Here is a 71,489-nt window from a genome sequence, read left to right on the forward strand (position 1 = left end):
GCTCTGTGGCTTCCTGTGCAGCCGAGAGACAACGACCCTGTTTGTGCAGGAAGATTATTAATTACTAATAAAAGAGAACGAAGATGGAAGCTCTGGTCAAGACACCCTGGATGCACATTGGACAATTGGGCCGACACAGACAGAAAACCATTCACGACCATGTTCACTCAAAGGTGATTCTGCTTCTAGAAAAAAATAAACTCATATTCATGACCTATTTCTGAAGCTTTATGAGGGTGAGGATAATAATCTGAAGGTGATTGATTGACAGAGTCTCTTCTTGACATTGACACTGACAGACGGAGAAATACAGATTAATAACTTCATTATTCTTTGAAATGTTATTGTTTTGTCTGGATATTTATTTATTTTCAGAATTAAAAACATCTCTGTTGTATTCTTGAATAAAACATACAGTGTAGGAAACTCTCACACACACACACACACACACACACCCAAACAGTCAAGGGTTTACAGCATGTGTCGATGTGTTTTATGGTTGAGCCACGTTTAATTATTTACCTCAGTCTTTCTCGGGCCTCAGTAGTGTCGATTACCACCACACCAAGCTGCCTCCTCTCCTGAACTCCACGTCCACATTAATGAGATTAACCCGCCTTCCTCTCAGAGGCTGTGGCACGTTTGCCGGATGATTTAAGATCCCTCTCAAGGCTCCACTGGATAGAAACATGTCGAGGATGAATAGTGATCAGCTACATTCCTCCACCTTGGGGATTTACTCGGTAAGTGACAGATAGTGTGCGTGGTGTGTGACGGCCAGTGGCTCAAATTAGACAACAAAGAGACAGATGGGGCAAAATATAAAGTAGTTTTATGAGTGAGGGCAACAAGTCGTCCGTCCTGAGTTGTGATTACTTTCTGGAAACTGGGACGGATTCCAGAGCACGTAGAAACATTTCCTTCTCTTCTTCCCGAGGTGTTAAGCTTGGTGAAATTTCTCTATGTAATTTCTGCCGAGCAAACGCGACGTGAATCCACAAAGTCAGTTTGGAATTCATGGAGTGTTTCGTACGAGAGTGTCTGTGCTCCAGTGTCGAGCTCACAAATACAGATTGAATTAAAGATTAAATCCTATTGAATTTTCAAGGTGTGTCTTAAAATATCTGAGGAAAATACCCGTGGAAAATATCTGAAAAATATTTCTCCCCAACAGCACCTGACGGATGAGTTCAACCCAGGCCTGCAGAAATTGGTTTCACTGGGAAACAGCTACACCCGAGCTTTCAAGGGTAAGAAAAAAGGGAGAGAAGGAAAAGGGAAGTCTGATCTTGGTTATTTGTGTTGAAGTCACACACCTATATCTTTATCAGAGCTGTAAACTAAACAAACAGTAATGACGTGATAAGTTGTCAGGCGTGTCTTTCATTAGACCTCATTCCAAAGTCCACGTGCTGGGGGAGTATCCCGAGGCTGTTATAGCTTTCTTACGGGCCCAAGACATTGTAAGGATTCCACTGTCAAACCCGACAACTACACAGGGGCAGAGATTTAGGACATTGAATACTAGTAAAAACTAGTTCTGCTTGATTATCAGCGAATGATTCACAGCAGCTCCACAGACATACAAATAAGATCCTTCTTGTTGCTATGTGATTAGAGACATAAATCCAGGTGGATGAGCTCTAGCCAAGGTGCTCATGTAACTACAGCCTGTTTACATTATTCTGTTTGAGGATTTTATTACGTTTTTTCAGGTACAAAACATTTTGTCGCACATTGACGACACCGAAACCCTAAAATACAATTTAACTGCTAAAGATAGAATAGACGGAATAATCTAATCTAATGTGTTAAAGTTACTGAGACACCAGACACCACATTTTGTCCAAACTAAATCTTCCTCAATGCTTGTGGTGGAAGGTTTTTATACAGTAGGGTAAACAGGAAACATAAGAGACAACTGTTTCTGAGTAATAGCATGAAAACTGAAGCCACCTGTAGTCTGGTTGAAACAGGAAGCTGTCTGCTCTTGCTTGGACTCGGTGCTAAAAAGGTGGAGGCTGGGGTGGTGGAGGCAAGGGACCGCTTTGGTGAGAGAATGAGCTGTGATTTGTGGGTGGCTGACGAGCACCTGTAACCTGTCGGTAGCTGACAGCTGAGCACATGACTCCGTGTCCTGCATGAACTAACGCGAAGCTTCATAAGTTTGCTAGCTACACAGATCGGGGTCAACAAGAGGATCATCATCAAGAAAGGACATGAACTCAGAGGTTACATCTGCCAAGTGCATGGCAACACTCATTTGTTAAAGGTAAAAAAGAAAAAAAAGGAGTCTGTCTAGTTTAGAATCGTCTATCTGCACGTACACCAGACAGTTCCTCTTATGGGAGCACAACTGTTTCTATATGAGTTAGTGTGGAACACAGCACACAAACGTTGATCAGACATAGAAAAGAGTTTATATGCAAGTTTTCCATTACATGCTTTTTGTAGTTTTCTTTCCCCTTGTGTCTTTAGAGCAGAAATAAATCAGAGTCAGTACTGATGTGGTCATTTGACTCCTCTGCGATGTTACGCTGCTGTTTTTTAAGTGAATTTCCAAATAATCAGAGAGCAAAAGAAAGAAGAAGAAGAGGAAGAAGATCCTTGTGACAGCAGAGCCTCTCCTGGGTGCCAGCTGGTGCAGGATCAGTCACAATAATAAAATAAAACAGTCCTGAGCACAGCATGATGCCATGATAGACGCAATAAAAACATTACAAAACGACAGAAGTCGTTGTGTTAAATGTTCACTGAATAAATCGTGTCGATCCAGGCCTCCTGCTGTGTGCTGGGATTTCAGAGCCATGTTTTTGTGTTTGGAAATTTGAACTCTTTCTTTTTTTGCATTGAATGACTCTGTTTACCTGCTGCTTCAGTTCAACGCTAAGAAAAAACATGTCAAATGAATGGTGTGTTTCAGCTCTGGCGGAAACAAGCGAGGCCTACTTCAGAGCGCTGTCAAAGATCGGAGAGAAGGCTTTCAAAACCGCGTCCTCGCGCTCCCTCGGTATGTGCACACACACATTCGTACACAGCCGGCTAGTGCAATCTCACGTGTAACAAGTAGGAACACAAAGACTTAATGCACAATCCAGGATGTGAACATTTATTAAACTAATTAAACAAGCTTCCTCCGTACAGGAGCAAAGTTTACCCTCAGGTGGCACTTTATTGTTTTGTGTGTGTGCATGTGTGTGTGTGTGTGTGCATGTGTGTGTGTGTGTGATTGTGTGTGTGTGTGATTAGGATGCTCTTTGAAGTTGAAGTTGCTGAATACATGTATTTCACAGTATCTACAACACTACAGGCTCATAAACATGAAAAGACTTTGACCTGCAGCTCAAACTGAGCCAGTATTTGTTTTGGGTTGAGGTCCAGTTCAACAACACGGCAGAGGTGTTCAAAGTTAAACTGTGATCTAATGCTTAAGGGTGCTATGTTGTGTTTGGTGCGCGTGTTGGCAGGGCGGGTATCACATGCCAGCAGAGAAAATGAATAATAGATGGTGACAGACAGCGGGTTGTGCTCCGCTCACTTAACCTGGCTACTGGAAAACGATGTCAGGTTTAACGGCTGGAGCTGGAGACATTTGTCCAAACTGGATCATTAGTCCACTTTACTGTAGGAAGCAGTGATACGTCTCCTCAGAGTCTGTGGGAGACTGATGGGTTTGTCTCAAAACACTGTAGAGTCTCAAAATGATTGAGTCCCTCGGGAATGAATAAATACAAATTTAATTCAACTGAACTGAACAGAAATTAATCCAAAAATAAATGTGTTCACATGCCTTGTTTTTTAAAATTCGATTTGAGGTCAGTTATCTGCACCTTTTATTTTTGCACTTTATGCTTGTTGTAAGAGTTCAACTGTACTTTTGCCACAATGACAACAAAGTTTAATCTAATCTATTAGTCTAATCTAATCTATTAGTCTAATCTAATCCAATCTAACTACAGCCAACCATTCTAATGAATCCAATGAAAACAAAACCTGGATTAAATGGAATAAAGTAGTTGGATTTATATTTTTATTACAGAAAAGCCATCACATTCATTTTCAATTTGATTTAAACTGTGTGTGTGTGTGTGTGTGTGCAACGTAAAATTTATATTAAATATAATGTCGATGTAGCTCAGACACAAGGACACATTATTTATTATTTATGTTACTGAAACATTGTTTTAAAGCTAACGCCTACACGTGGTCAGATTTGCTCCAATGACTCTGACCTCATAGGAACAAGAGTTGAGATTTTTCATAGGAACAATTTAAATGTGTCTCACCACAAGTCACACTATGTGACTCATTTCTGCATCATGGGCTAAAAAACAGATACAAATTAAAGATATTATTTTGCACAATGTGATTTTTTTATTTTTTCTTAGCACGGATCTAAAATGTAACACGCTTGTCTTTAAGGAGATGTCCTGCTTCAGATCTCTGAGAGCCAAAGAAGAATCACGTTGGAGCTGGATGGAGTCGTAAGATAAACACTGTCCGCTGGGCATCACAGATCTGTGAGTGCGGCTCTCTTGTGTTTATGATGTGTTTTGTTTGTGTCTTGTTCCAGTTCCGCTGGTTCAGTGTGGAGGTTCTGCAGGAGATGGACAACAACGTTAGACTGGACCAAGATTACATCTCAGTGAGTGATGGATTGACACAAGGGACTCTTATAATCTTGTCCAGGAATTAAAATCAAAATAAAAACTGTTGAGTATAATATTCTTAAAACCCACGAATATGTCATTATAATAGCAATATGGCCACGTCACCTCACAGCCCTGATGCTGGGTGATAACTGAGGTGATTTTACAGACATGGTGTGAATTCTCTGTCTCACAGGACAGCAGGAATCATTACGAGATGGAAGTCCACAACCTGAGGAGAGGAAACTACAGGGTCTGTGTCTTCCTCACATTCTGCACCATGTATATGTATGTGCCCCTGTACCGTCTCTGTGTGTGTGTGTGTGTGTGTGTGTGTATAACTACTGTATATATACGTACCTCCAGGACTGTTCAGTGTACATGCAGTTCCTCAGGGATAGCCACGAAGAGGCTCTGAAGGAGGAGGAGAGGAGATACCGCTTCCTGGCTGAGAAACACTGTGGAATGATACAGTCCATCGCCCAGTTCGTGAATAAGGTTTGGAATAAATAGCTTTTATGAAACAGTCGAAGGTCGAGCATGTGTATTGTGGGCTCCTTCCCCGATCTCTCATGTAAAGACTCTGGCTCCAGATGCATCAGATGGCACTATGATATTTTGGCTTCATTTTTATAAAGTGGAAACACGTCGTTATACACAGTCTATGTTTTTGACTCAGGGACCATTCTACTGACCTAATTAAACAATTTACTGTGGCTCCGAAGTTTTGTTCAGTGAACCAAATCCAACTGTTCAACTAATAAAACACAATGAAACAATGATTAATGACCTGTATCTTCACCCTCTCTGGGGACTTATGAAGCCGGCCTGGTTATTTTAATTTACAGTTTTCATAATAAGGCTGTCGTGAAGCCCTTTGAGGCCGGAGCAGTGATTCAGGACTATAGTCATTCATTTACTTACAATTAACGGCAGTTCGCAAATTCTAACCAACGGACCATAAAACCTTTATATTATTAAAAAAATACCCTTTTTCTATGATGATGGATGAAAATGGACTTCACTTCCTTTGACTCTCAGCTGAAGATGTTGTTTTTCTGTTGTTTAGCAGTCAAACCTTTAACGTTGTGTGTGTGTGTGTGTGTGTGGCAGATAGGTCGGTCTCTCCAGCAGAGAGCTGATATCTGGACAGAAGAGGTGAACGCCACCAGACAACCTGAAGCCAGACGTCCCGCTGCTGTGGAGAACACTGTGAGTTCAGGGTTCGTCAGACAGGTTTAGAGTTTTACATTTTTCAATATCCAGAGTGAGATTTACTGTTCAATCCTGTTGGTGGGGAAGAAACTGAGTTTTATTTGCAACAACCTTTTATCCTAATCTCTCAATTATACACAGATCAGAAAATTACTGCAGTAATATTCTTATTACTAGAGTGCCCTCTGGTGGTTGAGCTCGGCTCCTGACTTGATCTGAAACCATCAGAATGAATTGCACCTCTGTCTTGCAGCTCATCTCAGAGACAGCAAAGCTTTCTGAGGATTAAACCACTGAAGTAGAAAGACGGAGATTATAGATTGAAGGAACAGACTGTGATTGTGAGCATCTCGCAAATGTAAATCTTGTGAATCATCTGAACACACACACATTATTGTGATGTTGTACATGCAGGATGATGTACAAACTAAAACTAATTTTTCATTGTATAAAGGCATTATTCTAGTTGCTCTCTGTCTGTTCCTCGTTAAAGTGACACGCCAATGAACCCGACACCTCCCACATCCTGCGCTAATAACAATCAGAGGATTAACATGGATTCTGTGTTGGTTCTGGTTTGACGTGGGATTTATTCTATAGTAGAGTGAAGCCTGTGAGCCACTGCTGGCAGGTATTTGAGTTCGTACACGACATATAAATTACTCACTGCTACGTACAACACAATATATCCAACACATCCTATGCTGTCTTTGTGCTAAGCCGAGCTAATCGCCTACTAACAGCACAGTGTTACGTACGCAACGATGACAAGCTGGTGAAATTGTGCCAACGAATCAAAATAGTATCTTCTGATGAAGTGTGAATATGCATCTGCTGTGTTCTTTATTTCGGGTTTGAACCACTGACTTTCTAGACAGTGGACGACCCTCTTTGTCTCCTGAGCCACAGCTGCTCCTCCATTATACTGACTCCATGTTTTTTTATATAATCCATTTCAGATACATTTGTGTTCATTTCTTCATTTATAGGTGAGGCAGGAGGAGGTCAGAAGGAGCAGAGAGGAGCAGCCCCTCGGAAAAATACCATCAAGGGGTGAGTTTTGAAAATGAGATCCAACACATCGACCATCAACACCTCACAGCAAAAACAAAAGGCCTGAACATAATTTTACTTTTGTCACATTTTACATAATTGGTTTTGGTTCATCTCCAGGTTAAAACGAAGCTCGGTGTGCAGCATTAATTTTCCTCTGTAAATCATTTGCAGTCCACAGTGCCTCCGTCTGTGTATCAGTCATTTTGCCTTCACTCTATAGCAGCTGCTTTATCTCTGTCTGAGCTTTTTATCTGTTTCTCTCTCCCTCTCTCTCTTCACATTTTGCTCTCTGTGCACTTCTGTGGCTCCTCTTTTGTACTTCCCTCTGCAGAAAGTCTAATTATTAAGCTTGCTTTATCTTCAGTAAAAATAGATACGATGACAATGTATGAAAAACAGAAAATAAACTAAACACAATACTAATCTTCGTCCTCAATTGCCTCCTCCTTTGGTTTAATGCAATAAACGGCATCCTCTGTCATCCAAACAAGAATAAGTATGCATGGTCTTAGATATTTAGTAGTTCTGAGTTATGAACACTGGGGTCATAATGAATAAAGAAATAAATCATAGCTCGTTATAGTTTTTAATTAATCATCCCACCAGAGAATATCTTTTGCCATTTAAGTGGGTTCATCAGCCGATGTGAGCTGCAGCAAAAAGTTCTCTGTGTTCCCATCGTGTGTGTTTTTCATTTTTCATCTCTCCAGCCCCGTCTCCCCAGGGAAGCATTTATCGCTCTGCGGCAGACTCGGTGGGAGGTGGTGCCGCTGGAGAAAGATCTACAAGGGCCCTGGTTTCCCACCAACCTGCTGGCGCCCACCACACCTTGCTGCCCTTCACCAGGGGAGAGATAATCACTGTGATGGTCCAGCAGTCGAGGAACGGCTGGTTGTACGGACGATCTGACAGCAGCTCACGGTGAGAGATGTGTGTCTGTGTTTGTGTGTATTTGTCTGTCTGTACTGACTGTATACATGTGTGTCTCTTTAGTAACAACACGTTTACATACCATATTCAAATGTGACTATAAAAAAATGTATGGAATCGTGAGCATTGTTGGATTCTGAGCAAATTACTGGAAAGAAAATGAATCACATATTAAAAATTAAAAGTACAACCAAAAAATATAATTGAAACTGGACTGGTACCTAAAACCACATATGTTTACCGAGGCCAAACAATCCTGCATGTCTGTCTTTCTCTTACAATAGAAAGTTAAAAGTAAAGTATTTAGATACTCTGGAACAAAATGTACAATCTAAAATGTCTATCCTAAAATGAAACCAAAATATCCTGGATACGAACGCAGTCGTCACAAACCACTGCTCAACACAAAGTCCAGCTGCAGCAGAAGGAGAATGACATTATTTTAGCTGATATCTGGACATAAACCAAAGTATTAGAGATGAAAAAAATGTATGTCATATATGTAACATCTGTCTCTTCCACTTTCAGTCAGGGATGGTTTCCAGCCTCATTTGTGGAACCGGTGGATGATCCTCCCAAGTCGACCAGCTCCAGGTGAATATCCAGTGAAATGAATGACAACTAAACTACAGTAATTCAGAGCGGAATAGAAGAAAAGTGTGATTATACTCTGATTGTGCCTGATATCATAGCAGAGGATTAGATTAGATTAGAAGTTCGTTCCTCAGCATCTACAGGATGAAACAGTTAATGCAGCCATTCTTTCTTCATGTGCAGCCATTAAGCTTGAGGAGATGAACCAAAGTCTAAATTTACTGTAAAACCTAATGCATATTATATTTTGCAGCTCCTCCAGGCTCCTTATTGTTTTAAAAGAGGCCTGCGTTAATAACGTGGACTAGTTATGATATTTGGGTGACCCGTAGCTTTGAGGAAAAAAACAGAAAAAACTTTGAATATCCTTTAAGTTTGAAGTTTAATAAGTATTCAGGTGTCTAGTGAAAAAAAAAAGATACGAGACTTCCTTAACAATTAACAGATACTAATTGTTTCGTGTAATTTTAGAAACTCAACCCTCCGAGGCAGCAGCAGCAGCAGCAGCCTGTACGACCAATGGGGGAGCAGCAGCCAGAGCGGAGCCGCGCCCCCTCCCGCTCCGCCGCCACCGCCGCCATTGTCACTGTCCTCGAATAGACACTCTGACATGCAACCGATCACTCCAACAACGCCCACTCCCAACAGGCAGGATGAGTCAAACAACAGGGTACGGCCATCAGTCCATCAGTTCTCAGTGAAATATGACTCTGTCTGAATTATTGCAATTCCTCTGCAGTGTTTTCTGAAGAGACAACTTTCTAACATGGCGCCCTCTTGCCTTTTGTGAAAGTTAAACTAATGTACGGAGGCCGAGAGAGCTCAACGCACTGCAAATGAAGAAAACACATCAGTTTCATCAGCACAAAAAGTCACAACACCTGCAAATACAGAAACGAGCTGCATCACTGTGCCGGAGCTAGATCAGTACTGATGCACTCAGGCCAGGTTCATCAGTACGAGCTTCATCAACTACTTGTTGACAGTGGAAGAGACCAAGTGTAAATGAATGTCCTCTGCGTTATTTGTTGAATTATGCACTGATGACTGTGATGTTTTCTCCAGAGATGATGGGGAAATGAAATATGATGAGAAACACTGCGTCCACTGTAGTTGTTTGATGGCTGTTGCCCCGTCTGTCCAGCAGGGGCACTGTGGCAGGGTGCTGCTCTCAATGACACCACATCCGTCCTTTTGGTGGATGCAGGGTGGAAGCTCCAGCTGCTGACAGTGTGGGGGCAAGGAGGTTGTGTGCATGTGTGTGTGTGTATGTGTGTGTGTGTGTGTGTGTGTGTGTTCTGGTACTTATTGATGAGGACATGTAAAGCATTGGACCTTTAAAGTGAGGACATTTTTGGCGGTCCTCACTTTTTCATAGGCCTGTGCATGTGTGTGTGTGTGTGTGTGTGTGTTCTTGCTGTGACTTTTGCTGCAGTGTGACAAAAGCCTTTTGTCTTTTGTGCTATTTAAGTACAGAATTACTTAAATAGCATTTTTGTTTGTGTCAATAAGCAGGGCGGAGCTTACGGTGATAAAAAACCCTCGTAAACTTTGATATTTTGTTTTATAAATTGATTTATATATTAGCTAATTATTAAATTATACAAATAATGGAAACTGTTCTTTTACTGAAAAAAGTATATGAGCCATGAAACCTGCTCTCAAGTCAGCAAGGTTAATTATAAAGTAATTTTCATGAAAACAATAATAACAGAGTTGTATAATTACTGGAATAATGGATTTGATGATTCAAATGATGTTTTGTTTTTATATAGATTCATTTTCCTGGTTGTCTGTGTGTGATCTCTGCTGCTGATCCCTCTTTCATCTCTTTGGAAAACAGTGATTTTGCAGTTTGTGTCAAATGGGCACTCACCAATGTGTGTGTGTGTGTGTGTGTGTGTGTGTGTGTGTGTGTGTGTGTGTGTGTGTGTGTGTGTGTGTTGGGCAGCTTGTGGGAGGACCGGCTGAAAGCAGAGGGGTGAGGGGTCAAGGGCTGGACGTTGCTGAGCCTCCATTAATGCATGTGTCCACATGTTGTATTTTGGAGCGGCCCTCGCTGACCCGTACCTTTCTCATCTTTTTTTTTTTACAGAGATCACAACCACACGCTTCACAGCCCGAGCTCTTCCCGAGGTAAGAGTGATGTTACTGCAGCTCTGCTTTAGGTGATAAAATGGAGGCCGCTCGTCTTCTCTCGCAGAGAAACTAATGGTATTTTTGAAGTATATCACGGACCCATTAAGCGGGAGAACAACACAGACGAGGGCAGTGATCTAAATAGCACAGAATCACTTTTTTTCCATCAGGCTTTGAAGTGCAGTTCAGTTCTGAGAAACCATTTCAGTTATGGCCGTTTGGGAAGCGTGGCTATCGCTCTCACTTCAGGTGAACAGTTTGCCCGATGATGCTTGTGCAGTTTGAAATGCAGCGCTCATTTCTCCTGCTATAACCTCTACATCATTGTGGGCCAGAACATTTTCTGATATTGGTTTTCTCAACTCTATCTATGTTTTTTCTCTTCTCTCTCCTGTCCTCTCTCTTTTTTTTTTTTCCTTGAAGGGGAACCAATCCATTTGCAACAGTGAAGCTGAGGCCCACCACCACCAACGACAAATCGAGTCCACGGCTTGAACGCAGATGACATCTTAATCCTCAAAACTTAACTCCGTTCACTCCTTGGGTGTACATACGGTAAAAAAACTGAGCAAGTGGACCTTTAGTACTTGTATGTAAAGTCCAACTACACACACGTACACACAAAAACTGAGAAAAATGCTTGAATAACAATTTAGGGCTTTTCTTGGATTAGGTTGACATTTACTTAGATCTTTGTAAACCAACATTATAAGAAGCACATTTTCTGGTCTGGTTTGTAAAATAAAAAGTGAACTAATTTGTTTATTGATCTAATCTGGTACTGAATCTCCATTACTCCTAAGTCATCGTTTTTCAAATGAAGATATAACATGGGAATGATTTGGATATCGGCCATTTGACAATTTACAATTAAACTCAGTGATATGTTCAGTTGATGTTTGGAATCAGTGCTAATAACTTGTTTATGTGCAGCGTGAGACGTGTTTTTCTGTATGTGAGATGTGCAGTTTATTGGTCAGCGCTGGATAATTTATGCCATGAAAGATATGAAAAGGTTTTAATGATCTTTTCTATGTTTTATATTTTTGTAATGTTCCTATCATTTATTCCTACATCGTCCACATGTGAATTAGGCTCATTGCTAAATATTAATTGCATAACAAATGTACTCTGTAGAAAATGATAATGTAACCTGTGGCAGTAAAAATATGTCTGAGGCAGAGATGTAATGAAAAATGCAACAAAGTCATAGATTATGTAACATCACATTTATAGCATCATATAATTACTTTAGCTAATCTGTTAAATCTGCGGCTTCCATCTTTCTACAGATGGTTTACTGATCATTTTGTTCCACGATTATGTGTAAAATGTGATGAATGTAAGTTTTTACATCATAAAAAATACTCATCTTACATCATTCTGATATTTAAAAACCAATAAACTGCTCTCTTTACTGCTCCTTCAGTGCTCCACCTCTCCACATTCATGCACATGCATTGCAACAAGAATCAACCGCCGCAGACATCAGTATTCTCTGCAGACGAAATACTTCCTCCGTATTTACACAAACTGCAATGACTAGAACGAGTCGCGACATTGTCCTTAAAGAACCGTTTCCTCTGCACCACCAGAAACCACATTTGTTGTGGATCTGAATCTGATCTCAATACATTTAAGTGCAATATGGTGAGAAAGTGTTGAATCCTTGGTGGAGTATATGCGTTCTCTGATTCCTCCTTTCACCTTCCATATGAACCACACTGACCTTGACATAACAGCCTGTTTAAGCGCTCTGCTTTCTTGAGCTGCTCTGAACACAGGGGTTCCTTCATATATGCTCAGGCATTAAAATGGCCTACTAAAGAAGATCCCACTTTGCCTGTCTGGATTCTCTGCTGGGGATACTTAACCCAAATTGAACCTCAGTGTGAATTCAATCCTGCTAATGGCCAGACATCACGGTCCTGTTAAACTAGCACAGTGCTTCTGAATAAAGACGCTTATGTATGGATTAACGACCTCCTCCTTCCTGTCTCTCCCTCAGAGAAGTTAGATTTATGAAGTCATGTGCAGGAGGAGGCTCGTCAGAGATGTGTAACTGCAGCGTTTCTTTCCCTGCAAAGACAGCACAGCCCCGGCCTGATGAATACTTCTAAAAGAAAGTTGACCTTCTTAAAGACAAAAGCATTTTTTAAGTACATTATAAGATGGCTGTCAAGATATGCTTCAGTAGCTGTGCTTGATAAAAGGAGTGAAAGCGAAATAGAGGGAAAGAAGGAGAGCTGCAGTGAAAGTGTGGAATGAAGAATCACATCAAAAGAAGGAATCAACACAGGAGTCGATGTTCTTGAGGCTTTGTTTTCTTCATTTTATTTTATTCTTTCACAGCTTGACCTCTTTCTTCTTTTGGTATGTTTTACAACAGCTCATAACCGGAGGAGAGAGGGATGTACGGGAATGAATAGATAGATGTGTGCAAGTGACACAGAGATAAATAGAAATTTAGGGGGAAAGAGAGGGAAGGTGGTGATCAAGGAAAAATAGAGATAAGGAAAAGGAAATCATAAATACAGAAGGGAAGGAGGGTCTTTCTCTTAACATCTCTGTTTTCTCTACTACTTTATGCTAAATTGTGAGGTTTGTTCCTGCAGGCAAGTATTTTATCTATATGTAAACACAAGAACAGTTTTTATAAAAAGGAGAAAATAAATCAAATGAATGTAGCTCGTGGGGGTTTTGGAGGATGTGTGGGGGTCAGGGGGTCGCACACAGGAGTGTGTGTAGCAGGGATCAGCTGCAGTCTAGTGGGCTGGGAGTCAGGGTGCAGGGTGCTGGGAGTGTAGGTGCTGGGGAGGGAGAGAGGGGACTCAGCGGCTCTCAGGATGTGGCGGAGATTAGGAGGTGAGCTCTGCACAGTCGCAGCAGGTGACTAGTTACTCTTTCACCATGGCAGCAAATTCTGCAAGAGAGGAAGAGAACATGTAACTGGAGATACCGACCCTGCTGGTTAATGCCTCTGGCTTTTGTTGGGGTGGACACATAAAAACAAACAGTTGTGAAATGTTTCATTGAATCCTTTTCTAATGGAAGTGTTTACTGATATAGGCTAAATATATACATCAAAAACATATTTATCACAAGCCTTAACTTCCCTCTGAACCATCCATAGTACTAACTGCTCATTTCATAGATCTTGCATTTAACAGGATGCACCATTTGTGTGTTTCTTGGGTGTTTTACCTTCAACTCCGATCTTGCCGTCTCCATCCTTGTCGGCTGCTCTTAAAAATATTTTGGTTTCTTTGTCCGTCAGGTCCCTGCCATTTTTGGCGAAACCCTTCAGGACGAATCTGGTCAGAGACAGAGACGCGGGTGGATAAGTGTCATAGAAGGCTAATGCTTTGTGTGCAGTAATAAGTGAGTGTTTGTTGTCATGTGTTGGGGGTTTGTGTGTGTTTGTCTCACTTGAGCTCCTCCTCCTCTATGTATCCGCTGTTGTCAGCGTCCAGCACCGTGAAGACCTTCTTCACATCCTCAAAGGGCTTGGCCTTAAGACCCACCATCTCGAAAAACTTCTTATGGTCAAAGGAGTCAGCGACTACACACACACACACAGACAGGCAAGTAGGTATACAACTGCACTCATGTGGGTAGATGGATGTCCTTATTAACACAAGAAGAGATATTAAACTACTCTAAAAGTTATTTTAAGTTGCTTGATCTGGGTGATGAGGCACAAATGCAAAAAATAACCCTAATCATGACAGAGATTGAGAACTATGTTTGCCAGAGGACCCGTCAGTTCTAGGTCACGGAGCTCGAACTACTTCCTCTGTCTGTCTGCACTGTACAAGCGGACACACTGAGCTGCACATTCAATTGTCCATTAATGTCAGGTTTTGCATGATTAATGGTTTTATCCAACATTTCCAACGGTGAAAGTGTAAAATGAGAAAATCCTTTTAATTTTTCCTTATTACACGATTTATAGTATTTTGATGGATCGTCATTAAACTCTTGAATCTCCTGAGTCGAGGATGAACAGCTGAGTTAGAATATATGTGGCTAAAGCGAGCGGCAAGGACCTTACCTGCAAATGCATCTACGGCTTTCTTGATGTCATCAGTGTTGAGGATGCTGCTCATTGCCATCTTGGCTACAGTGGAAAAGGAGACAGAGAAGGGGACAAGGTTAAAAACCAAGGACACTAAGACAGCAAGGCGACAACTCGGGGACATTTTCGTATTGCACCAGAGACACGCTCAAAATGGAAACCGGGACATGTGAGACGGAGTTGATGAGTGACAGAATGAATTAGTGATCGTAACAGAGGGAGAGAAATACGCCGCTGATAGAAACAGGAAGGAAACGAGATATATTTGTGGTCTTAAAGAAATAATACGTAACAATTCCTCATAAAAATATCTAAAAACGACGAAGCCTATGTTATATATATTAATGATGTTCAAACCCAGAGAGTTCCCCAACTTTATTTCAAGTTAGCTTTTCCCCTTCGTCGCCTTTTGATTGTGTCATCGACATTAAGGTTAAAATATTTAAGGTTTAAGGATATTAGAGAGGAGTGTGATACCCTCGAACTGTTATAGATGGAAGCAGGGCACTGGGCCAGAAGACAAGGGAGGGGGTGGGGGTCCTGAGAGTCCTGAAATACCACCGGGGAATTCAGTTTGTCAGCCCAGTCCGGACGGAATAACCTTGTTGTACTTCACACTATGAAGGGTGAACCCTCCAACTAACAGCACGTTGGCTTTTTACTGAGACGGAGACTGAACCTGATCGCTGTTTATGAGGTCGTCACCTTGTCTTGAGTTTGACTGATGCCCTTCTCTCCTCTGTTGCTATTGCATACACACACATATATAAATATATATATAGACATACATACACACAGGATCCAGGCAGCTGTGGTGTTGAGACGAAGTGAGTGACGTGTGGATTAGAGGTTGTGCTGCTCAGATCTCGCTTCAGTCATTGAGGTCTAGCAAAACCTTGATGGACACTCAGACGCTCACTCAAACTGCGATTCTGCCTAAATGGAGGCACACGTCACCAGCCACTCTGTTGTTTGTGGGGTTTGCTCTTAATTGACTAAAAAATCTCTTTCAGGAATTGTTCTTAGATCGTCAACACCATAGACTGTAAATGACAGCTACCCAAAAGTGAGGCCAAAGTGTCTCGATCGCCCCCTGGTGGCTGGCTGCAGTCATAAATTCCATCTCCTCTATGTTGGTGGATGGGAAATAAACCAAATCAAATGATGTCAAATAATTTTTTTTAAGTAGTTCTTATCTTATCTTTTTATTAGTTCGACACAAATAAGTTCACAACTCTATTTAAGTCATTATTATTCACACACTGGGAATTGTGAATGTACAGATCAAATTTCATGGCTCTCCATCAAGATATTTTAGTGTGGAACAAAATGCATCGACAGACAGTGACCAGGCTAAAAACAACTACGCTCTTTACTGCAGTTGGCTATAGAGCTCAGATACACACACATACAAGGTCAAAGTAATGATACGGTATCACCACCATCATCATCATCATCATCATCATCATCATCGTGTTCCCTATGTGCAGCCGATAATGCTGAGCTGGTTAAAATCATCACTCTGTTCTTTTCAGAGTTGGAAATCGAGCTGCTTGAGCTTTTCCACTGCTGCATCACACCTTGAACAGTGCAGACGCCCTTCTATCATCTGCCTCATAATCTATTCCACATATCTATATGCATCTCTGAATGGTTCTGTATTGGCCCTGGGATAAGCTGGTGATCTGTCCAGTACCCTGCAACTCATCTAGGAGCAGGGATTGGATTAACCCTAACCACAGATTTTATATAAAGATAGACGATGCATCACCACTTCCTCCCACTATCCAAAAATGAAAAAGAAATATCCAGTGTTTTGGAGCTTATGTGTTGGGTCACCCACTACATTATTACTCTCCACTGGTGTCACACTCAGCTCCAGTGATGTATGAGCCTGGCTATCTATCTTATCTACTTCTCTAACATACTGCTGCACATACGGATCAATACAGAACACTGCTTAACTTGTGTGGCCACACATCCAGTCTTTTATCATGATAAAGGTACGGCCTCCCACACTGACCTTTCACCACAAAGGTGTCCGAGGGGAGAAGAAACAATTCCCCGCGAAATGAGGAGGATAAGATTGATTCAGGGAGGCGTCTCAGTCAGCGCGCTGCCAGTGGAACTGTATGAAGTAAGTCATATTGATTTAGTTAAGACCAGTGCTGATCTGACGTCAGTCTCTGCAGATGCTGTGTTTTCTCTGCATCAAATACTCATAGAGGTTGAGGCCTTAACAGCAAAATATTATTCATCTTGATTTAAGTTGTTTTCCTAGCAAACTTTGAAATGATACATTTAATGAAACATGATATTTTTCTCATTATTAATGTAAAGTTTAAAATGAAGCAGCAAAAATGACATATTTGGAGCATGCGACAAATTTCTCAGGACAAAAGCAAATAACTTTCAAAAATGTTGAACTAATCTTGCATGTCACAGTAAAAGTATCAATAAATGAATTAATTAAATAATTACACTATAATTATTACAATCAGACTTTACATTTTCTGCCTATAGACTTTCTACCACACGGTGAGAATATCACATATTAATTTAAGTCGCAGGAGAAAATTGAGCTTGGGCAGCAATTTGAGCTTCAACCCAAGCGACAGTGTGTTAATGTGGAAATAAAAACTATGTGACTGTGTTGACATGGTTTTGAGTTTGTGCTTTGTGTTCTGAGTCGATGATTAAAGAACCTAGAGGGACGATGTCGCAAATCTAAACATATCAACAAAGAAAGAAGAGAATCAATATGTTTGCGATGAGTTGATAATGTGGTAATAATACTCGGGAGTAAAGTCTTAGAGTTTTCATTGTTCGCTTATTCCGATACTTATCAGTGTTCAGCCTTCCAGGGTTTCTTCAATTGATCGAATAGATATGAAGAATCGTCTCTGGTAAACAATCTGCAGTGAATAGTGTACAGACCCTCCTGGTTCAACCCTCTGGCTTTAATTTGTCAGTGTAATGCAATAATGTTCTTTAACTTTTGTAGAAAATTTGAAATCAATATTTTCCCTCAAAACTCCCGTCTGAATATAAGTAGGTGTGATATGAGCATCGAACATAATTCACCAAGGTCATCTGCAGCACTGCTCTGCTGGTTTCATGCACCTATCGATCACCAGCTGCTTGTCATTGTCTGTAACCAGAATCTTTGCAGAGATCTGTTGCCTTGAATTGTGCTGTACTCTTTTAACAATGTAAAAAATATATATAAACACAAACATTTGCACAGACGTATTGTTGGAAGGACATTGCATTGACCTTGAGAGTCTGAAATACTTGAGTGTAAAGTGTTCAATCAGGGAAAGGTGCTGCCAGATCGTTTCAAATAGATGTAATTTTCTCCACTGTGAGTAGAAGGAGCTGCAGCGACTATAACCTGAAGAAAATGAACCATCAAGAGGCCTCAGTGATTTTCTTCTTTAAAAGCTTTCCGTCTGAACTCCACGGATCTGCGCAGTTGATCTTCAAATAAGCTCGATGGTTAAATGTGGTCGGAGTTATCTCTTCGGTGTGCATTACACTGTCTGCCGATGGAGATGAGGAAACACAATGGTGTGCGTTCCAAAACAAATGCATGTGTGTGCTCACTAACACACAGCAATGAGAGGATGGATTTGATAAGAGTAGTGAAGGCACCTGGGAATCATCTGGCTGTTATCACCACCGTCCATTTTCTAATCCTCTGGCAGGAACACGACAGGAACCACACAGTTACAGCTCAGCGATTATAGCCCTCCTTGGTTCAACACCACGATTTCACTAAAATCAGTGGGATTCCAGAAAAGATGCATCCACTGGGGACCATGACTATCAAGGTAAATAAGTCATGAGAACTATGTCACTTGTATTACTATGTGTGATCGTATGCATGAGATCCTGCCGTGACTCCACACTTCCCACTTCTACGTAACTGTCTGCACCTCTTAGATTCATTATATCATGAAGTGAAAAACTCTAACTTGACGACTTTGCAAAACACATGAGATTAAAGCAATTTTAAGCATTAGCAGTCGCTGGATATTTGCATAAAATATTATCATACAAATTAAAAATGTAAATTACATTTAATCTGCCGTTGAATGCACCAGCATTAAGAGTGGTAAAAGGAACAGATCTTTCACTGTGACACACAAACAAGTTATAAGGCAGCTTCCTCATTAATTAACTGGCTGCATCCACTTAAGTATTGTTCTGTCTATAAATAATCGTGGTACATAAAGCATCTCACTTTTCTTTTTTTTTAATTCTGTGATCAGCCACAGAATCAGTGCATTAACAAGAAGAACTTCACGTTTTTTACTACATCAGCATTTTGACAAAGTTACGTTACCCTGGAGTACGGACAAGAGACTTTATTGAATTTCATTCGCTTTAATTAAGGTTTGACCTTGAAAGATATCACAAGTACGCACTTCAGCAGAATTATGCGGGTGCCTCCTGTTTTGGCAGCAAACCGTAGCTTTCAGAGTGTAATTACCTTGTTGATATACTGTCTTTGTATCTGACTCTAATCTCACTTTATAAAGGAGCCTGTAAGAGAAGGTAAATTGAATGTTTCACATCTTTCTCACATCTACAACCTTTCCTATTAGTCACATCTATCTCACACATAGCAACAGCCACTCTGATATCAATATCCAACAATCGAGATCGATATCACAATATCATCGGTAAGATCTCTCATTTAAAAAAAGACAAAACGTTAACATTAAAACGTCTATTTCTTTGTTCCCTACATTCATTTCCCCTTCTTACCTGGTTACTGGTTGACAAGAGGGACATCCAGTCAAAGAGTCTGTTCTCTTTCTGTTTTATATGAACCTGCTCCAACTATTTTAAGTTCACTTCAGTTTGGGGTCAGTGATGTCCGGCCTCTTGGCTCACTGCTCTCATGCTAATCAACTATTACTATAAATAATCTTGAATCTCCACCTCTCAAAACGCCGGACTTCTTTTCTTATGCTTAAGTGTTCTGGCTCCTCTCTTCGTCCAACCCTCCTTCTTTCCTCCTTCCGGCAATTTGATTTCTTCAACCAATTTCCTCACATCTCCCACCCATGGGGCTCTACTGATCCAATCTCTACCTCTCGCTATCTCTCCTCTTTCACACTTTTAATTTTCCCTTTTGTTTCTCATCTTCTATTCCCTCCTTAAAGGCATTCTGCCTCATCAGTGACATATTATAAGACCTTGAGCTCCTCTAGCATTACCTGATTTTCACTCATTTAAAACATATTGTTGTTTCCATGCTACTATTCTACAGCCTATATTGGCTTAGTAAGCCAACTTATCAGGCTTTCCATTAAAGCACATTTAATGATAACAGGGGCTCCTCAGACAGAAGTGGAGCAGGCTTCTTAGTTCTTGTCAGCAACTGCAGGTATTCACAGATGAAATCACTGTCAAGCCCCATGAGTTTGCTGAAAATGTAATTTGACTTTTAAATGTTCACAGATGACTTGTTTTAGAATTAGTATCTTGTAAAAGAGGATTTGAATGTGCACTTTGGCTTAATACTTTGCACTGAGCTAAAAGACAGAGGCTATGACTGTGATTCCATTAAGTCAGAATTCTCTCCGGTCCTCACCCTGCTTGATAATCCAGCTGTCATACTCACTGCAGCAAACGTACTGCTGCTAATTTTTATTTAAAGTAATGCTGCAAGACTATGCTGCTAATGTTAGCATAAACTTGAACAGCATGATGAGCGCACCACCTGCGCCACTTTGGCTCTAAGATCCAGCTCTTGGAGAGGGGATGGCCTCTATCCTGTTTCAGAGTTGGCTAGAGATCCTGGCAGATGTGTGGATACTTACAAGCTGTAAGTGGGCTGTGTTGGAGTTCTCTCAAGAGTTTAAGAGGGTTGCCTCTGTGCGACTGGAAGACGGGAAGCTCTGACTGGGCTTTATGCAGTTAACAGCAGTCCACGGTCTCTTATTGGAGGGTCGGAGAGGGGACACGATCTGAATACTCTATAGCTCATCTGGAGGACTTCAGGTTCCAATTTCAATAGATTACCTGGAGGGTATCCTTGAATCATAGGGGCATCATATTGCTCAGCCTCTTGGCGAGAGCCCTTGCAAAAGGTGGAAGGAGGTTCTGACAGATTGTGGACCCTTGGATTCAGTCCACACTGTGGAACCATTGCAGGGCTACCTGAGGGGTTTGGGGAATGTGCCCACTCTGTCAAAATGTGTTGTGGACATATGGATCTCACATGGACATATGGAGGAAAACAAAGCTTGAGAAGCTTCCCATCATATCTAATAGTGTTGCAGACAGCCCATTGTTTAGAGGAGGAGTAAGACAAACTTCTATTGATAGTGAGGAATTTGTAAAGTTAATAGCCAGACAATCAAAGGTCCAGCAAATCTTTATGGTCTATGTTGCAGGACATAGTAATGTTGCAGAGGAAAACCCTGCAATGAGGCCCCATTACCCTTCATCACCAACCCCAACAATAAAACACGGGTATTGGCAGGTTGTACATCCCATCTGGGAGAGTGCGGCACACCCCGCCCACACCCTGAGGCGCACTTCTACATGTGTAGTGATTATAGATCACAGCAAACATCAGCTGTTTCCACCACTGGCATTACTGAAGAACCTCTTGCATTGACCTTTAACAAGCTTTAGCTGCCAGAGGCCGATACGAGACTTAAGAGCCACTGACTGTACGTGGAAGCCATAAACAATCTTTTGGGAGAGATGGATTTATGTTGTTCTTGAGTTTCCGTAGTGAATGTTTATGTGTCTGAGTGACACTAAAGCAGGGATCAGTGTCCTCTGGTGTGGAAGGACTTTCAACAACAGGTGTTATTACACCAGTTAGTGTCTTGGCTTTTTATTTATGACACTGCTATGGGTTTTATGACGAACCTTTCATTGATATTGGACAGTTTCTTCAATTTAAATGTGTCCAAGATTTACTATCTATGCAATTTAATCATGAAATGTTTTGTAGAAGCTCTGATATTACAATTATATTACTGTCCTGTCACTGGGATGTATTGACACCAGACAAAAGCAACGAGAGAGGTCATTCGTTTAAAGTTGTGATTTTTCAAACAAACAAATTTTTGTTACTATTTATGATCGACATTTAGAAAAATACAGAAAAAGCCATTTGTTGTTTAAACAGTTTTAACGTTACATTTCTATGAAGTATTGATACTTCACATATTATCACAAAACATTATCTTAATTTTGATTAAGATAAATCAAATCAATACACAAGCGCTCTCCCAAGGAAGAAATGGAACCATAAAGCAGATAATCCTTCCAACATTCTACAGTTGGATTAATTGTTTCCGTGAGCATGTTGCCTGAAACTCTACGAGATGAATCCGCAAAAGGTAACTCACTGTTTTTTACTTGGATGCAACATCATTTACATTCGACAACTGTACGTTACATTATAACTTTACTAAATCTGATATCCATGTGCATTTTGATGCAGCTTGATTTAATTTAAGGGTCTTGTCAGAGATGGTAATTCATGCCATTCACGTTGATCCGTTTAGAACGATGAAACTGTCTCTTATTGTCTGCTGCTCTGTATTCCACTTGGAAAACTTCCAGTCCAACTGAAAGATCTTCTCCTAATAGATGTAAATCTTATTTTAAACACCTCGTTTCTCTTTCATCTCTTCTTCAACCACTCTTATAATGTGATGCAGCCTTGTGACAAGCATTGCTCTCCCTCACGCTGAATCTTCCCTCATCCCTTCCTCCAGCAGCCAAAGGCCTGCTGAGGGGGGTTCCCTTGGTCCCCTGATGAGCTTGAGTGTCTCTTGCAGGTCTGACAAAGGGCACGGCAGGGGGACGGGGGGGTTGATGGAGGAGTGACAAGCGATGCTGGGAGGGAGATAGATGTGTGCGATGAGAGAGCAGGAATTAACAGAGGAATGCAGACAGAGGAACATAGGAAAGTAAAAAGGTAGAGGGCTCGATGTCGGCCTGGGCTGAATGTGTTGATGGGGCATGGACACAGGCGGGGGAGGGATAAGACACTAAAATGATTGAAAATGATGCAGGGACATAAGCCTGCGTATCTTCGGCCTGGCAAGAAAACCATCGGGTTGCTGCCGCAGACAAAATGGAAACCTGTGTCTATTTTTTTTTATATTCCCTCAGCAAAGGTAACAACTCACACACTTGATACCCAACAGAGGCGTCTAATAGACGAGCAGCATAAGAATTTCAGTCCCACTGCTTCAGACTATCTGTGCTACACTGCCATTGTAGAGACTTTGGGCTTGTGTGATTACTTATGAGACTCTGGTTCAGGATGAGTTTTTTTAAGATGCTTTTAAAGGGTGATGTGAGGTACTTGACTGGAATATGAATGTGGAAATGTGGAAACTCACGCCTTTGGTAACGTGACGTAAGGCTTCCATATCCATGAAGTGGATGCTTTAAATCCACTTAACCCTTATATCTAGGGTTGAATATAACTTAAAGAGAAAGGTGCTAATCAAGACAAGGCAAGTTTACACTGACTTGCATTAAGTCAAAGGGTCTTTCTTAGAAAACACTAGATAATCGATAAAAACAAGAACTACTAGTTTCTTTATCTGAAAATACGAATAATTCACAAGATTCTGTGTGTTGTTTCTTTTGCATTCATGTTGTCTCTTTATGTGTTAGTTTGAGATGTCTCTGCCTCCAGTGAAATTTTGATTTTGTAAGATTTAAAAGAAATACATTTTGTTTAATATGAAATACTGACATATGACAATAAACTCCGATACTTGCAAACTGATTCAACTCTAGATGTGTTCTCTGCCATATAACCGGAGACTTTCTACACATTACTGATGCTCTGCATTGTTTTCAAACTGCTGATAGAATTGTTTTCTTGTTTTTCACTCAATCATCCGTCATCAAACCTGTTATAGTGCACAACACTGTCAGACTGTGTATCCTGTCTAAACACAAAGCAGTTGCTGCTGCTCTCACTCAGAACATGACTGGGTAGGAACATCTGCTAAACACTTAAATTGCTCGTGAAGGGAACTGAGACTGCAGTTCACTTCACTCGTCCTCTGCGCTGAGCAGGTTGTCTCGGCCCAGCAGGGAGGCTACGTCCTCGCATCTGATCAAATTATGCAGCTGGAACAGATCGCCGCCATCAGCATCTTTTTTCTCCACAGGGTTTTGCTTTGTGATGGAGTCGATCCGTTTGATTTATTTAGATCGGGGCAGCGTACGAGCGCGGAAACGTCAGTGAAGTTGCAGGCTTGATAGACATGATAGAGGGAGAACGACATGATAGCAAAAAAAAGATTGCGTTGAATAAATGCTGGAGCACACACTAACTTCTGTGTCAGTCTGTCTCGCGGGAACGAACGCCTGGGAAGCTAAAAGCATTTAGATATAAAGCGTGCTCTTTAGATGTTGATGTGGTGCATATACTTCAATAATGTCAGGGGTCATTTTGGGAAGCGTTAGCGTGCCAATATTGATACACGGGAAACCGTTAAAGCTATGGGGTTGGAAATCCAGGACAAGCTAGCGAAAGCAGGCTACAACAGATACAACCTTCCCCCTTCCCATCAGCCATCTTTTCAAAGCTACACCCTTAAAATATACGCACACTGCCTGACAACTGCTGTAAGCCGACTTTTTCCATTATTATTTATCGTCTCTGCGTCAGGAATGTTTGTCTCCCCGGCTGAAAATGAACACAGTGCACACAGGTAGGCAGGCTGGTTTGTGAGAGACAGGTAGGAGGGTTTTAACAAATGAGATAAAAAGTGCTTCGGAAATTGTAAAACCCTACCTTTAAAATTATTCTATCAACAAATCCACTCTATGTGTCCTGCAAGACATTTCAAGAAAAATAAATCCCATCAACCCATAAATATGTGAATTTGTAAAAAAAATTCCAAAGGTTTTCACGACACTTGGTAAGAGAGGATAGAGTTATTACGGTGTCATCTCCCTCCCTCCACACGCACCATTATATTTCTGTCTCAGCAGTTTTCTTTTTCCATTTGTCTCTCCCAAAAAAACGGAGTAGATGGAGATTCGTGAAGGAAACATGAAAAGGCAGAGATGGATGAAAAATAAGAGAAAATATGTGAATAAAAGAAAAATGGAAAAGATGGCATAGATAGACAGCTGGGGGGGGTCGGCTGACAGCAAAAACAGAGTGAGACGGGGGAGGTCTCATTCGCCTCGTTCGTTAATAAGAAATCCAATCTCCCCTGCTGTCGGTTTTCGTGCATGTGCATCCATGTGTGTTTTGTTTACCTGCTTGATCGTTGTTCTTTCTGTGATTAAGACGTCTTAGACAAATCTCTCGCCTCCGACTCTAAATATTCAGATCATGTAAAGATACAAGGCTTCACACATCAGGCTCATTCTGATAAAAACAGAAAGTGTTTTTGCTGCAGGGCCTGCGGATGTTGGGTGGCACACACCCTCTGTCAGAAGCACAAAGATACAGAGAGACTCTGAGGACAGAAAGACGGATTGACCCGACTCGATATGCACAGAGGAGTGATGTCCTGACAGAGAGAAGATAACATGAGGGAGGACAAAAAGACAAGTCCAAAGGCTGCTCACTCAGAAAAAGATTTTTTGTGGGAAGATGTATGAGTGTGGCAGCAGGAGACAGAAGTCATTCATCCATCTCTGCGTCCGTCCATCAGTCTGGGCTGACTGGGTGGTGTTGGTTGTCTCTGAGACACACGCGTCTTGTTGTTGTTGTCACCAGTGGTGTCTTTATCACGTTCATCTCTCTCACTATTACCACTCTATCTCCACACTCATCATTATTGTGTGGTTGGTTTCTCTCTATCTCATTTTGTTTGTAGTCTCATTATTACACATTTTGCCATAGGATGTGATAAATCATTGAGACCTACGGGTCTGTGGATTCTAGTGGACACAGATTTTCAGTTGCTGCATGCTGCATGCACGAGGAATCAGATGGAACAGTCCTGGAAGTTTGAAACAGTTTTTAACAGTGTGACGTATGAGGATTTTTAATGAGTCGGGTGAAAAGCAAATAAACACGACTAACATGAAGTGTTTCAGCTGTGTTGATGTTGATGTCTGACAGTCATTGCCATACTGAGACAAGCGTGGTTGAAAATAAAATTTTGATAATTTCTTTCCGGAGAGATATAGGTAGAATCGAATCTTTGCCTAAAACCTTGATCTCGTTTCCTTACCTCTGGACTAAATTTGACCCAGCAGATGTAATTTAGATGTAACTAAGATTAGTCTGATTTGTTTCAGGATTCCATTTGGAGACTGCCCTCACATTGGTAAATACATTTTGGGAAGGTGGTGTGGTGAACATCATCCTAATTGTATCTTGCAGGGCGTCTGAGGCCAGCTGCTCCTATTTCCCATCTTTCCTTTAGTGTGTTTCATATCCAGAGAGTACAACCAGATGTAGAAGAACATAACCAGCAGACAAGAACAGTGCACATGATGTGGTAATAACAGATGCACACATACAGACAAAGGACACACCTAGAGATAATGGATGTAAAGATACATATGGAGCTGTGGGGAGATTGTATGAGTCACACAGTATCTGGTGGCGTTCTTGGCTCGCTGACATGCTTTGAATCCAGTCAGGAGGTGTCAAATGAGTTCCTGCATCCAGATATGAGATATGATTGAGTCAAAGACTGAGAGAGAGAAGAAAGAGGAAGAAATACACTTTTTAACCATATTTGATCAAGTTTAGAGAGTTTTCAACCAACTTATAAACTAGGATACATCAACGGGAACTGTAGAAAACTTTTGACTTTTTGAATTCCGAGGGAGGTAGAGCACAACTTCTCGAGAAGAGATGAGAAGAGTGGAAACTCAGGGAGATATAAAGGCATAACTAAAGTTTAAAAAGGAATCTAGTGAGTAAATGAAAGTCAAGAGAGTGTCTGTGGTCACTGGCGTCCATAGAGGAGTTATATGTAGTAACAAGCAACCTACCGACTGAATCACAGCTGGATGAATCTTTATATGCGGAGAAATGATTTGAGTTATATATTTTTATCTGAAGGAATGAATGGAAAATGCTTCTGATGAGATTTGAAAGCTGGTAGAAGTGAAGGTAGTTTCTGAGCAAATACCTGGGACATAAATGTTATAAAAATTATATGAGTAAAATAATGTACAGTAATTTTTAGGCATACTAATACATAAGTCATTTAAATATGATTTATTTTGTATTGTCTTGGGTGTTACTGTGTATTTTTGATAGGTATACACATACCATATACACACACGCCTTTCACACCATAATATATATGAAAACTGAAAAAACAGTGCTGTAAACAAATGAGACTGAGTGACACACAGCCCATTAAACTATTTGATGTGGAGGACAATAATCTGTTCCGACCTCAGAATACACACCGATTAGTGGCCTAATTGAAAATGTGTGTAACTGGAAAAATTCTGTTATCTCCACAGGCAGGAGAAGAGTCGGTGTTTCCACTGAGAAGATTTACAGCGGAGAGAAATAATGAGGAAATGGCTTCTCACACACGCACATATGCCTACATGCATCAGGACACGCTTCGGCATGTATGTTGTGTGTGTTGACCCTCCTCCTACTCCCACAGAATAACACCTACACACATTTGCCAACATTATACACTTACACACTAGCACATGTTTTAAAAACATTTGACCTTGAAGCTCAGCGTACGCAGGGAAATGTGCTCGCTATGTGAGTGGGGTGTAAAGTCTGTTGAATTCCAACAAATCACCAATGTGAAAAATAAATATGTGAAGATAATCCCACACTTAAATCCTCTCCAGCTTGAATGACATCAGTGGCACACGGCCAGAGCTGCGCACTATGATAATAACCAACAAAGACTGTCTATCACCGACCGGCCTGACGTTCCTGTGCACCTCTATTAATCCAAGGGTGCCTCGGTAACCCGTCACTAAATGCTGCACATTATAAAAACATTAGAGCCGACGTTTCATGAAGAAAGCGGCACCCTGCTCTCCACTTTCATCCTGCAGATGTCAGATTTTCTCTTTATGGACAGTGTACGTTTCCATTAACACACATCACGCCAACCGGCAACAGTTTGCTGTGCACTAAAAGCCAGCCGCATTGCAGTTAAAATCTAATTTCAGTCAAGGACTCGCTCGGGTGAGAGATTCTAGACGACACTGCCGGTCTGCAGGGCAGCACCATCAGTATTACTATTATTAATTTATTTATTATTCGATTAGACGATAAATCGAAGGCATTAGTGTTGGCCTATATTAAATAAAGATAGTGTACATGATGCACTATGAGAAAAATGTTGCCTTCTGTCTAATTCTGATCTAATTTATGTCCATAATGTGTTTGCACTTGTGGATGTCCTCCATAAATTTATGTGGATCACATGCCACATTGAGCCAGTTAGCTCCTATTAGCCACATCAAGAACAATACAAGACGCAGATTCAAACAACAGCTTGGCTTCGCAAGGTCCATACTGCAATATGTGCCTCTAGCCAGCTGGTCATAGGCTTAGTTGTAAGAGTGAAACACGAGCGTCTGCATTATTTGTGAGGTTAGCACTCTTGCCTCATAGAAAGAAGGTCGCTTGTTCAAATCCCAGTTTGGCCGGTGAAGTGTGGTGGCCGGGGTAAACCAAGCCACCTTAGTTGCTGCTTCCTAGAAGCGAAGCTAACATTTTCCTCTAAGGTGGTTTCTGTCATTATGGCTCTTATCACACTGTCGTTGTTCAAGTGCTTTTTTTTTTTTATTAGATATTTGATGCACTAAAAAAAGGGTGAAACATCATAACTGACAGCTGAAACTGACTCGGTTATGTGTTGTGTGTTTTAAAACTAAACTAGTATTGTGGATGTCGTCATAAACCACAAACTACATCCTCCAAAAACACCAAACGCCACTTCTAAACAGTTCCAACTGCCTCTGAGCATAATAACCTTCATGAAGTGCAGTGTGATGGTGTGTGTTGCAGAGAGTGAGAGGAGATTGACTTTGACATTAGAGAGAAATTATAATTAAGTCAAGTTAATGCACTGGCATCTCATGTGCATCGATCCACTCCCCGCTAATGTCCCATGATAGCATGAGTTGTTAGACTTATTAAGTGCACACCTACAATCACAATATGATCTGATGAGATAAAAGCACATTCATTCAACCTGCACTCTGAGTCACTGGCTGTCTCCACACGAAGCGGCAGCAGCAGTGACAGTAAAGATGGTTTAATTTAAGTTTTTTCCTGTGGAGCTCAGAAAAGACTTCTTATCTAATTGCAACAAGAAAAGTGTCACACCATGTTTGAATTCATGCTCCGCAAAAAAGAGAAAATGGTTTCGTTTTAATTCCAGGATTAGAACGAGTTCGGCCACATGGTTATAGCTGCAGTGCATTTTAGAGAAGAGATAGTGCAGAGCGTCGTTATAATTGAGCGGTTATAGCGAGGTGCCGCCGAGTCTTTGAACAAACTGCATCATTCATGACTTCTTAGAGAAAGGGGCCTAATAAATCTTCTGAAGAGAGGCTTCTTCTCACTGTCTCCTCTGCGTGACTTGATTATAGAACACCACAGTATCATCATGGACTCCTGTTGGTAAATATGTTGATAACAAATATTAGGTTATGACTAAGTTATACGAACATTGTTCTAGAGCAGAGCTACTTTCAATTTTTTATAAGATCTTTCCAGACGATACAAAATTATTAAACACGTGTTGCTCTAATCTCTCTAAAGCATTGGCTTACGTCTGAAGTCAGATGATGATGATGATGATGCTACTAGCAGATGGTTTTATCCAAAACAACCTGCTCAACCAAATCCTGACCCCTGGTGGTGCCTCCCTCACATCAAACTCTGCAGCTTTAAGGTAATCAGTATCCCTCAACGTTTTTGGGAAACAAACTGACTTAGGAACTATTTTACCTTCCCTGAGTTGCTTTTGTCTCGCAGGATGTTGTCCTCTGGGATCTAGATTGTTAGAAGTCGTACAATGTTATTCAGTTAATTTAACGTTTAAAAAGGTAAAGCTTGAGGTTGAGATTTTTAGAAAGATATTTTTTCTCTTACAGCCTCAGGATCCAGCTTCATCCTACGTTTCTCTTCTCATGCCTTCATGCTCGTCTTGCTTTAGATCAAACAGCGTCCACTGAATGTGACTCTGTCTGCCTCTGGCTAAACTCTTGGCCCGTTGACACTCCTCACCTCCGTTCACATGAAGATCTTATCACCATTTCATGATTCATGATATATTATTCCTCTGCATTATCCTCTGACCTGCTACCTGCAGGACTACAATCATCCCTGTCGACCATCCAGTGACTGCTACTGACCTGAACGTGTTAATGTGCATTAACTCAACAACTTCTCTCATCCTCGGGGAAGCATTACATAATACTTATCATATATATATAATCTAGACCTGATGCTGTTTTGAGCAGTGTGGGGGTCCAATGTTAATGTTTGTGTTGGCTTGTACATACATGTGCATATGAGCATGTGAGTGGGATTTGTTCATGCTGTGGTTCAACATAGTCTTAGTGTGTAGGCTGAACAGAAAAAAAACATTATCATTATTGGAATCTATTATTTTAATCAAAGTCCTTTTTGTCGACCATCAAGCTTTATAGAGGAAGTGTGTGTGTGTGTGTGTGTGTGTGTGTGTGTGTGTGTGTGTGTGTGTGGGTGTGTGTGTGTGTGTGTTTCTAAGTCGTACAATGATCGATACTTTGACCTTTGTTGTTTCCACCTGAAGGGGAGCTGCTGCTGCACCCATGGAGTCAGCAGTCAGCGGCCTGCATCAAAACTTAGACATGCAACTATTGCGTGTCACGATCCACACAGCCTTCTGTGTGCACGTGTAGTGTGTGTGTGTATGTGTGTGTGTGTGTGAGAGAGAGAGAGAGAGTGAGTGTGTTAGGGCAGCACACAGAGCTGCAGGACATACAATACTTCATACTTTACAGCACTCCAAAAATCCTGTGTGTGAGAGAGAGAGAGAGAGAGAAAGAGAGAGAGAGAGAGAGGCCAGGAAACAAAGGGAGTGGATGATAGTAAGAGAGTAAAGAGGTATTCTTCTCTAAACCTCTTGTCCCTTTGTTTGGTTTATCGTTCATTCAACAGCAGTTTGTTGTTTCATTTTCTCTGCCTGCACGCCAACAATTTTACAAGCTGAGGAGGTAACACACACACACACACACACACACACACACACACACACAAGGTCACACACACTTTCTCCCTCGTTTCCTTATTTAAATCACCTCCCTCACACACATGCAGAGAAGTTATAGTAGTTCTGGAATTGGGCCTGCCAATAAAAGCTCCTGACATGGAATCAGAGGTGACGGGTGAGGCAGGTGAGGGGGTGAGCAGGGAAGGGGGGGACGGAGAGGGAGACAGGGAGACGGACAGGGGGAGTAATTAGGAGAGGCAAGTGATTCTGGTTGGGGGGTTGCAGGAAGGGTAAGGAATGAGATGGGGAGCAGAAAGTGGAGAGGTTGGGTGACAGGACTGATGTCCCCTCATCCACTGATGAGATTCAGCTGCTCTGATGGGAGACACTCTCGTCCATTATCTTTCATTCCTCTTCTTTAATCCTGTGAAGCCTGACCTCCTCCCTGTGTGGGTCACAGAGGGGAAATTCACACTCCAAATTATTAAAGTTGTTCTGAAAAGAAAAACTTTCCTTCGTGAGGTAAAATAATCCAGAGCTGACGTTTCATAGGCAGAAAGTTTCCAACTCACAGCCAATTGTCTTCAAGAGGATTCCCCCGGGATTGTGAAATTTGTAAGGAGATTATCTGAGCTCTGTCCTCCTCCCTTTCTTTCTTTCTGTCTTTCTGTCTTTCTCTTTTTCTCTCTTCCTCCCCCTCTCTCCCTGGGAGAAACATCTCTCTCTGCTGGTTGCTGGCAGCTGTCAGTCTCATCTGGGTCTTTGATGGCTTTCTCATTTCCCTCACTCCACCGTCACGCCGTTCTCTACTCAGGTGAGACGAGACATGATCAGACATCGTGCCTCAATGAGCACGTGTCGCTTTGCATCTCAAGTAGCTGCTGAACATACCGAGCGGTAATGCATTCAAATGAAGAACAAGAGAACATGGCGGAAGTTTTTGAGAAAGGAAGTGAAGAGGAGGTCGGTGGACAGGCGGGTTCAATCAGACGCAGTGGAGAAGGAGCTGAGTCAGAGTAAAGCCACTGTTCTTTCAAGTTTAAAAGGGAAAGTTGTTGTGGTTCAGGCATAGTTAGGATTTACCAGGCATGCCCCACATGATTAGATCTCAGGGTTAGACCCAAAACCTGCTGGAGGGACTACATCTGGTCTGGGAACACCTCAGGATCCCCCAGGAAGAGCTGGAAAGCTGGGGAGAGGAACGCCTGGGTTACACTATCTCCACAACCCGAGCCAGTTTAGGCAGAAGACGATGGATGGATGTTGTTACACAAGTTGTTAAAATATTCAGGCCTATCACTTCTCCCCCTGCTTTGTAGTTGATCTGATTAATCATCTTCTCTCTGCGAATCAAGGTGCAGGATAATAAGGAACAATTCCAACCCCTCTTCAGGACGGGAGACACACGCAGCATTCAGGTGTGTAATTACACACTGCATCAGTTTATCTGTGCCAGCTACACACTCTGAAAGATGCTTTTTGGGTTGAATGAGTTTGGAAGGGAGGGAAGGAGGGAGGTGTGTCCTTGAGTTTAACTTTTATCCACTTGATAGCAGAGTGATGTTAGAGTACTTCCAAATGTATAAAGCATTAGGACCGAGGCCAGACTGAGCACCGGAGCCTTTTTCCTTCCTGTTCCCTCTCGTGTGTGTTGTTGTTTATTGTCTTTCAAATTTTAATTCCAGTTTGGCCTCATCCCCCGCTCTTGGCAGCCTTGGTTTTTGTCGCGTTTTTGTATTTTTGAATTAAATTTCTTTCATTTGTCAGCGTGGCTCCGCTCCATCCTCCTGAAACCATACGGACAATATGTCCCTGCAACCCAAATTAACAACATCATCTATCGCTCAGCCTCTCCATCCATCCTCCCCCTCTCATTTGGCTGTCCTTCCCCGTGTCTCCCCCTCTCTCTCTCTCAGCCGCGTTCCTCTTCCCATTTCCTGCGATTAATTTTACGCTTTCATTTTCCTTTAGCGACACACATCTATAGGCGGTCGCATCAACCTCCCCTCCTGGCACATTTTGATTCACCCCTAAGTTCCTGATCCGCTCTCCTCACTTTTATCTCCCTTCCTCCATTCCCGTGTCCCCCTCCAACCCCTCTGGCAGGATCATTTGGCCGCAGCAGAAGGGCTCTTATACTCCAGGTGTGGTTCATTGAATAATGACCATAGGAGGACCGTGCTATGTGACTGCACACACACACACACACAAAGGCTGCAGCCAATGTCCCCATCATTGCACCAACCTTTCTGTCCCTTGCATTTTCTCCTATTCTCCTCTTGTAATGTTCTGCCAGTCGGCCTCATTCAGACAATAGCATTGTCTCTCTGCTGCTCATAAATGGGCCAGTAAAAACACACCTCATGCATATACACACGGGCGGTAAAACACAAAAATACAGAGTTATGTGTATTAATACACACGCCGTGGTACGATCTAAGGTTTTTTGCTCTGTGTGACAAATTTTTATTCCGTGCCATCTCCTCATCTACTGCGTCCTCTGCCAAGTCATTACACCCCTCTCCTCTCCTCCTCTCCTCTCCCCTCTCTTCTACTCATTCCAAGTAGATTAATTCTTCCAGACGATTAAAAAGACAGCAGCATCAATACTTTGCAAAACTGCGCTATCATTATTTTGCCTCTGGGCTCAATGAGGTGTAAAAATGACTATTATAACTTGTTGGGAAAGACAGAGGAATTACAGGATCTGAATGGGAGGTTGTGAATAGGAGTAATCTTTCATGGTAGAAATCAGTTAGAGTAGAGAATTTATGAATTAATTACTTTTTCTATTGATATTTGTGTGAGCCTGACTTTAGGCTCAGATTTACACAGCTTCTACATTTATCACAAAATGGAAATGGCCCTATTGTTAATCATTTCAATTAAGGGAAATCAGATTAAAAAAAAGTTTTTTTCAATGCAGAGGAAACCAACGAGACAATGGAAATGTCTCATCTTCCATTTACCTAACAATAGATTAACCTATCACATAATTTGAAGTGTACAAATTGTCATAGCTTGGAAATATTAGTTATTCCAGAAGACTCTGTATATTTAGCTGTTTATTGTGGCTCTGCATCAGTGTGTATTTGCAGTGGTATTTTTCCTTTTTCTCCATGCATGACAGTCGGCGTAATGAAACCAAGTTTGAGTGAATGGAAAAGGTGAGATGTCCTTTTCCTCTCTGTTGCTCCACCAAGCAGAAAATAGAATGGGCTCAGGATATACCGCGCGTCAAGCTGCAAACAAGGTTGAGGAACCGTCTTCTCGAGAATGGTAATGGAAACGCCACTTCACAGAAACTGAGACGCAGTGACACAATAAATAATGTCACTGACAATCTCCCTGCAGACATGAATAGGAAATCAAAGTTAAATGCATAACAAAGCTCACAGATTTGTCATGAGGGTTCACTCTAAGATTATTTCTGGAGAATCTGCACTTTTCACCTGTAGTTTGCTCCTCCCCTCCTTACCCTGATCCTTTAACAACAGGAGTCAGTCTTAGTTTGCCTGCGCACATACGTCTAAAAGCTGCTTGCTATTAAAAAGAAATGTAGAGACCTCAGAGAGACTCACGTGTGAGGGATCCCTCCCCCAGGATGGACAGAAGTGCAATTGATGCGTGTATCCAATGGCTTCTTCCTTAGTTTCTGCATAAATCTGCAAACTAACAAACGTGGATGGAGGTAATAATCAAGCTGTCACATTACTACCGTGAGAGAAGAGGAGGTGAAAGCTTCACCAACAGAATGAATGGAACTCAGATCACACAGTTGACCTTGACTTTGGCGTTAGAACGTTTGTGTTAGCGTGTGTTCTCCGTGACAGAGCGAACCTCACTCCTCCATCTCTTTTCTGGAGCTGCCTCGTCCTTTTTACTGTCTTGTTTTATTCTTCAGCCTTACAAGACAGAGCCTGAAGGCCACGCTGCTGCCAAAACACACACACACACACACACACACACACACACACACACACACACACACACACACACACACACACACTGCACAGAGCTGCTACTGCACATGCAATGAGGCAGGATTCAGGCCACTTTCACAACTTCACACATGCAAATAACAAAACGACACGCATACTATGCACACACACACACACACACACACACACTAGAAGAGCCAAATCACTCACAAATGTAACAGATGCAGTGTCACACACAAGACAGATGGTTATATTTACACATATTCTAGAAATCAAATGGCACATTAATTAACATTCCTTTGACACTGATGGATTCATGCGATTAAAAAAAAATCACAGCAAAATAATTTATTCTCTTACTCATTTTTATTATGCAAACTTTTAAACATTGTAATTTGTCCTTGTTATTGAACGTTGTGTGTTGAAGATGCCGCGTTAGAGAACGTTAACAAGCGTAAGTGTCTTCAGAGTGCTATGCAGCCATTCTGTGTGTGTGTGTGTGTGTGTGTGTGTGTGTGTGTGTGTATGGGCAGAAAATACTGCAGTCTTCGTCATGCCTGACTGGATCACAGCAGTGTGATGTAAGGGCCTATTTTTCCCTTCGGCTGCTGTAAAGTGATGGGGTTCAGCATGGCCAGGCTTTGTTTTAGGGGAAAACACTAAATCAAACGAGACAGACGCTGATGGTGCCACAGAGTGTTTGTGTAAACTGTGACTGGCACTTAACTGGCAATGCCACACAAATATGTTTGAGCCCTCGGTAAATGGGGATCAGAAAGAGAAACTTTTCATTGCAGGCAGCATGAATGCACAATCACATGCTTTTTTTCAGTCTTGTCGCCCCGTGCAGCTTGAGGGAGGCACTGACGGAGTTTAACCTTCCATTCAGGAGGCGAGTGGCAGGCTGGATTGTTTCTGTTGATTTTAATGAGAGTTGATGGACTCACATTCTGTCTGCAAGAACCACAGGACAAGCTAGTTAAGAAACACGTCTTCATCTGTGCCTCAGTTCTGCATCACAGCAGGTTTTGTGTTTGACATGAACAGAGACAACTTTCTTTGTCCTGCTCAGAGTCACTGCAGGCAGTTGCTTGTTCATGCACATTAAGTCTTTCTACTTAATTATAGCTGCTGTCAGATATGCTCTGAATGTTTCCTGAAAAGTTCTGTTCTGGGAGTGTGACCCACACTAGCGAGAAAAATGTAGCTGATTCTTTATCTTAATCTGCCAATAAAACTAAAGGTTTACATCAATAGTTCCCTCAAAGTTTTTATGGTGATAAGTTGATTCATCTTTTGTATGTTTGGTGTGTGATGCTGCAAAACCCTGAAAATACTGCAGTCAATAGGTGAAATAAACCTATAAATCAAAACCTACACCGTGCAGCCTGCAGCGAGTGTAACTACAGCTTAACAAATCATTCATCTCTATAGAAGGGCAAGGGGACAGGTGGAAAAAAGAAAGAATAACTACTGGTGACATGGAGGCAACAAATCCAGAGACCACAGCTGGAGAATTCATCTACAAAAACTTTGTGGAAACTTTGTAGTTAGTCGTTCTACTGCTAATGTCGGACTTCACCATCACAAGCAGGCCTGCAAGTCGAGAGCTGAAAACTTGATCCATAAGTCTGTGGGTTTTTGATTGACAGTTCGGCCAGAAGCAACACAACCTGGGCGTTGTAAATGACACATGTCAGCTGAGTGTCCTGAACGATGAATGGACCGACACTGCCCGGTTGATTATCAGAACATTTGTCAAATCAAATGACAGGTAAATAGTTCATTCTCATCACCCGATGATCTGATCATTGACTCGTGGTCATATGAAAGCGTCACACACGTACAGTCGACGTCACTGAGGATCGAATTCCCAATCAGCTCTGTGCAGCCTCTGGCCACGATTGAGGATAAGTGTGATTATTGGTTGGAGATAATCATGAATCTTTGAAGAACGTTTAATCTCATCATGAAACCCAGCTCAAGTGCCCCCTCCTTTATCTGCATCTTACCTTTTTGTCTTTCTATCTGCTCATGTATCTCTACATATTCTCTCCATCTCAGCATGTCTCTGTTTCCACCTGTCTTTGTCCCCTCGTCTTTTTGTCTGCAGAGCATCTTTACACCACCTCATTGTCGCCTGGCTTTTCTTTTGGCAGGACACGTTCGCTCCCCGTCTCCTATCCTCCCCTGGCCCTACAGCATTATGGACTTCCCAAAGAAAGAAAGGAAAACTCAATTTGTATTCTGGACCATGTCTGTGATTTGTGTGGAGAGAGGGAGAGGGGAGAAAAAGAAGCAGAGAGGAGAGGAGGGGTTGTTAAAGTCACAGTTTGAAGACTGGTTAAATTCATTAGCCATAAAGACGGTCGTTTGGGGACATTTCCCAACAGTGTCTGCAGATTTCTTCTTGAGGACAAGAGTTTGACCTTGAGTCAAAAGGGCGAAATACTTCATGTTGAGATTTTCACTTCTGCTGCTTGTAATTATGCATTCATCTCTTAGCGTGTTATTCATCCATCTAATTTTGTGCCTCATTACACGAGTGGTTTGTATATTGACACGCGATATGTCTGCACTGCGCTTGAGTTTGCTGGTGGTTGTTTAGTAAGGTCTAAATATAGACGCTCAGTGTATCTTCACAGTTGGTTAATGATGCGTTTAGTAGACTCGGAGACATCGCAACTCGAGTCCTCATCAATACACCTATGGGAGGCGCTGGTGGCATGGTGTGCACATGAGTCCATCTCTGTGTGAGTGAGCAATGAGCACACCCGTGAGTGTCTGCTCAGATGCCAGTTCGTGCCAGTATGTGTTTGCTGCCATGTATCCATAACCCCGGCAGTGATGCCTGGTCAGCGGCGGCAACAGCTGATACCCTCTTGTCACTGACAGCGGCTCCTGCAGTGCTGCGAGACAGAGCGAGATGGGAGGATAGCGTTCCACTGACCTTGCAGCAGAAAACACTAACAGTTCCAGCAGTGGTAGCTCACACTTCACTGCTCACACACACTCTGAGAGGGGCAAGCACCACATATACCCGCTCCCACTCTGTCTCTGATGCTCGTTCCACACTCAAGCGCTCAGGACTGGCCTCAGGCCTGTTTGTCGAGGCCAGTATGGAAAATGGGCTGGAGGTTGGGGGGGGGGGGGGGGGGGTTTAGAGATGGAATATGCACATTCACATCGAGGAAAGAAATGTGCAGTCACTCATGAAGCAACAAAGAGAGAGACAACTGCGTTATAGCTGCATAAAGTGAATGAAGAAGTACTGCGTCCTCCATCAATGCAGCCATTCGCTCGCAGTGAATCTTCTGGACGTGTCCCACTGTATTCTCACATGAGCTCTTTTGGACATTATGTATTTTGTAGTTTTTACAAGATAGCTGGCAGAAAAAACTCCTGAGATTGTCCGGAGCCTCTGACTTGGACGTTTGCATTCACGTACAGCCCCTCTGGATGATTTCAGGATATTATCTGGAGCTCAGTGCATATCTGAAAGCATGTGCATCCAACCCCCTTCGATGAAAGTCTTTCTTCATACTAGCGCAATATAAGAGTAGAAATAGCCTCCTCACAACAGTGTCTGACTAAGTATTTCTTTCACTTCCTTTTTTTTGTCATGAATCTCGCATCAAATAAAAGCCACAGAGGAAAAACAATGCAAGGTATTTTCAAATTATTTTCACTTCACGGAAACAGTCTGCATATCGATCAGTGAGGCTGAGACAAAATGTTTAATGCCTTCAACTCCACAGAGTGTTGGACCCGTCAGTTTAAAACTCTACTTGAGTTTTAATCAGGTACCCACAGGTTTCTAAACACATCAAACTGCCGCGCAGGGAGGGCGGATTATAACGTCAGGGTTGCAGCTTTGGAAAATGGCGAAAAAACACATTGTGACTTCAGGGTTTACCATGACGTTGAGTTTTTTCTGTCTTCAACTCGCAATCAATTTGTGATTCTATTACATCTGTTTGCATTGCTCCATTAACTTTGAATTGTCAATTAAAAATCTGTTTGTTTGCACCTTTAAACCACCAGAATGAGAGAGAGAGAAGGAGAGAGGAGACGTTTTGCTGTTAGAACATTGGCGTTGATGTTGGGTCTGTGCATGGATGGATCAAAACCTTCACTCTTCTGGGAAACTTTCAGAAAAGAATCACGCAGCAGAGCAGCCGACAATACAGGGATGGAGGCAGGGAAGAGAAAGAATGGATGAGGGGATAAGGATTAAATGAAACGTAGAGTCAGGGATTGGAAATGAAGGTCATGTGAGACGGAGTAAGAAAGTGATAAATGGAAGGAAAAGTTCTTCGCCATCGCCATCCTGGCCTTTGTTCCTGAGGGGCGGGATGTGGCCTGGGATTTGACACCGAAGAGGGATTGATGGATATTGTTCACAACGAATGCCGCTCTGCGAGACCAAAGCTCTGCGGCTCATCTTGCCTAATCTCTGCTATTCAGATGAGCTGTCATTCACTCCGAGGGGAGGATAATGCAGTTCTATCTGACCAGTGACAGTTCGTTGCTCCACATTAGCTTGAGCTGTTTTAAGATAACCCTGCTTAGCATACAGGGCACTGCAGGGCCTCACCCACCTTTTTCTTCTGTTGCACTGGGAGCCAAGAACTTCTCACTCTGAACAATCCCGATTCAGTGGTTTACATTAGTAATGGGAAAAATGTTGGTGTTGAATTTTGGTTGGGATGGATTGGACATTTTGATGAATAGGTTTTTTCTTGCTGAGGATCAGATGAGAAGACAGATGTGGTCTACTCATGTTTGTATAGTTGTTTTCAGTCATGATCTCCAGAAGAGCGGAAAAATGGGTCCGGACATTTTTATGAGGGTCAAGAAAAGAAGACACACAAGCAGAGCTGTTTTGGCACCAGCTCGTTTCCTCCAGGTTTTCCTTGACAAACCCATCACCGAGGTTCTCTCACATTTCCTGCAGAATGCCTCATCTTCATCAACAGCCTTTGCAATCTCCGTTCTGGAGCTATCTGAGAATCTTCAATGTGTACTCCCAACTCAGTCATGTTGCTCGTGGCAACTTAAAAAAGCTGAAATGAAACCCTGTGCCACTGGAAATGACACAATGTCCGATGCACGACATTGTGCAAAGGGACAGGAAAAGGAAGAATGATGTTTACCATACAGACCTGAGAGTGGTATCAGTCTTCTCTGAAAGCAAGTATCTCTATAAGATATATGATGTATTACTTTAATAGGCTCATCTTGTGCTATTTTGCATGTAATAGTAGAGAGTATTAGTAGAATACATTAATGTACTGATACTTTATATTCATAGATCCTCTACTGTCACTGATGGGTGGACTGTTGTCTCATTTCAGCTTTTAATGACGTATTGAATTAGACTTTATATTTCTATTGTGAATCTACAGTAACACTTAAATCGTCGATGTTGCACAAACTGAACACGGAACAACATTACATGTGTTGACCAAGTAAATTTGACCGTAAGACTGAGGCTGCCATTCACTGCTTAAGAAATCTATTTATACCATCACTTTGTTCCCTGAAGACAGAGGCTTTAAGTGGCTTTGACAAAATAGGTCACATCATCATCATCATCCCTTTTTAATCTTACTTTTTAAACGAAAAGGTTCTAAAATAAGAAAAGTCTCCATCCGTTTCCGCTCGTCCTCTCTCCCACCTGACCGGGGCCTCGTTAATGATCTCATTTAAGAGGTCGCGGGTTTCCTAATTGGAATTGGGCTGACTCCTGTTGCACTGCGCTGACCTCAGTGACAGTCTAAAGTTAGCGTCAACTTATTGACCTCGGTAAAAATACTCACACTTCTGACACCGCTGTGCATAGAAACACGTCCGATCCTTCAAATAGCTCAAACAGCCTTTGGACCCGAGATCTCCCTCAGGGGGAAAGAAAACGTGATTTGCCTCAAGAACATTTGCAAAAAAGCTGAGTTACTCTTTAACCAAATCTGCTTGTGTGTGTGTGTGTGTGTGTGTGTGTGCATCTGTATGCTGCATGAGAGAGATAATCAGCAGAGTGAAAGGAAAGAGGAAGAACACCATAAACCAAAGGCATTTAAACGAATGCAGATATTGCAATTTGGCCGTCCAAGAGCAGCATAACACCTGAGACCGTTTTGTTCATGTGGATAATGTGTAACACCTTCATACGAACTCACAACATCCAGCTGAGCACTGTATGGCAGACCGCCACATACACACACACACACACACACACACACACACACCACCACAGTGCAATCACTTATTACAATATTCACCAAACCAGAAGCAGTGATGCCCCTGTGGTTGTTCTTGACGCTTATAATTCCACATTAGCAGGACGCTCCACATGCATCCCAACTGTCGCATACATATGCACACATGTGTCTGCAGGTGTAAACACACACACACACACACACACACACACACACACACACACACTAACTATGATAATAAGCCCCACTCTGCAGCATCAAGCATGCTGTTCACTGATCATCCTGCGTATCAGGGAGACCATCGAGCACTCCCCAGATGCCGGCCGCCTCACACAACATCTGTCCTTGACCTTGGCAGTGAAGACTCACCAGACACAGAGAACCTGTCTGACCAATCACAACCTTCTGTTTAGGGCCATCACTCTATCAGGGGCATGTTTTAACTTGCGTGTTGTGTGCTTGTGATTGTCTTGTGTTGTTTGGGGAGCGGAGAAGTGTGCGTCATCCCCCCCCCCCCGTTTCCCTTGTTTCCTTAAATCTCAGCATTGGAACCACGTGACATCCTCCTCTTAACTCTCCTATATTATACGTTTTAATTAAAGCCTCTTAACAGGGGCCCTGAACACCGGGTTAATTGTGCTTTTCATGACAAAATCAGCGCAAATGCAAGTTCTCTCCGAGCGTCCTCTGTCCCGTGGCTGGGAATGATGTTTTAATTATCCAGACAACCTCTTCTTAAGTGTTGGAGTAGCTGTGAAGGGACCATATGCTCAGCAATCACAACTTATCTCACAGCCGTACATCAGCTCACAGGTGGTGGTGGACGTGCAGAATGAGGAGAGGAGGATAAACCGCTGACGAAAGATTTAGGTTCAAAGGAAAAAGATAATGGGAGTGATGACTACCAAAGAAATCAAGTTCCCTACTTCCTGATACTCCCCTCACCTGAGATCACAGAACCAGAAAAACAACCTCACAAATTGTATTCCCCATTCCAGTCCACCCGCTGGCAGTTTTCCATCCTACACACGCTCACAATCTCTGCACAATAAACAGGAGTGAAAATAGACTGCCAGTGGACAAAAACTGAAAACGAACAAAAGACAGGCTTCCCAAGAATACACACAAATACAAGGTGAATATACAAATATACATACCTTCACACAATCACCAGTGCTGTAATTTTCAATGTGTTTTGTTGCACATCAGGTTTTGAATCAGGTCTGCAGCCGTATAATAGACAGATGTTGGTTGTGACAATACATGTTCAATTACTGTTTGTTTCTCTGCTCCTCTGTGTATTTTCAGCCCCCCCAAGCATTGTGGTTACATTTTTAATTTTGTTGAGACAAAAAAAAGGGGTTACATGTCGGTGTGGAGGAGACACAGATGAATCCTCATTTCCTTCATCTCGGCTGAGAGGCCACAAGAGCCTCCTCAAACCTGAATTTAGCAGCGCTCCATGTCCTGCAGTTAATCAGAGGCCTTAATAATCACGTAGACCACACGTTGTCAATACACACACACACACACACACACACACACACACACACTCTCTTTGTCAATTTGTCCCAATCCCTCTGACAGTGGTCCTAAATTCCTCCTTCACACTTTCTTCCACACAACAGCATCAATAGTGCACAGACCTGCAGAGCACACCTCCCCCACCTCGTCTTTATTCCTTCTCCGTCCATCTCACATTCACGTTCCCACCTGTCCCTCTTCCTGTCCTCCTTCGTCTGAATCACACACAGACGTGCAAAACCATTATCTCTCCCATGGCCAGATTGTGTGTTCTCCCCCCCTGCAGGGCCACCACATCACACCTGGGTATTTCACACTCCACAGAGCTCCACGCACATTAAATCACTGAGTTCTCATGAAATCAGGAGAAGTTACGCCACCATGCATCATGCCTGACTTTTATACAAATGGGGAATTGGTGCTAAAGTGTGTGGGGATGTATGATGTGTGGGTTTAACATTGTATGGGCGTAGTACAAGGTCCAGAGGGGTGTGAGGATGGTTATTCTATAAACTGCATTCTATAGTTTCCTACTGTGTCCATTATTCTACTTGCGGTGTACCTCAAGGTTTGATTCCGGGCACACATTTTTTCTCTATTTACATGCGTCCTTTTGATAAAACACAGTTTTATATTTTTCTCCACCTTACTAAATTGAATTTGTGTTTCTTTCTGCTTCTGACCCTGGAAACGTCTTTATCGTGTTTAGATTACGGTAAAATTTAAAATAAATGTGCTATATCGCAGCTTTTACTGGATGATTCCTCGTTATACCTTTTCATCTCTTGTCGTATTTTGTTGGTCATCTTGGTCTGTTGGTGACTCGGTGAACCACTTTGGTCCAGAATGAAAAATGTGTGAATTTCCGTGACATTTTGTTCAGATATTCATGGTCCCCAGAGAACGATTTCTTCTGTATTTGATCATCGACTTTCATTTATTTGATATCAGTAGTTTTTATTGAAATATAACAATGGGGCTTATTTTAATTAACATGATCATTGTGTGACACATTTCCTCCATCAAACACAATCTGCACATTTCTTTTCCCATTTTTCAATCCAATTTATTTTTCTTTCTACAAATTCCACCCCATTCTAATCACCTTTATTTGTCTTTGTAACCTGAGATGATATCCGAAGTTCCCTTCCTCCTCCTCCTCCTCCTCCCTGCCTCACCTCCTTCTCTCTCCCTTCTTCATCCCTTCCCTGTCCTTCAACGTGCCCAAACATGTGTCCCTTTCAAATTGACCACCATGGCAGAAGCAGGAGACCATCGCTGTTTGGACAGCTGTTAATCTAGGAGGGTTGATGGTGACGGTGGTGACGATCTGGAACAGCGCTGAGAATGACGCAATGAGGGAGAAAGAGTTAGGAAGCAAAGGAGATGACTTGAAGTCTGGTGCACAATCACCCCAGACTGTGACCACATCTGTGTGCCACCGTGACGTTACCCTGAGCCAACGGAAAACTGGACTCACAAATTCAAATGCACCAAACCTCATAGTATGTGTCCATCCATCACTCGGCATCTCTGCACCATTGTGTGTATTGTGGAAGATAACGTGTAAGCAAACGCTCACCCTGCAGTTTCATTCAAGAGCTCTGAAAAGCCTCAGCATCACCCACACATGAGCACACCAAGCACATGCACCTCTATCTGTATTTCACACACACACACAGACACACAGCGCTCGGGGAACCAATCACCATCCCCTGTTTTCAGGTCCTGTTTGTGAATGGGATTTTTTACGGGAGAGGAGGAGGAGGAGGAGGAGGAGGATGAGGCAGGCGCCGCTGCGTTTGTAGGCATGCAGCCGCCACAGCAGGGAAACATCAGCATCCAGTCTTTTTTTTTTTTGAATATTTCTCTCTCTCTCTCTCTCTGTCTCTGTCTCTGTCGGCTGTTCCCCAGTTCATTATTGATGTCATGGTTGGTTTTATGTTTTCTATTCTTCTCTCTCCATCTTCTTCAACTCTCTCACACTTTCATTTTGTCTGGTTCAATGCAGTCGGATGTGTCTGCTGCATCACAGTAGTTTTTCTTTTCCTTTCTTTTCTCTCACTTCGCACCATCATCATCACCATCATCTTCATCATCATCATCTATAACTGTTTGTCCCCTCTCACATTTTTCACCGTACTGTCATGCCACTTTTCCATTTGCTGCAGAATAGCTGTCTTTCTCAGCTGATGCAGGTAAGGTGAATGTCCAACACACACACACACACACACACACACACACACACACACTCACTGACACTTACCTCCAGCGACAGAGTCTTCGTCCCGAGTGCTTCTGTGTCCTCACTGGTTGAAGGAAGAGCGGCGAGTCTGCGGGCTCCTGGCAGCTGAAGAGAAGTGAAGGACAGACGGGGAGAAAGAGACAGAAAGAGAGATAAAAGACAGGAGACAGAGGAGAGAGTGAGAGGTTTTGAAGAGAGAGAGAGAGAGAGGAAGAAGATAAAGTGCACGAAAGCAGGCGGGCTGTGTGATCCAAGAGGAGGAGGAGGAGGAGGGAGCTCAGGCTGGCTGGAGGTGAGATGAAGGGGAGAAAGAGAGAGGGAGGGAGAGATAAAGGGAGAGAGAGGGAGAGAGGGAGGGTGTGCTGGATTGGGATAGGAGGGGATTGTATGATGTTTGATGGGAGGAGGAAGAGGAGGAAGAGGAGGAGGGGGGATTGCAGGGAATGGAGAGAGGAAAGTTGGAGAGAGGGGTGAGGAAGAAAGGAGAAGGATGCAGAAGCCGAGTAGAAGGAAGGGAAAGATTGGTGGAGGTGAGGAATGAGGAATAAGAGAGGATGTGGCAGACCAGAGGTGAGGTGAGAAGAGAAGACAGCGAGGCAAAGGAGAAGAGAGGAAACATGTTCATACTCTGATGCGTTGGGAAAAAGAAGATGGCGAATCCATCAGATTTCATCCACTTTCCTCCAGAAGACTTTTACAGCGCACCCCCAACCCAAAAAAATACAAGTACAACTCATGTCAACCTGTCACAGGCCGGCGGTCGCTGGATACAATCAATGTCAGAGTAGTGGAAATGTCCTCGCGTCCATCAAGTCACACTGTAATCCAATCCTGCTCTGGTGTGTTCCAGCTCAGATTCTGCAATTAACTTTAGAGCAATAACTTACCGGAGGTGGCGGACGGACGGCAACGGGAGAGAGGAGGAGAGGGCGAGTGGCAAGAGGGAAAGAGGAGAGAAGAGCTGAATGACTTCTGTGATTTGCTCCTGAGAAAGGAAACAGGGAGTAGCTCTTCTCGCTGCGGCGCCAAACGCCACATGAAAACACAATATGAAGAAACACAGCACAAAACATCTGCATAAGTTATAAGACACGTGGGACATGGACATGAAAGTGAACACAAAATGAGGCTCAAAGACATTTTATAGATTGTTGGCCTCTTACCATGAAAAAAGGTTCAAAGTTCTGGAACAGTCCCTTAAAAAGTTTTTAAAAGTCCCGTTATCGTCTGCTTGAATCTCAGACGTGAACAAAGCTTAAATGAAAGAAACTACTAAACATTTGTTAACAGGCAATATGTGATTACAACATATTAGTGGATTGTGATCGTGCACCGTGTAATCATGGATCATAATAACATAATTAACTAGATTTCTTAGATACACAATATGTTGAGGGTTAAGAACAGAGGATGTCGCACCTTGTTCAGCCCCACGAGACAAATTGGGCTTCGTGAATATGGGCTATACAAATAAAATGTGATTGATTGATTGAACCTTAAAACAAATAAATCATTTATATATTAAGAATAATTTATCAATGTATCATGAACTCAGACAGGGTGAGAAGACGTGGAGAGAGAGGTTGTCCTCTGGCTGGATTCACTCAGGGATGAAAGGATGGCAAAGAGAAGAGGGAAGAAAGAAAAGACTGAATGGAGGATGATGGTGTTGTGCAAATCCGTTGATCTGTTATGAGCCATTCAGAAAGTGTGGGGTCACATGTGACATGTACAGCATTGAAAGAGACTCACAATGATGGTTGTCTCTGTGGTCCTTTGTCGTCTCTTAACAGAGTTTTGTGCGTCTTTGTCATCTTTTTGATGTTGTTGTGTTTCTCTTAGTCCTCGTTTTGTACATTATTCTGCTCATCTTGTCTTTCTTTGCAGAGTTCTGTGTCTCTTTGTTGTTGCTTTGTGTTTGAAAGTGTTTTGCGTCCCATTGGAGCCTTTTCTCTGTGGTGCACAAAGCACATACAAGAACGTAAACACGCTCCATATCCAAAAATGCAACAAATAGAACAACACACACACGAATACACACCGAAGATTCTCCCAGATGTGATGTGGAATAATGTTCTCGATTTGAATAAGCAGCAACACTTAACGTATCTAACTTCACCCTTTGTTTGTTTGTAAATGTGCTTCAAGGATCCAGATGTGCAGGTTATCTCCGCAGCACCATAGTCTTGGGAAAACATTCGTTATTTTACCTCCAGCTAAGTGTTTGTTCTACGATTCCTTTAGAAACATACAATTTAATCTGTTTTAAAAATTAAAACATATATAATATAGTAAATACTTTTACAATAGTGCTACTGTGGGTTCTTATGGATTCATATCTCCCCATTTCAATTTAAAAAATAAGTAAATAAGAATTAAATGATCATATATATTATTAACAATATATATAATATATTCTCTCACTTTGTTTTAGTTGTGATTTTGTGTCTTTGTGCACATCTTGCATCCCTTCTCTTCTCTCTTTATGGTTGTTTAGCAGGTTCTTGTCATTCTATGACCTCTCTGTGATGTTGTGTTTCTTTGAGGTTGGGGTTAGGTTGGTTATTTGATGTTTGCAGTTCATTTGGTAAATTGAAGAAATGTGTGCAGTTTCTGGTGTATTTACTTTGTGCATATGTACACGGCCCTGTTGGTGATGAACAGTAAATAAACCTCTTACTGAAAAAATACCTCCTGGACATACTAGGGGGAAAAAAAGGCAGTGACCTCAGATTAGAGATCAAATCTATCTTCGTTGGACCTGAGGCTCTTTAAAGCAGCCACGATAATACAGATGTGATGCATCTAAAAACCTCTTTTTGTATTCAGAGTCAGAGGTTTGGATCCGCCGTTGTCGACGTGTGTGGAGCGGATGAGGAAACGATTGCTGTCAAGGCAAGGACACTCCAGCAGAATGGAGGCTTGCCAATGCAGAGCTTAATCCCACGTCCTTGTGTCTCCCTTACAAACAGAGAAAATGAAAAGAGAAAGAAAAAAAACAGCTTTACTCAGCTGTTTAGACACATTAATGTCAGTGGCAGTCCCTGTTCATGAGAAAAAATACAGAGCTGGAGAGAGCAAACTGTAAAAGGCCTCAAGGCTCGCCTGTAATGTGTTGCTTTCCACATACTAATGTGCCACACCAAGGGAATCACCCCTGTGAGACTCCAAGGAAAATCACTTTGTGTGTGTGTGGATATATATTGTGTGTGCATGGATTTTGTGTTTGTAAAATAAATGGGGTGCATGAGGGATAGGCAGCGAGAGAGAGAAAGAGGGAGAGAGAGAGAAAAATACATGCGCAGCTCTCCCGCCTCACACGCTGCTGCATTTCTGTCTCCTCCAGAGCTGCAGATTTAACAGGCCTGACCAGGCGGAGGCTGCCGGTCCTGCACGAGCACCACTTCTGGCTACAAAACCAGGAAGTGAGCACACTGCAAGAAATGATTTACCCTGGTAAAAACCTCTCTGCGTCGAAACGACTCTCATCTGGAGGAGAAACTGAGAAGTATCAGGGAGGTGACTGCATCGCTCACATCATGCTGCATTGAAACAAAGGCTGTTTCATGCACTGACTTGATTTCTGGCTTCACTTTTGATTTGGTCTGTTCTGAAGTAATATTGGGAAACAAGTAGTAATGGGATGTTGCATTGCTGTGACAGTAATAACCGTGTGTGTGTGTGTGTGTGTGTGTGTGTGTGTGTGTGTGTGTGATGAATGAATGAGACAGAAATGCCTCCTCTGGCTGTTTATCAGCTCACAGCACTCTGCCCAGATTAAACCACATATACTACTTTATAATTACTATAATGTATTCTTATTGGACTTGTATACCTCTCTTAATAAACAGACCAGTAATTGACTCTCTCTTAATTTTCTCCACCACCACCCCCCCCCCCACTACCCCCACCCCTCACGCACTCACTATTGATCTCATTAATTTACATTACATTCTCATTAGCCTCGGAGAGTATTTCATTGTGAAGCAGCAGGATGACGGCTGCGCGGTGGTGAGCGCTGCACCATTAGTCAACAACAACTGGTCCAATCGTTCGGATCAAACTGTGTATAAATACCATTAGCACTGATTTTTTTTTTTCACAGAGTAATTAAAATCTTATTGTTTTAATTGGGGGTTTGTTTTTTTTTCCTATCCCAGAAACACAGCTGAGTGTGTTTGATTTAACCTGAGAATAAAAATCCCTCCCAAACTAATAATTTTTCCAGACACCGGCTACAGTCGTTTCTTATGACTTGTCTTGTCTGTGGGAATCACTCTGCCACTCTCGCAAATGAGATTCCTCTCGCTGAGGGGAAACGCAGAATTCCACCTGAAAAACAGCCTCTTGCACATTACGCTCCGAGATCCGAACGTGTGCATGTATGTGAATCAGTCACATGTACATACAAACATACAAACACACAAACACGTACTAGTTCAAAACTGCAAAATTCTCATTTGAACCTGTAATGATCACAAATGCATGAAAAACTTTTCATGCAGATGTGAAACGATTTAGAAAGAAACTTGGACAACAGTTGAGGGGGGGGGGGGGGCGCCAAATCCTTTTGAATAGAGAATTTAAGATGAACAGTTGAAATTTAAAAGCAATGCTTAAACTATTATGTCAGTAAACAATCTTAACAGCCTCGGATTTCTCTGACAAATAAGCTGTAATGTACTTTTCTGGCAAATTCTGCTCCAATCATATATTACTTTCAAAAACTATTTTGAAAAAAACAATGTGAACATGAAACACATTGGTTTGTAAAAATGAAATTCAGTAGAAAGTACAGATATGTATTATTGATATACAGTGTATGTAAAGTGAGAAATAGAAAGTAAATTTACTAGCTATCCAAAAAAAATGAACAAGTACATTTACCGAGTAGCTGAACTTGACTGATGTGAATCTGTGCTGTGTGTAAACCTAAACCCTTTCAAATTAAAGAAAATGTTTTAAAGTGATTTTTAATTTGTTTGTGTTGCTTTAAACTTTCCCCTGAAATAAGAGAACAGAAGCTCATGAGTTTATTTAAAGGTTTATATCAGCTGACAGTTGATTGGTGAGTTCCTTCTTGTTTCTGAGAAACAAGGGAAGTTTTTTTATGCTTTTTCTTCTGATTGTCTCTGGAGACAGAAGCTGCTGTTGATGCTGTGCTATGCTATTCCAGACCAGTGTGAAGTGCTAACACTGACAACTTGTTTGTATAGTGATTGAAATAACAACACAAACATGTTGAGCTACTTCTATCTACTTTCTGTTTTCTCACAGTATAATATACACTGGAAGAAAAATACTACATACTATAATATAAAAATACTTTAATGGTTACAAACAAATGAATTGCATTTGTTCAACTTAAAGTTAATAAGTTATATTAACACAATTGCTAACTTTATTTTATTTTGAAAAAACAAACTTCTATTTGTACATAAATTACTTAAAATAACTCTGAAAGTTTGAAATATGTGACCTGCTTGAATGAAAACACAGTGAAAGTATCAGAACATTTTAAACTTTACTCAGATCGAAGTGTTAAGTTTCAACAGAAAGTCACAAAGCTACAGGAAACAAAAAGAGGTGTGAGTATCAGTGGTGTGAATAATAAGTCGTGAAAATAATGAAGACGTGAGTCGGCTTTTCGACAAGGGCTGATGGAAACGGAGTAAAAGCCCATTTTCATTCACAAAGTAGCTCTTGATGTAGAATTGGGTGCTTGAAACTGACAGTTTGAAGAGAGGAAATCATATCTGAAGAAAATGTCCTGCATCTCTGTGAAACCAGGATCCATCTCTGAGACCTTTGAAGTGACGCCTTCCTCTAAAATTAAACATGATTTACCAACAGATAAACAGAATTTAAAACTTTCAACAACAAACGTAACATTTAACGTCATTTTCAAACTTCATCACAAATAGTTTTCAAATGAGAAAATAGACAAAATCAATATAACATTTATAAGTTCACACCACGACAAGAAATGGTCAATACATGATGAGATCAAACATGCTGGGTCCCTCTCTGCTCATCCATGTCACAAACTCTTTGCTCCGTATTCACTGTTACATCTTTCTATAAAGTCTCTGTAATTTTAAAATATTTACTGAAACTATTTCAGAAGCATGCAGTACATTCAGGCTAATCAGGGCTCTGCCGTCCAGTGTCTGAGCCTCCGTGTTCACGTCAGTATTGTAACACATTTCCATGTGAAAAGACTTTGACAGACTTCTGTGGTCGATGAAAAAACGCTGATGGCGCAATAAAGTGACATCTAGTGTCAGTGTGGACAGAAAGGGGAAACAGAGCTTGTCGCAAAGGAAACTCCCACAGAGTTCTCGACAGTGGTGGTGAGGAGCAGGCTGACGGGAAGGGAGTAGTGGAGGCAGATCGACGAATTGACCTAAAGCAGAGTTCTGGTAAGACGGAGATTTACTGAGTTTGTGGGTCAGGGCTGATCAACACATGAGTGTTCAAGGGCTGAGAGTTGTTACATATAGTTAATATTTATATTCTTTAAATTAAACCTGTTCACCCGTTTGGGATTGTGTGTATATTGTAGATATCACCGTTTGTCATCATGTCATTGTTATACAGTGATTTAAAATGATTCTGTTCTTTTGTTCTGTATTAATAATGTCATATTGTAATATTAAGCCAGACATTTGAACATAATACATTTACTCAAATACTGCAATTGGTAGAAGTAATTTACTTGCTACTATCTCCATCACATTTCAGTGATATGTTAAGGTATTTTTACTACGCTACGTTTATCCAATTAATATCGTTGCTATTTATTTTGCATATATTATGAAGGGAATCATTTTTCCAATATAAAATATGATCATTGAGCCTGTTATTGTCTTAAAAACATGAAAAAATGCACATTCGAAAGAATATTTTCACGTTTTTCTACAATCATGTAACAAGAGAGTCAACTGTTTCATCGCTTCAGTTCAGGAAACTGATTTTAAAACAGACAGCGCTGTGTGGTGTTCCATAGAGCTGACGATGAAACGCGTTGAGTCAATCAAGAAGTCTGAGACATTCACATCCTTTGACTCAGATATGACATCAATTACAGAAAAAAACGCCCTATTTTGCAATATTTAAATGTTTAGTGTGAAAGATTTAGTTGAAAGGCATCTGTTGTCAGAAATTAAGTGTAGAATAATCCTCATGACGTTTCCACTAGTTCGTTCAATCTAAATTGTATGAATTGTAGTTTTCTATACCCTAGAAAAGACCCTATATATTCTTTATATTCAATATATATTTAAATAATTTATATTAACATGAAGGGGGTCTTCTCTACTCCAGATTGAACAAATTGGTCCACGTCCCATCTTTCTACTCAGAGTAAAGGGAATCCAGCAGCTTTTGCGTAATCCTGCTCAAAACAGACAAACCAATGGGCAAAGGTGTTCAGCCAGGACACCAGGCTGAAGGAAACCCGTTGTGCTCTTTCTTAAATTACAGTTTTCTTTGTGTCTTCACTGTCAATAACACGTGAGCAGATATTTGTGCAAATCACAATCAAACCTGCTCTTGTCTGTGATCTGCTGCACCAGAAGACAAGGTGGTGGTTTGTTTTCAGTTTCACATTGGTTTCCGATATTCGTCTGGTGGTGTTCTCCCCGCAGCTACTGTAAACAGCAGCTGAACGCCAGCAGTGGAGTCAGTTGTGCCTGAATGACCCTGAAAATCCCCTTTTGGCTCAATGCACTAAATCAATCAGACAATTAAACTTTCTCCTTTTTTCCCCATACGCTTTGGGTGAACATCACAATTAAAAGTAAATATAAAAAATGGAAAAATTGGAAAATTAGATGAACGTAATGTCAGAAAAATAGAATTTAATTTTAGCACAGAAAATGGGTTTAAAAGATATCAGTCTCAAATAAGAGATCACATTTTTTAGTCATTTCGTAGCTCATGAAACTTCATGACAACTTCAAAACTGAAAGAACTCTCTCACAGTTCTGTGTTTAGTTTGCCTGTAAAGATTTCCTCTTTATCAACAATCTTTTGAAACTGTTTTATTGTGAAGATCATTTTGTCTCCAGAATTTTAAAAAGGCTTTTTCTCTGAGAGGTTTAAAGGCATCAGTTTTGTACTTCCAGTAAGTGGTTGTATATTTAAGCAGAGACTTAAAACATGTGAACGAATTCATCTTTTTCTATTTCAGGTAATTTGCATGTGTGGTGTGTGGGTGTGTGTGTGCGCGTGTGTATACATGTGTTGGTTGTATTTTTTTTTTAAACAGGGCCAATGACATATGAGAGAGAAAGATAAGAAGTAGGCGGATGTGTGGTGACCACAACTCTCAAAGCAGAAGTCTGTTTCTGCTGCCATGACTCATTTCTTCAATGATCCGAGTCTATCTCTATCTCTAGCTGTCTCTCTCTCTCTCTCTGTTTACATTACCTCCCTCTCTCGTCCACAGATGTCTTCTTGAAATAAATGCACACACTTCGCTCCTCCTGAGACCAGCCCAGAAAAGAACAGGCTCATAGCGCTCTCGTGTCCCCAGCAACGATGTCTCTCCTCTGGGTTGCGCTGTGTTCGGTGCTTCCTCTTCTGGTTCTCCCCAGTGGTCCATATAATTGCAGCGTCCATGAGAGCAGCAGCTCAGTGAAGGGTACGTCTCTGCGGGATTCAATTTCAAATGGTTACCAGTGAAATTTGACATTTCTGGGTTTGAATACTTCAGATTATAAACTTAATGGCTCAGTTAAATCCAGATTTTTTAGTTTGGTTGATGTCCCATCTACTAACATGGAGGAGGCAGGGTTTATGAGCAATACTGCAGCCAGCCATCAGGGGGTGATCAAGATACTTTGGCTTAACTTTTTCAGTGCTGTAATGTTGTTCATCTTTATATACAGTCTATGGTCTGAACATAATACATTTACTCAAATACTGCAGTTGGTAGAGTTTTAAAGTACTTGTAATTTACATTTTGAAAACAAGTTTGATTTAGATAATAAACGTGTTAATCTATCACGTCACAGCACTTTGTCAGTCGTTACCCAGTTATCTCAACACTAACGTTCTCCCTCTCTACCCAGAGTCTCCACTGCTGACTTCCTTACATTGCCATAACGACTACGAGTCCTACGTCCACTGCAGATGGAGGAAACACGGAGACACGTCCCCGCAGCTTTGGTTCCAAACTGAAAACAACAGGTAAAATCAAAAGAGACGATCAGAGGGAACAAATGGTGAAAAGGAATCATTGTGATGATATGGGAGAGACTCAGCTCTGTGTCCTTGCAGGACGTTGTGTGTACCGCACAGACCACCAGGCCAAGATGACAACGGGACCGGCCAGTGTAGATATGAAACTCAAACGTTTTCCATTGGCATCAAACACACCGTCTTTTTCCTCGAGAACGAGATGCAGACTGTTTGTTCATCTGTCCCGCACAAGCCTCTGGATCTTTCTCAGCACGGTGAGTTTACAGCCTGTCAGAGGTGTGACAGAGGAAATCAAATCTTAAAAGCCAATATAATAATCTGTTGTTTATGATGTGAAGCTTCCATTTGAATACATTAGTGTCTGGCAGTGCCGTCGCTTCAGCTGAATTTATGTGGTTCTGTGTTTGGGTTCGTACAGTGAGAGCTCATTCACCAGCGGATCTGTCTGCACACGATCCAGGAGATGGAGGCCGATGGTTCAGCTGGTCCAGCCCCTACTCCTCCTCCTCCTCCTGGAGCAAAGATCTCCGCTACCAGCTCAGCTACAGACCAGTCAGACACAACCACTGGACAGTGAGCATTAAAAATATATATATAGATATTTGATTTCAAGTGAAACGTCAAACATTAAAGTTGAAATCACATTAGCCTGAACTATTTTCAACAGGAAGTGAAGCGATTGTACTTCCTGAATATCAACTGACGTTTTAACAGCCCTGATATTGTATTTATCACCATGACAAGAAATTAAAGCAGTTACTGGTGTATGCTACCGTGGCTGAGAGAGCTCAATGCACTGTCAATAAAGAAAAACACGTAACACAAATTAAGTAAACAACTTCATCACTTTGATCAATTTTCCATCACCAGTCGTGTAGCAGACGTCAGTAACTTCATGAAACACTGAACTACATCCAATGAAGATGTGTTTCTTTATGATTTACGTGTGTTTTCTTCATTTGCAGTGTGTTGCTCTCTCTGCCACCGTAGAATAATCATATCTAACTTTGTTCAACTTATTCAAACCCAAATACTCGTGTTAAGTCTGAGCCGCGGTGACGATAAGTGCAGCATGTGAAGAAGCAGAAGAAGCAGCTCTTACTGAGTATTCACACATCAAGGTGTCAGGACAAGTGCCAAACGTGATAAAAAGTTGCTCTGTTAGCCAAAAGCATCTAAAATCTCCTTCTGGTGGTCAGCTGCAGCATAGCTCATAAACCCAGCCTCCTCCATGTTAGCAGATGAGACATGGAACAATTATTTTGGCCTAATTTTTGGATAGTGGCAGGAAGTGGAGACGTGTTGTCCATCTATATTTACAGTCTAGTGTGGAGCTCAAATGACTTAAGTTGAGCTAAAAACAAATAAATGTATTTGTAGCCACACTTTTAGCTGGTTGCTAACCATGTGTGACGTAAAATGAGTGTTTCACCACAAGCGCTGGAAACAGTAACATTAAAAACATATAGTTCCAGACAGTTAATCCTTAATTAATTCATTATTTTGAATCCAGGATTTATCATTCTTCCCTTTCTCTGCAGACCAAGAACGTCACAAACACCAGCTTGAAACTAGAGAAGCAACTGTTGCTCCCCGGTTGCAGGTATGAAGCCCGGGTGAGGGCCCGGGCCAGCGTGGGCCAGTGGAGCACCTGGAGTCCGGTGGTGACCTGGAAGACTAAGGAAGGTGAGTCAAAGAAAAGAAAACAAGCACAACTTTAAATCATTTCCTGCATCTGCACAAATTAACATCAAGTGTGACATTCCTGAAAAACCTCAGAAGGTTTGCAGACCCCGCTCCTTATCTCCATCCCTCACATTTCTAATCTTCCCTCCCGGTCCATTTCTCTCTGGCCTCAGACACTGGGCAGTTTCCCAGTTTGGATTGTGTGCTGCATGGAGAGAGGGAGGCGATGTGCAGCTGGGAGGTGAGCAGAGAGCTGGCTGCCTTCATTAGCTACCAGCTGGCCTGTCACGACACCGCACCGTAAGTTGAGTGTGACATCGACAGCACCGCCTGGTTGAGGCCGAAAGTCCAGGCTGTCGCTCACTCACTTTAATCCCTGCCTGCAGGTCTGAGAGATGCTGCATGAACCTTACAGTCAGCGCTGAGAGCAGCAGCTCAGCACTGAGGTACAGCTGCTCACTGACCGTCAAAGACCGTCTGCTGCTGGAGCTCATACCAACACACACGGCCAGGACGTTTGAGGCCTACAAACACAGTGAGTGGACACAGGACAGAGGGAACAGAACAGAACAGGAGAGGAGGGGAGGGAGAGGAGGAGAGGAGAGGAGAGGAGAGGAGAGGAGAGGAGAGGAGAGGAGAGGAGAGGAGAGGAGAGGAGAGGAGAGGAGAGCAGAGGAGAGGAGAGCAGAGGAGAGGAGAGATAACATACACAGAAGAGCTGTGATGCCACCTCCTGTTGAAATGGCAGCACTGCATCACAGTGGTCTGTTTAGCACCATGTAAGATAAGACAAGATAGATAGATATATAATATAATATATATATAAATATATACATTTATTAAAATGTTCATTATTTAAGAAAATATATAGAAAAGCTGATAAGACATAAAACACTGAACTATTTCCTCTGCGTCCAGTCCGCTCAGTCGATACAGAGTTTATGAGTTTACTGGTGTGACCTTTATCTAAATCTGACCTATGACCAGATCTAATCTCTTGGTCCACAGTCCGTCCCAAACCGCCACAGCACTTAAGAGTGAAAGAGAAGAACAACAACTGGATCTTTGAATGGACTGAACCGAGCTCAGCTTCGAAACTGAAACTGTCCTATCAGGTCTGCTACCACAGAACACAGGATCAGAATAATACTGTAAGTGTTCAGTTGTTTTAATTATTAAAGATACAACTGTTAAATAAATGAATGTTTCTCAAGAGTTTTTTTTTTCTTTAAATTATTTCATGATTGATCATTTATCATTACTTAAAATTGATTTTATATCTATTCAATCTTTAGGAATGTTCAACCCTGCTGAACACTTCAGAGGGGTGCACGTCCCTCACCATCCAGGGAGCATCTCTGGCCTCGTCCCAGCCCTACCAGGTGAAGGTCAGGTCACTGGTCGTCCCCGGACACGGTTCCAAATTCAAGGGGATCCCGTCTAAATGGACCGATCCCGTAAACTGGACCTCACATGCAGGTACCACTGAAACGGAGATACATGTTTTATTTCACCTATTTATTGAATTTGAATTACGGTCATTTGTTCTGTGATCTGTTCCCTGGCAGGAACCTGGTCCCTCACCACCTTGATATATGTTCTCACCAGTGTGTCTGTGGTCACGTTCTTCTTCGCACTCTACTGCACCATTCCAGCTTGTCGAAGGTATTTTGCTCATGTGTTCGGACTGTGTCTGTGTTGTGTCCTTTCTCCAACAAACTTTGTTGTTGTATGTTAAATATAATCATGTGAAGCCGGTATGTCTAAAGAAGTTGAACCATCCATACTGATCATTGCATTAAATAAAGCATTGAAGTCGCACATTAAATTGAAGGACACGTGTGTGTAAATGTTTTACTTGAAATAAAACTCACTTAAATTCTGCACAAACAGGTGGGTCATCCTGTGGGTGGAGTCAGTTCCCTCTCCACACAAAAGTACCATCCTGTGTGAGATCAAGGTGAGACTGGATTATTCTAGTTTAATGAATCTATTTTGGTCTAATCTCGAATTCAATTTCTTGGTGACGTGTGAGTCATTGTGTACTTTTTGTGATCCAGAGTGTGACCAGTTGGACGCTGCAGACCGAGGACCTGTCCATCTGCAAAGTGCTACAGGACACTTCTTCTTCTTCGTCTACATGGTACCAGATGAGATAAGATAAGATGAGATGAGATAAAATGAGATTAGATAAGACACTGACTCTCTGCTCGTTCTCTCCCTGCAGCTCCTCGTATGTTTCTATTGTGCCGATCACCACAGTTAAGGAAAAGCTGTTGGAGCCGGACGAAGGTTTCTGGAACAGCGACGACCTGTCCAGCAATCCTGAGAAGATAAGTTTCAGCGGACCCTACATCTTCTGCGAGGTCAGCAGCTCACCAGGCTCATTTCTCAGGTTTTAGCACTCAACATAAAACAGAAAGTTGATCTGCAGAAATTCTGCTCAATACATGACAAGTATTTATAGTTTTGTGAGATGAATGAGAGGATTTCCATCTTAATAAAAACCTCCCCATCTCATTTGACACCTTGGTTATTTATGCATTAAATAAAAAATGCAATAATAATAATAATAATGATGATTTATTTATTTTATTTATATAGTACTTTCACTAAGTGCTTTAAAAAGAAGAGAACAATGAGGGTTAAATATTGAAATATGCGCAGAGACAACAGTTTTAGAATATAGGACAAGATATTATTTAGACATGAACAAATAAATAGATAAATAAATAAACATATTGCTTAAATTTTACACCTATAGAGGTGCCGGTAGGAAGAAATGCTTACAGTATAGCAATTAACAATTTAGCAAATATAGTTACTGAATGATTTTCTTACTGACTTGCACTTTGTCTTTCGGACAGAGATCAGAGCCAGAGGTGGTCAACTGCTTCGAGAAAGAAGACAGCACCTCATCAGATGACTCTCCTCCTCCCATGAACTTTAACATGAACGGAGGCGGTTACGTGTCTCTACCCAACCGCAGCGTCTCCAGGTCCACACAGGACCTTGTGTCTAACAGCGTTTTCAACGCAAATACACACGGGCACAACAGCGTGGGGTAGGACCCACAGAGGGCAGACACCATGCTGGGGTCAGCAGGGACCAACCTCCGGCCTACACCCCTTTCACCCCATGGCCTAAGGTGGCAGCGTACAGGCCTCGGGTTAACTTCCACACATGAGCAGCGTGACCTGCAACATGTCAGGAGAGAACTTGAAGCAGGAGCTGTCAGGCTTTAATCTGCAGATATTGACAATTAATCAAGCTGTGGTTCAATTCAATTTCAAACTACCTGTGCTTCCATGTGCAACAAAGTGAATCACAGGTATTAATAACAGATTACAGAGGGTTTTTTTTTTTTTTTGAGATTTCTGCTCGTCTTACTCTGACCTGAGATCAGAGTGTCCCACCAATGGAGGGCAGTATTGAGCTACACCTGTTATTAAGGGATGGACACAAGTTCAGGATAATATAGCAAAGTCACCTCATAATGTTAAAGGTCATTTTCACTGGGACTGGGTTTGAGATTCTCTTTTTTTTTTTAACCATTTTTACCGTTTTTCATTAATGTGAAGTGACAGTTCAGATCTGTGTTGAAGTGTTTGTGTTTTATTCAAACGTCACGTCTCTGTCACAGCTGAGATAAGAAGCTAAGTTATGTAAACTAAATATATGCCGATTGTACAAAATACGCCTGTTTGCACAAAGATGTGTTTGGACCTTGTTTTCAATGTGTTTCTGAATGTACATGTGTTTTTACTACCACCAACATTATCATTGTGTTTTCAGCAACAAGCTGAGGCCCGAAGACACATTTAACATTTTAACAAGGGACTGAAAATATATGTGAAAGACTTTCTATTGGACCCTTTGAGGAGACTTCTGATGTGTTTGTGGACTTCAGCCTTGTTGTCTTTGTTGCATTTGGTGACGTCATGGTATCCCTGTTTTCCAAAAAGGGAAGCCAAAGTGCCTCAATCGTCCCCCTGGTGGCTGCCTGCAGCATCGCTCATAAGCTCAGCCTTTTCCATGTTGGCTGATAGGACATGGACCAAACTAAAAAGTCAATGTATGCGTCAAATATATTTATCTCAGGGAATCATTTGTGTCCTTTGTGATAGTGCTGCTTTTTTAATTAGTTATTTGATGCACACACACACACACACACACACACAGACAGACACACAGACACACATAGTATTTGTTGTAAAAGCACATATGAGACTGCAGAGTTACTGTAAAACGTTTATATCGTGAGCATATTGTGACAGAGTGACGCAAAACTCTTTCTTGTCTCTGCAGCGAGAACACAATGCTGGAATTCCAGGCATGCTGATATTGACTTCCTATGTTCTCAGCCCATCGCTAGGTACAGCTTCCTGTCTGATGAGGCTGAGGGGCAGTTTGACTCACAGCGACGGAGTCACGATGCCCGCGAAGGTGCTTATGTGCTTGTCTTTTTGGCCTTGACTATGGTTAAGGAACGGGAAAGTGACTTGGTGGGTTTTCCCAGGTTTGTCCAAATGTTCAGCTCCAAAAACACATTCCTCAGTTTCACAGCCACCGTCAGAGAGCTTTTGTTCCCGTGAAGGAGGTCGGTGCTTTGGCGAGCAAGAGACAGATTCACATCGATCCTGATCAGTGAAAAGGAAAACAAGGGTAGCAGGTAAAGGGCAACGTTGTGTGTGGATGGACACAGCAGGGTTAGTGCATGTGTCTGATATCCGGGTGGATGTGTGGTCATCTGTGTACAGCGTGTCCCTGTCCGCTCTCGTACATAAAAACAGGAAAATAAAAGCGCTGGAAGGTGTAGGGAGTGTGCGGAGCCACACGGATGCTTGTGTAACCTCCTGTTCAAAGGCCTCCTGTTTCCTCACCACTGTCCAGCAGGGAATCCAGGCCACACTGAAACACAGTCGTGTCAAAGACGTGTTGTCTGAGGCTGTCGGGGCAATTCCAGGCTTTTTGTCAGTGTAACATCAACCTGTTCTTTTTTGAGTTGTTTTCCTCTTTTTGACATTTCCTTTTGTTTCTATTAAAGTTCTGTATATTTTCTTATGACTCACTGGGTAAGTGGTAGAAACATCACATGCCTACATTTTACTATTACTATTTTATACTTGGTGTCTCCATCATGAGTCTAAATAAATGATTCTTCACAACTTTGCTTTTTTTTTTGTTTCTTTCTTTGTTTTTTGATGTTTAAATTTGTCATCGATGTTTAAAAGTTTACAGTTTGACAGAGTAAGAACGACGGGTGCTGCGTGGCTCCCTCCCACCGAGCATCGAGATTAGTTAAAATGAAAGAATAGAAGTTAAACAGGCTTTTAGTTAAGTAAGTAACACTAAACCTGCTCCCGTTCTGCATGGATGCACTTTCCCAGAGGTCCACCACATGTTAAGATGCCTGGTTGCACACACTCACACACACTCACACTCTCACACACACACACACACACACACACACACACACACACACACACACACACACACACATCGTTGCTTTACTTCAACCCTGACACCAATTCTATATCCTTAGACTTTCAAATGTGAGTTGAGCTCTCGATCAACTGAGCAGCTCAAGAATTGTCAGAAACTTCCTCTGGTTCTGTCTGTTTTCCTTCTTAACATGACTATTGCTGGCACTTTTGGGACTGCAACTCTATAAATTGTATTCCAGGCAGGACAATCTGAAAGTTTTGTTCTCCGGGAACACATCGTATAAGCTATCAGAAAGCATATTTATTTATAGTTTGTCGCCCAGCATGCATAGGAGGAAAATCACAAGTCTGTTGCAGGATTACCTCCAAAGAGTTCTCAGCTGCCTGTTGCATCCCTGCTCCATCCCTCAGCTTTCATGATCATGGGAACCCAAGGAAAAGATCAGATTAATCCCAGTAACACAATTTGAGTGGACGTATTTAATATTAATGGTTGATTCAGGGTTTCGCTGTGAGTTTGGTTCACGTTCAATTGCTGCAGTGGTCGTTGCTGGTTAGGTAACAGTGTTGTTGAGACCCAACATGCCGTATCCGTCTTTAAGGTCAGTCAGTCAGCTGTGAACCGTCCCGTGTCTTTAGTCACAGCCTCTGGTCCCTCAGAGACACTCCCACACTGTCATGGTGGTTGACCCCTGGGTGTTTGAATGAGCGTGAGCATGCCGGTGCGTGTGTATGTGTTTGTCACAGTCAACAAGCCTCCGAGCATCTCTACCCCATTCTTGTTTGAAGTCCGTGGGGGGTGGGGAGCCGCTCGGACACCCACGGAAAAACAGGGATCCCACCTCGATGCTGAATTTGGAGATAGTCTGCTGTTTAGAAGTCGGACGTCTGTGTGAGGTTGACAGTAAGACAACGGGAAGTCATTCATGAAACCCTGAATAAACATGGAGTTTAAGGAGTCACTTGCAGGGACATTGGAAGAAGCTGCAGAAATACATTCAAACGAAATCAACCATAGTTATTTTTGGCGAAAACAACGATAAAGGCCTTTTTAGCCCCAAAAGACTCATCTATACAATGGTTTGAACGTGGAAACATTAGCATTTATTATGCTTCAAAGTCATTCCTCGTATGATTCCATTTAGACAGAAGAGCAGACGACTTGTTGACTGGATAATTAGCAGACATCGCTATGCGGCTGGCTGCTGAGCTGGAGCTTTTTGCAGCCAAGAGTCAAGTGGGTAAATGTGAAAAACAAACCGCAGAAAGAGTGTGCTAGAGTTCACCTACAGGACACACACACACACACACCCCCCCATTGCTATTTCTTTTCTGTCTCTATTGTCAGATTGAACAAACCTCACTGCACATCACCAGCATCTAACACTCAATACGAGGCGGTGAAGTTAGGGGAGTCAATATGACGTCTCTGGAGAGCCCAAGATGCACTGAGTGGAAACAACACGGCAAACAGGACGAGGCAATTAATCTGCCTGAGCTACCGAGGCAAGAATGAGTTCATGATGTTCTTGATGTTCAAAAATAAGCTTTCTGATTATCAGATATAAACTAGAGTAGAACTCAGCCCACAGACCCATAAAGCTGCTCCAAATTTTACAAACTCATGCACCAGTCCCCTAAATATACCTCACTTTTTATATCTAGATCCATGATTTAGTCGCTGGGAAATTGGTGAAATTGCCTAAATTTTGCAATATTAAAGAAAGTTTAAAAAATCCTGGATCTGCCTCCTAATCCAGATCCACACCCATATTCAATAGGTTCATCCCTGACGCTGTGCTGGCACCGTGTGATTGATACGCTGCAGATTGAGAATTTAGCTCGAAACATTGCTGTGACGATGGCTGTAGACAGTTACAGCCATTTAATGGTTTGCACTCTATTCATACCACAGTCAGGTGTATGAGAAACACTCACTAAAAACATTATGGTGACCTGCTGACAGCAAGAAGAGCGGCTTTGCTTCTTGTATTTGAACAACGTGAAAAAGTACATACATACAGTCATACGGTGAATGAATGGAGCGTCCACTTTACTTTGGGTTTCACACTGACGACCACACAGGAAGCTCTGCAGACGTTAAAATTTTACATCTCATGGACACGGAAAGAACAAACTGGCCTTTGGTTTTCAAATCTGTTTCAATTGTCTGTTTTTCACCTTTCATAATAAAATATTGACCTTTTAGAAGAAACGTTTAGAATTTCAGAGAAAAGAAAAGTGTTAAAAGATATAAAAACACAAAACCAAGTAGATTTAAGCACATTAGCTTCTTACACCCATATGAAAATAGCATTAGATGGCAAAGTTATCACAAACATGACTTTGTTCCATCATATCTCATAATAAACAGACAAAATCAGTAACAGTTGTAAATTGACAAAGGACATACAAGCCATGTTTTTCAATAACTTAATGTTGAATAGTGATTATCGGACACCAAATGGCAATAACCTGCATCGATTAGGCCTCTTTCTGACTCTTTCAGTTTGATTGAAATGAAATCTCAAAAACAGTGCGTTCTAGAGTAATACAACAGCTACAAGAGCAGTTTAATAAAAAAACATTATAGATGGCTGTTTTCTTTTCTCTCAGAGTTATAAAAGAATGAGTGCTGCAGGAATGAGTCCCAAAACCTGGAATTCAAGTCACTTCTGCACTTCCTGGTTTCCTCCTGAGGTCAGGCAGATGCTAACGAATGGCTAAATGAGAAGAGCAAGTTTGTCGGGATGATCAACATCATTCAGCTGAACACAAAAGCCTCACAAAACCCGCCTTATTGAATTTAATCTCATGCTCTTCCAAACTATTTGCTACTTTCTAAGAAGAAGAATAGTAAGTGCACTGAATCGCAATACAAGATGGAGGATTAGTGATGGTGATCATCATAGACTAAATAGAGATGGACGACACTTCCTCCCACTATCCAGAAATGAAGGCAAAATATCCCGGATATGAATGATAAGAATCCCCAAATCGCAGATACCATTTTTGAGATAAATTGATTCGACTTTTTGGATGGTTCATGTCTCCTCCACTAACATGGAGGAGGTGGGATTTATAAACTACACTGCAGCCGGCCATTAGATGGCGATCGAAGCGGCCTGGCTTCACTTTCGGTGGATCTGTCGTGTCATCCATCTTTACACAGTCTATGACGGTGATGAAAGTGGCGGAGATGATCTTAAAATCATCCCGTTCTCTAAAGAAGGACGTCTCTCTGTCAAAGAGAGAAAGAGCGAAACAGATGTTCTAAAATTCTTCTACATGAGTATCGAGGTGCGTTACAGAAGTGTAGCTACAATACACACTGAGGCGTACAAAACACACATGCACACACTTTGACAGGTTCAACACTGCGTGGTACTGGGAGGTCGTTCATTGTTTCTGACTGAAACACCCAAACATCGTGAATCAACGACAATGTGTCTGCAGTGTTTCTACAGAGTTAATCCACAGTTATGGTCGAGACAAATAAATAAGAAACATAGCACACAGTCAGGCCACAGGTGTGACGCCATCACCTCCCCGTTCCTGTAGCACCTCAATCTTTTTTTTTTCTTTCCACCCGTGATGAGATTTGGAAACAAAGGAACTCTCACTCGACGGTTCGTGTTTTTTTGCCCTCGAATCACATCTGTGTAATTCCAGTGTTTGCAGTGAGTTAAATAGAATTAAATATGGTTAAAGACAGACCATCACTGTTTTAATGAGCTAATAAATGATATCAGGCCTTAGTACGGTAAATCCACACGGCTTCACCCCCCCCCAAGGTAGTCAACACTGAGTCTGAAACATGTGAGCTGTATCACACGTGGAAATATTGGTCAATTCAGTCAGCGTTTGTTGTCACGGCCGTCCACTGAATGAATGTCTCTTACATTACAATGGATTCTGTCGTGACACTGAAGAGTTTTGTCCATTTTCACGTCCAACAAACTTTGTCATTCAAACCCCGCATAGACTCAGCTTCGTCAATATATAAGTGCAGTTTCTCTCTTTTGATATCAAGACATGTTTCCAAGTAGAGTTCTGAAATTGCACTTTTATCCACAGTGATGCAGTTTCAGTCGTCCAGATGTGTCGTGCGTTCACACAGTTTCTCAGACCTCGGCGCCACCGGTAACTGTCGTCGTTGACAAGTGTTCTCTTCAAAAAATACTTTTATTTATATTCCATTTTCCTCTCACTCCATCCAGGTGTACTTACAGGTTGACCGGTCAGTCATTAGTAGTGTTACGGAGGAGACCTCACAGGACGAGCAGGTTACTGAATGAAGGAATAAATACTTAAATGAAGGGAGTCACTCTGCGTCACCTCTGGATTATCCACAAAATACACCAAGTTCACACTGTGTCCCTGTAGGGGGGGGGGGATACAGGACACAAACTTACACCACGGTTTCATTCAATTATTATCATTTCAGAGTAATTTCATTCGTGTTCTGTCAACTCACCTGGGTGTACTGTAGTTCTACATTAGCATCGCTCTCATAGCTGCCTTGCTGATGCGTTTGCGATTCTTCCTCATCCTCCTCTTTGTGTGGTTTGGACGAGCTGGAGGTCTGGGGGCCGCTGGAGCCAAGGGCTTTCGTGTGGTAGTCGTAGACGTTGTCGTCTCTATTAGGATAAAATTGACATGTTACGGAAAATACATTTAAAAAAAAAAATAACGATAAACAGAAAGACAAAACAAAAATGCATTACCTGGTTTCTGTGTTGTTGTTTGCAGATGATGGTGATGTTGACCGTTCAGGTGATGTCGACTGTCTGCCCCCTTTTCTTTCTGCCTCTCCTCTTCCTCTCGCTTCATCTGCTGCTGTCTCAGTATCTCCTTCTCCTGGTCCAACCTCTTGTGGAGGAGAAGAAGCTCTTTCCTCTCCTCCTCCAGTTTTGCCTCTTCAATCTGCAGTATCCTCTCTTCCTCCGGAGTCTCGTTCTCTCTCCGTCTCGCCAGCTCTCGAGGCTCCGGATTTGGCTCCTTCGTCGGCCGCAACCTGTTCCCACGTCTCTCGCTAATGGTTTCCTCAGTAAGACTGAGTTTGACTTGAGGGTTTTCAGTAACAGGTTGTGAGACGCCACCCCTGTGATTCTTTGTAAATTTGGATTTGTCTTCTTGCAATAATGGGACTTGCGTTTGTGTTCCTTTGTCTCTGCTCCCGTTTCCCTCATTTACTTTTCCCTCAGTACTGTTGAGCAGTGACCGACTCCCACCTTCTACCGACTTGTTCTTTACCTCAACACCAACGTTATCCACTGAGGAAACTGTCTTGTTGCCATCTGCGATCCTACCGAGCTCCCTCTCCAGGTTCTCTGGGTTCTCAGATCGGTCTTTGGTCCCGTGGAGCCTGCTGGAGTTATGTGTCCAGTGCGGGGACAAGAGAACAGCCTCTCCAGTAGACCGAGACATGTCGTCCCCAGCCAGACTGTACCCTTCTCCAGGCTGGGTGAAGGTGTCTCCTCTGGGGCTCCAGTGCTGCTCCAGCAGCTCCTCCAGATGGGCCCTCTGGTTCTGCTTCAACTCATCCCACTGATGGAGCTCATCCTTGGAGGGCATCTTCACCTTTGACAATAAGATTCAAGAAAATGTAATTTGGATTATTGGGCTATAGTTTGTATCTGGCAAATGTTCTTTCAAAGGAAAATCTTGCCAGAGAAACTATTAATTCAAGTCAACAAGTCTGTGCTGAGGTTTGAATTAAGAGTTAAAAGAGAGCGTTAACTCTGTACCTGTCCGTGTTCTTGGCTGAGTGTCTGGTTTCGATGTTGGTGGCCGTGTTGCCTGCGCGATGATTTTCTCCTGGGCGCTGGGGCGCGTGGCGCAGGCTGACATCGGCACTCCACATGATCCACCACGGACACCACTGCTTTAGTGTAAGTGGGTCTTTTATTAATGTATTCGATCTTCATCACCTGCAGGAGGAGGTCAGGAGGAAGAGGGATGATTAGCAGTATAATAAAAACAGCGCATGTATGTACAATGAAAATCTGTGCCCGCGGTCGTCTACCTGCAAGTGTCTGGTGTGCGTGACGAAAGGGACACAGTGCAGGCTCTTGGTGTTGCAGCAGCCGGAGCAGCGCTGCACCTCGACGCATGGTGGCCATAACATGAAGTTAGCATTGCTACGATCCAACATGGCCCTGGTAACCTCAACCACCTCTGTACGTATTTTACACAGAGCCTGCTGGGCCGGTTGGGCATCTGAGGGACCAGATTAGATGATTGTGTGTAAGTATGACGGGGAGCTCGGGTTCATGCAATAGCGTCAATGACTTATGCAGCTCAAATGAAAATAAAATCTATCCTGCATCAGCAACACAACATGCAATACAGCTTGTTACTGCCAGAGACAAGCAGCTGGGTTATGAAATAAAACTTGTGTGTGATGAGAGACAGTTTTCTTCATGTAATTAAAGATAATCCTCCGATGTCAGCCACACTGTTGTAGATGGATGTCTGGAAATTTAGACATCTGCTTTATCGTGAGCTTTAATGGGAAGAATTTCACCGTGTCACAAAAAAAAAAACATACTTGTCACATAAATCAACTCTGAGAAACGCTGCCCTTTGTTAATGATGATAGAGTGTGATGAGGAAAATCAGGAATCCTCGGCTCCGTCACTACAACCGTCTATTTATCTAGTTCTGGGGATAAGAACACATTCATCCGAATAAACTCAGCCACGCCATGATGGTTATTTTTATTTTAAAGAAACAATGTGAGAGTAATAGCAGCAATGTCTCTGTCCTTCATGATATACAATAAACACTGTGAGCAGAACAAGACACTGGTAAATAACACTGGTAAGAACAAAGAGGAAAGGGGGGGGGGGCTTTGCTCACCGAGGCTCCTTGGTAGTCTGTGACCTCCACTGACTGCAGAGGTCTCGTCCTCCTCGTCTGAGACAAGACATAAGACAAGTAAAGCATTTGACTAAACATGGTCACATAATGTACACATAAAATCTTATTGTGGTACGTGTCGGGGATTTTATTTCAAGGCCTTCTAGCGCCCCCTGCATGTGTGGAGAGGGAGAAACAAAAAACAAAGGGGGTGTGGGGGTAGTTATTGGAGTGTGTGTGTGTGTGTGTGTGTGTGTGTGTGTGTGTGTGTGTTTGTTGGTTTTACCACTAATGATGTTTACTAGTCAATTATAAAGAAGTAACTGCTAATTGTTGTTATGTTAGTTTTCAGTTTACAACTGTTGTTATTCTCTAACTTTGTGATTATTATTCAGCATCAACTAGATTTGTTTTTACAGACATTTTTAAGCAGGATTCCTGTATACTTGGTGGAAGTGTGCAGTACAGGTCAGGGAGGTGTGGATCCAGGATGTTTCTTGTGTATTGTACAACATGTAGTGTCTATGCTGCCATGCTTTTAGACTGTAAAACATTTTTTTGTACAATTAGAAATTGTTTAATTGATGCAATAGGTGATCAAGTGAAAAGTGTTTGTTGATTGTTATATTGCTGTTGTATGGTGTCGACGTCTGCAACAGTAATAGAATGCTGGGATCTTTACCTACGGAGTCAGAGAGCAGCAGCAGCTGGAGGTCCTCTATGGACGTGATGGGGCTGTTTCTAACCAGCTCCACCAGGGCTGCAGGCAGAGGCTCCCCCTGAAACACACGAGCAGGAATTCATCAAAATTCAAGAGACCAAAGAAATAAGATGTTGTTCATTACAATAGTGGGAAAAGCAGAAAGAAAGACAGCACATGATTGTTTCGACACAAGAGTTTTACAAAGAAATTTGTCAGAGGAAATGGAATTGGGAGGAAAAGATGTCCTCCCCTCCTCTTCTGTTACACACAAACAGCTTTGTCACAATTTAATAACATGTGTCTTAACTATTTATCTGTTCTATCAAAACCAAAGACAGAAACTCCAACCTACCACCCCACTCTTATTATTTATCTATATTACTTAATGTCATTGATTAATACTCTCTGGAGCCGTGAAGAGTTTTTTTACATCCACGATGCCTGTAAACACTTCATAAAGACTGAATTAGAGCGGATGCTGAACACGATATAAATAAATTAAAATGTATATCTGCACGTTTATACCAAGACGTCTGTGAAAGGCTCATATTAACTGATCTTATATATCCTAATATATAATACTGACATGTATATATATTCTTCTGTTGTTAGGTTCCCCAGGTACTATGTGTTGATAATGACAAAAAGCCAACATAATATTAACTTTATCCTTCAACAACCTGCTTTCAACAAAATATTTCCACATCACCACAACAATAAAAACCAAGCAACAGCTCCGCATTGTCTTTCTTTGCACTGAATGTGGGTTTAAGAACCCCCCCACCCCCAACAGCATTACTGGGGTGGAGAGAGAGAGCTGGGGGGGACAGGCGTATTAACCGGAGCAGACACACAATGGTCACTAAGAGCAGGCTGAATGACTATTGGCGTTGTGTCTTCTCATCTGCTAACATTTAGGGGTCAAAGGAGCCAGGAAGGAGTCAGGAAGTGGGGGAAGGAGTGATACGGAGTGGAGGAGAGAGGAGAGGTGCATCTGAAAAAGAGGAGGGATAATGGATGAATAAGAGACGGGTTGAAGTTGACAAGGATCAGACGTGGGTCGACACGCTTCCTCACGGTGACTTTAATGCGGTTGATGTGCTTCATTTGCTTTGAGATGAAACGGGGAAGAGGAGCTCGTCGTGCACCAGTGAACGGACGTACCGTCTAATAATTAACGTGTGTCAGCAGTTGGAAATACACAAAAACCAAAAAGTAAACTATATTTCTAAAACAGGGATTCAGTTCAGAGCATTGTGCGATTCCACTGAGGAAGAATACCGACAGGAAGTAAGTTTTAGCCAAAGGAAGCAGCCATCCATGCATGAACATGTATTCTCACCCGGCCCTTACTGTACGCCTCTGACTCTCCCCCATTGTTGCTCAGCTTTCCATAGACTCAAACCATCCAGCGGGGAAATGCCTGCTGTATTACACTTACATCTCTGCTGCAGAGCCGTCGATGCCCCTGAGGAGTCATCATGATTATTTCCTCCCCTCGACAACACAGCCAACCTGCCTGGCTAATTGTGTCTGCTGTTAATTATAGGATGTGTGCCTTTTGTTCACGCTGGTGCCTGCTGTCATGACGATTTGTGTCTAAGCAGGAAATATTAAATAAACACTTTGGTTCCCGATAAACAAAACAGATGTAAACAGATTCAAACTGCACAGACAGAAGATGTAAACACACGATGGTGATGTTCGGTGTGTAGCTACGAGATTTTATACATTAAATATATCAAGATCATAAAATATTGAATGTTCACTGAAACAAAGATGTGTCCTGTAATTGAGAACTAAACTACAAATGATAATAATCATAATAATAATATCAACTGTATTAATATAGCACCTTTCTTAAAGTGCTTGACAAGAAGAAATAAAACCAGAACAAAGATTTGTGATCTATTTTTTCAGTCAATCAATGAATTACTTAGTCTGTACAACATAAGGTGGAATGATGAAAAATGTAAATCACATTTTCCTAAAGCTCGGGTCATCAAATCACATGTTTTTTAGAATAAATGCTTTAGAATCTAAAAATATTCAGGTCTGATGCTTTAACTTCTCGGGAACAGAGAAGAAGAATCAGTCTCATCACTCGACTGAATCTGGAGCAGTTGGTCTGTTTGGTGCTGATGAAGCAGACACAGCTGTTACATTAGGTAACGTGATGTTGGCCTTGTGTGTATCCACAGTAACACTGAAGACTTTCCGCAGCACCGCTGTCTTACAACCAGACACACAACTGCTCCCTGTGACGTCCACTGCTGCAGTGATGTCCAAGTGTCCGGTATTTCTTTTTTGCTCTTCTACGTGTTCCCTGATAAATTCTGACATAATCCAGAATTCTTCACCTGGAGCAGACGCACGTCCCCTGCAGGCCGGTCGGACACGTTGAGGAATGCCAGGTACAGGCAGCGGGCAGGGGAGGGAACGGCTAATCGTACATAATTAGGGGGTCGAGTTTGCTGCCGGCGCAGCAGCAGCAGTATGGAGTCTCTGGAACTATTCCTGCACGTGCACAATACTGCAGAGTGGGAATAAATGTGATTCTAATTAATCGTCATGATTTATCTCTGGGTTGGAGAGAAGCCTAACGCATGATATGCAAAAAGTAAATGTGTGGATTCCTCTTTGGTGCTCCCTCTGAATCTAAGTAGTGTTTCATACACAAGTGTACTTTTAAATTATCCCATTCTCTTATGATAATGTGCTTTTTTAAGGGACATGATTGTACCAACAGACTTCCTGTTTGTAATTTTAAAATTAGACGCAGGGGGGGATTTCCTGCTTGTATAGCTCAAAGCTT

The 71,489-nt window shown here is 42.0% G+C and overlaps 4 protein-coding genes across 5 annotated transcripts in view; 2 read left to right on the forward strand and 2 right to left on the reverse strand.

Annotated features, from left to right (window-relative positions):
• Positions 1-542: 542 nt before the first annotated feature.
• On the forward strand, positions 543-11,998 carry baiap2l2a (BAR/IMD domain containing adaptor protein 2 like 2a). Of its 2 annotated transcripts, none has more exons than XM_020105368.2 (14): positions 543-743; positions 1,175-1,250; positions 2,924-3,010; positions 4,423-4,484; positions 4,574-4,645; positions 4,846-4,902; positions 5,016-5,147; positions 5,763-5,861; positions 6,854-6,917; positions 7,631-7,841; positions 8,379-8,444; positions 8,916-9,114; positions 10,540-10,580; positions 11,007-11,998. In XM_020105368.2, the coding sequence occupies exons 1-14, from the start codon at positions 690-692 to the stop codon at positions 11,086-11,088; spliced, it is 1,302 nt and encodes a 433-aa protein (XP_019960927.2). In that variant the 5' UTR covers positions 543-689; the 3' UTR covers positions 11,089-11,998. The 2 variants fall into 2 exon arrangements, with proteins under 2 accessions (XP_019960927.2, XP_069381441.1); XM_069525340.1 differs by having other exon boundaries at positions 559-743; positions 4,574-4,618; positions 4,851-4,902.
• Positions 11,999-12,891: 893 nt separating this feature from the next.
• Positions 12,892-45,076, reverse strand: pvalb6 (parvalbumin 6). The gene is made up of 5 exons (XM_020105360.2): positions 44,789-45,076; positions 14,638-14,703; positions 14,013-14,145; positions 13,788-13,897; positions 12,892-13,506 (listed from the first exon to the last, which is right to left on the reverse strand). Exons 2-5 carry the CDS (start codon positions 14,696-14,698, stop codon positions 13,481-13,483), a joined length of 330 nt encoding a protein of 109 aa, XP_019960919.1. The 5' UTR covers positions 14,699-14,703; positions 44,789-45,076; the 3' UTR covers positions 12,892-13,480.
• Positions 45,077-51,001: 5,925 nt separating this feature from the next.
• On the forward strand, positions 51,002-59,765 carry csf2rb (colony stimulating factor 2 receptor subunit beta). The gene is made up of 15 exons (XM_069524965.1): positions 51,002-51,189; positions 53,220-53,414; positions 53,845-53,962; positions 54,053-54,228; positions 54,393-54,547; positions 55,516-55,660; positions 55,834-55,960; positions 56,047-56,195; positions 56,669-56,811; positions 56,956-57,139; positions 57,229-57,325; positions 57,554-57,620; positions 57,721-57,803; positions 57,888-58,026; positions 58,528-59,765. Exons 2-15 carry the CDS (start codon positions 53,312-53,314, stop codon positions 58,726-58,728), a joined length of 1,887 nt encoding a protein of 628 aa, XP_069381066.1. The 5' UTR covers positions 51,002-51,189; positions 53,220-53,311; the 3' UTR covers positions 58,729-59,765.
• A 2,423-nt stretch (positions 59,766-62,188) lies between these two features.
• Positions 62,189-71,489, reverse strand: part of pdgfbb (platelet-derived growth factor beta polypeptide b) — an 11,568-nt gene continuing 2,267 nt past the window's right edge. The window contains exons 2-8 of the mRNA XM_020108501.2: positions 68,654-68,750; positions 67,972-68,028; positions 67,136-67,329; positions 66,858-67,040; positions 65,835-66,690; positions 65,585-65,747; positions 62,189-65,487 (exon numbers count right to left, since the gene is read on the reverse strand). Of these exons, the coding sequence (XP_019964060.1) occupies positions 65,602-65,747; positions 65,835-66,690; positions 66,858-67,040; positions 67,136-67,329; positions 67,972-68,028; positions 68,654-68,750 (1,533 nt within the window). The 3' untranslated portion in view covers positions 62,189-65,487; positions 65,585-65,601. The remainder of the gene's footprint in view (positions 65,488-65,584; positions 65,748-65,834; positions 66,691-66,857; positions 67,041-67,135; positions 67,330-67,971; positions 68,029-68,653; positions 68,751-71,489) is intronic.

This window comes from Paralichthys olivaceus, chromosome 5 (assembly GCF_024713975.1).
Source record: "Paralichthys olivaceus isolate ysfri-2021 chromosome 5, ASM2471397v2, whole genome shotgun sequence".
Classification (NCBI taxonomy): domain Eukaryota; kingdom Metazoa; phylum Chordata; class Actinopteri; order Pleuronectiformes; family Paralichthyidae; genus Paralichthys; species Paralichthys olivaceus.

Coding starts and splice junctions, on each gene's coding strand:
- baiap2l2a (XM_020105368.2), top strand. CDS start 690: ATGTCGAGGATGAATAGTGATCAGCTACATTCCTCCACCTTGGGGATT. Junction 744..1,174: donor CCACCTTGGGGATTTACTCG/GTAAGTGACAGA, acceptor TCTCCCCAACAG/CACCTGACGGATGAGTTCAA. Junction 8,445..8,915: donor CCCAAGTCGACCAGCTCCAG/GTGAATATCCAG, acceptor GTGTAATTTTAG/AAACTCAACCCTCCGAGGCA.
- csf2rb (XM_069524965.1), top strand. CDS start 53,312: ATGTCTCTCCTCTGGGTTGCGCTGTGTTCGGTGCTTCCTCTTCTGGTT. Junction 55,661..55,833: donor GACCTGGAAGACTAAGGAAG/GTGAGTCAAAGA, acceptor CTCTGGCCTCAG/ACACTGGGCAGTTTCCCAGT. Junction 56,196..56,668: donor GTTTGAGGCCTACAAACACA/GTGAGTGGACAC, acceptor CTTGGTCCACAG/TCCGTCCCAAACCGCCACAG.
- pvalb6 (XM_020105360.2), bottom strand. CDS start 14,698: ATGGCAATGAGCAGCATCCTCAACACTGATGACATCAAGAAAGCCGTA. Junction 14,146..14,637: donor AGCCGTAGATGCATTTGCAG/GTAAGGTCCTTG, acceptor GTGTGTGTGTAG/TCGCTGACTCCTTTGACCAT. Junction 13,898..14,012: donor ATAGAGGAGGAGGAGCTCAA/GTGAGACAAACA, acceptor GTCTCTGACCAG/ATTCGTCCTGAAGGGTTTCG.